Consider the following 72089-nt stretch of genomic DNA (forward strand, 5'->3'; position numbering starts at 1 on the left):
TCAAATTGAGAAATTATTAGGGAGGCATTCATAGACTTAGCCATTATTGGCATTTCATCAAACGCTAAATGTTCATATTCGATTAAAGGTTCTATAAGGGGATTCCTTCACCCCGCAACCAATTTCAAATAACAATTTACCCATGATAGTTCAACAACCTCCATATCACCTTCATCATCACATGCACGCCCAACGATTCACCCTCAATCCAAGAACCACACCTCACACTCTATGCATATACCCCAAATTCGAAATAGAGGGCTTAGGCTTTTGATCACCATCCCATAAACCCCAAAATAGTAAAATATTACTCATATATGCATGCTAGGACATTGCATGTGAGCTACGGATAAGGTCTTACCTCTTTAGTAGAAGACTTGAAAGCTTTCCTTCTTGAATTCCCAAGATTTGAGCAAGAGTTTGAAGAGTAGAAGTGTTGGGGGTTCTCCCTCTCTCTCTAAGTTGCTCCCCTCTCTCTAGAATATCAGCATATGCCTTCTAAAATAACTTACGATGTTTTTTTATTAAAATAGGGTCGGGTTAGTAAATCCCCAAATATAACCATCTGAGTCAAACTCGCGATCATGGAATGCATGATGGTAGGCTATAATCCCGTATTTTAGTCGCTTATTGCACTCTAATTCACTGTACTTCACTTGTTTTGAGCTTTAATTGGTAGTGTTTTGCACTTATTGTGTGTTTTATGCCTTGTAGGAGTGATTCTGAGTGATGTAGATGTTATGGAGCTAATTCGAGCTATTTGGAGCTTTGAAGTCTGAGTAAAAGCCCAAGGGATTAATCCGGGATCGTATTCAGGGGTCGAGGACCAAGTCTGGACGACAAAACGCAAGATTTGAGTCGTACTCTGAGATATTTGCACTAGTGTGATGCAGGGTGCGAGGCATAGTGCGATGCAGTAGTGTATTTTTGCTGCCTGTTGAATTGTTGAACTCTCTGGATTTCCCCACTAATGCCCCGTATGGCGCGTCACCCCATGCGGCGCGCCTGTATAAGTTTTACATAGCAATTGTCCTATTTCGGCTAGGAAAAGGTGGTTTCGTCTAGGCCCGATCCTACTTGGTATAAATACATTGAAAAACATTATTTTCTAGACTTTTGCACATATTCAACCTAAGGAGGCTAAGGAGGAGTTGGAAGAGAAAAAGCACAAGGATTTCATCATTCCTTCCTCACTCAAGACCCGAGTTTGGATTGAATTTATGTTTTTCTATACTTTAATTTTATTTGTGATGAATTTCTCCATACCTATGGAGTAGCTCCATTTAGAGTTTGATGGATTTGGTGTATTGATGATTGTTCGTGGATTATAACTCTACTTTTATGTATTGACGCATTTTTGGATGATTTAACTGTTACATCTATATTCACTTGTTCATGTAATCGAGAGAGGCATAACCTGTGATATCTTTGCATTATATTATTAGTTGAGTTCATTAATTCTTCTTAGTAATTGGAATAGGCTAGTTGAATCATTGAAAACCTAATTAGGAGAATAATCGAAAGAGATTTTCCTAAAGACCAATCCACTACGCATTCTTACATATCTTCACGTATTTAAATTGGTTCATCTCGTGAGGTTAACACTTAATCGAGAGAGGAGTTTTAGTTGAACGTTTGAACTAATAATTGAGTGAATTCAAAAGACTCACTTGAACATTAGAAGTGAATTATCTAGAGTTAGATCCCAAACCACTATCTTACACCTATCCTATCAACCCCTATTTTCTCCCAATAATAACTTTCTTGCTTGTTCCTTGTGTCGATTGTCATTAGTCAATAATTTTAGACTCTTAGTTAATTTTAGTTAGAAATCTTATACATCTCAATTGTTGATCATCTTGGATAGCAATCAAGCTAGAAACTATATGAATATTGCTTAAATCCAATTCATGTGGATACGATATTATACTATACTATATTTGACTAGCGAGCATAATTTAAGTGTGTGTTTTGAGCTCGTCAAATTTTGGCGTCGTTGTTGGGGATTGGCAATCAATAGTGTTCAAAGTAGTTTTTGGTGCTAATTGAGGAATTAGGGTTTTTCTTTTCTTTTCTTTTCTTTTCTTTTCTTTTTCCTTTCTATTTTATTTTCTGTATTAGTTAACTTCTTTTCAAGTTTTGTTTTGTAGTACCTAACAAGTTGGAGAAGATACTGTAGATTTTGAACTCTAAATGATGTGAAGATGGAGTACAACTAGCCTAATAAAATGGTTGAAGAGTTAGCAGCTGAACATTATCAGTGGTCTGCTATGTGTTTTAAATGCAGTGGTAATCATCTATGGATTGACTGTCAAGAAGGTATGTTTTCTTCCTATGGTTCGTATTTTGAGCAGTCTCGCTTTGTTTCTAGTTCGTACAGGTATGAGGATTCATATGGGCACAATTCTGACTCTGGTTGGGATGAATACCCTTATTATGACTGGAATGAAAACAAAGTGAGACAACCACCTCAAGAGGAGAATGGTAGTTTAGAAGCGCTTATGCATAGGTTCATGAATAGTGTTGAAGAAAGGTTTGTGCAAAATGATAAAGCCATTAAGAACCTAACAACGTGAGTGAGTACACTAGTTAATATACTTTCAGAAAGCTCATTGCATTTTGATAGTAAATACATGGAGGAGATACCCTGTGAGAATAAGCCTACCCGAGAGGATGAGCGGCTACAGAGGGAGATTTCCATGATACAAGAGGACTCTGATTCAACTGAGATGATCGAAAATAAAGTTATGGTTGAGTGTGAAGCAACGGAAGAAGAGTTCAAACCCCCATCCACCTTTCCACATTTGTAACCTTTAGTAGAAGAGAATGAGAAACAAATGGTCTTGGATATACCAGAGGAATATTCACTTGACATTTCTTCTTTGTTTTCTTATTCTAACCTTGATCATATGGATTTTATTTTTGGGGATTTACAGGAATATGTATGGATTGATCCTGTGAAAAAATGTAGAAACAAGTTAAGGATCATCATGAACGAACAATTCATTGTTCAAGATGAGGACAAGAAATAAATGAAAGAGAGGGTCTTGCAGGTATCCTCAAAAGAATTGGGCTTAATGAGCTCCACAAAAAATCCCAAGGAGAGAAAATGAGGAATGAATTCAGAATTAGGAGTGAAGTTCATAAAATCTCAGAAAAGAAGAAAATTCAAGGAAGTTTCCTTTACCTCTAGCTTTTTAATTATGTGTCATGGGGACATGCCACAACTTAAATTGTGGGGTGGGGGATATTTGTATGTATGTATGTTTGTATGTATATTAGTTTTCTTTTTGTGTTAGTTTTAGTAGTTAGAGAGAGAAAATATTGAAGAAAAAAAAACATAATTTTTAAAACAATTTAATTTTTCCTGACGATGGATATCATCGACAGGTTTCTTGAGGGATTAAAGTCAAAAGAAAAAGACAAAAAGATTTTCTTTTGTTAGGTAGTGTATTAATTCCCCCTTGATTTTTCTTTGTGTCACGGTTCTTTTCCAAGGGTGTTGTTTGAACCGGGTGTAGTTAGTTTTTATTTTTGTTAGGAGTAGGAAACCTTGTGCTGTGATTTGAATTGAAAGCAATATCTCTTGACTTTATTATGCCTAGAGAATAATAAATGCTTTAGTTGTGATGCTTAGGCTCAGTTTTTGACTCTTGTATAAGTACCTTAAAGTACATGATCTTAACTTTGCTTAACTGGTTTGACTAGAGTGTCTTGATAATCCAATCTTGAGTGAGTTATGTGCCAGGTGTGTGTGAGGTTTTGTGTTATTCTGTGCATTACATTTGATGTCTAGAACTTGCCTCGTGTATTTGCAAAGCGAAATAGTAGTTTTATTCAGTCTTAGAAGTGATATAGGCATTTCTTTGTTGATCCAATTATATGCTTTTACCCACCTAATTGTTATATATCTTAGTTAACTCCTTTGAGCCTATAATCCTATTTCTTTGGCAACCACATTACAAGCCTTACCCTATTATTTGAATTGACTATGTATCTGAACCTTGTACCTCTCGTAAGCACTTGAATTTGTTATAAACTTTGTAAAGGTTGAAGTGTGGGGTGGTTGGTTTGTATTTTGAGTGGAACTATTAAAATAAATAGAAAGGTGCATTGTTTTAAAAAAGTAAGAGCCACCTGAATTGAATAAGAAAAGAAAAGAAAAATTAGATTCGTTGATAGTAGTGACTCTTGATGTACTTTTGCTTAAAGAAGTAGGGAGATAATGTATATTGATGTGAGGGTCCCACAGTCTATATTACAACCAAATAAAGTCCTACTTGATCCTTGACTGAATGAGCTCAATTAGTAGAGTAGTTGTAATGCCCCAAAACCGAGGAGCGCGATCGGCACTCAACCGAGTGAACACCGAGCAAGCCTGTTAGATTCTTTCTACCCAAACTCATTCATGAATAAAGAGAATATATGTTTTCCTTAATTAAAAATTAAAGTGGTCATGTCTGCAATTACCAATTTCTTACCATAAGTTTCACCATTTTTAAAGTCTCAAATGGACAAGTAATACAACCACAACATAGCACAGTTTGTCTTTCCCAGCACCAATACACAACCCACACTATGTCTACAGAGCTTCTATAGATAAAGAATAGAACAATGATAATGCCGGCAACAAGGCCCTGGCTATACCTCAACCATAATACATAAAGAACAAAATATACATAACCCCGGGATGAAGTGGGGCTCACCAAGTCAGCTGGGAATAAGGTGTACTGCTATCAGGATCAATGTCTCCTGCTGTGGAACCACCTGCATCTATTTAAAGATGCAGCGCCCCTGGCAAAATGGACGTTAGTACCGTTGAATAGTACTAGTATGAAAACTAAACACCAATTTAAGAATTTAAAAATACAAGATAATTATGATGAACCAGTGCGGCAATAGAGTAATATAGATAATCGTCTCAACCATAGAAAGCTTAATAAAAGCTATCAAAAACATTTATAGGATTTAAGATGAGATCCTCTATAACCATCTTCACATAAAGCGGCCCCGCCTCCTCACCCGATGTATGCAGGTGGAGGTGTACGTACAATACCACAACTCAAATCAAGCGATCCTGCCGCCTCACCTCAATGTATATGGGTGGATGTATAACCACAGTACCAAGAACCTACACAAAGCGGCCATGCCGCCTCACCCTAATGTATGCGGGTGGAAATGCATCAATGATACCAATACCAACACAAAGCGGCTATGCCGCCTCACCCCAATGTATGTGGGTGGTGGTGCCACAACAATACCAAAATCATACACAAAGCGGTCGTACCGCCTCACCCCAATGTAAGCGGGTGGAGGTGCAGTCCCACAATGTCATAATCCCTACACAAAGCGGTCATGCTACCTCACCCCAATATATATGTGGATGGAGGTGTGTCACAATCACAATCTCTATACCATAAACCCCACACAAAGCGTTTATGCCGCCTCACCCCAATGTATGCGGGTGGAGGTGTATCACAATCGCAATCTCTACACAACTTGGCATAATAACTTTCACATAAATCACGACTAGAAGTTATAACATGTGGATACGTAATCCATAGTTTGGGACACATCCTCAATTAATAATGCAATATGATAAGAGCATTTGAAATACGAAATGAACATATATCTTCATCACAAAACTTATCGTAATACTCGATTTATAATCAACATCTCGGAACTTACAAGGATAATGAGAATTCCAATTCTTAAAGAAGAGTTTAGCCAACATACCTCAATTGATCTTCCTTAAACTCTAAAACATTTCGGAATTCTTAGCAACTTCAATCTATTTTAGAAATATAACAAATTGGACCACAATTAGGAAGATTATGGTTCTAGCTCATTTGAGCATTTTATCAAATACTAGGTGTGCATTAAGGTTTCAAGGCCCTTTTTATGGAGGATTCCATTATCCCACAACCCAATCTTTACCATTTTTAGCTCAACAATCTTCCTACATTCTTTGATAATACATGCATGTAAGATAACCAATCCTCTTGCTCAGAAATTATCTTGCTTATTATCCATTTCTACACAAAATTCGAAATTGAGGGTTAGGGTGTAGAATCTTAACTCTAGGATGAAGACCTAGTGAGTTTCCTTTCTTAATCTTTCAAAACTTGGGCAAGAATTGAAGGACAAATATTGGAGAACACCTTCTCACTCTAGGGCACCCTCTCTCACTCTAAAATGTCATGATAATAGCTCTAAAATGACCCAAAGAGTGTATTTAACAAAATAGGGTCGGATTTTAAAACCCCAAAAATGGAGCTCCGGAACAAGGTATGTGATCGCATAACCGAAATGCGGACCGCATATCGGTCGCATAGTTGGTTACAAAATAGCCAAAAGAACTGTCTGTGTATACGGTCACTATGTGGTCCGCATAACCGTTATGAGGTCGCATAATGCACCGCATAACAGTTATGCGGTCGCATAGTCGACCGCATAATTGCTTCCAATTGGCCCAATTAACTGCCTCACTCTGCGGCAGAAATGTATTTTTCTGCCAAAAAGTTTTCTTTACTTTCCGGTGCATTATTCAACCCAAAAAGTCTGAGGCTTTCTACAATCCTCAAACACGTAAGCCTAGTCCAACACCATGACACATTATTTTCTTTACAAAATTTACCGGGCATACCACTTAAGTATTTCAAAATTTTCCGGGGTATTACATTCTCCCCCGCTTAAGATCATTCATCCTCGAATGAGGGTAAAAATCCGCCATTAGCATCTTATGCAACTTAGTTTGTTTTATACCACAAACTAGCAGCCCCAAATTTGACTAACTCCCTAAATTTCTAAATATTTCGCCAGAGTTTCCCTTGTAATTAGGCCTATCCGCTGGTCAAAGAGCCCCAGAAACACATCCTAACAGCATATACATAATCCAACAACGTAACATAATACAAAACAACACCAATTGTGGCCTCACAAGAAATTATATTACCAAAACGAAACACCCTTAACACCAAATGTACAAGTAATACATATTTCATAGCATTTTCATAAGGCACAACTCATAATTACAAATAAATAAGGATACTTTTTCTTCATTTCTTCTTCGGCCTCCTAAGTAGCCTCTTCAACCTGTTGGTTTCACCAAAGCACTTTCACGGATGCAATTTCTTTGTTTCTCAACTTTCGGACTTGCCGATCAATAATAGAAATTGGAATCTCTTCATAAGTCAATTCTTCATTTACCTCAATAGTCTCAACCAGAACAATGACTGTCGGGTCTCCAACTACTTTCTTTAACATAGACACATGAAACACTGGGTGTACTAATGACATCTCAGGTAGTAGCTCAAGCTTGTATGCTACCTCACCGATCCTCTGAATGATTTTGTACGGTTCGACATATCTCGGACTCAATTTCCCTTTCTTACCAAATCGCATTACACCCTTCATGGGGGAAACTTTCAAAAATACCCAATCATCTTCTTTGAATTCCAAATCTCTACGACGAACATTCGAATAGGATTTTTGACGACTCTGAGCAGTCATCAACCGCTCCTTAATGATTTTAACTTTTTTCATAGCCTGGTGCACGAGGTCTGGCCCTATCAACTCTGCTTCCCCAATTTTGAACCACCCAATGGGAGATCTACATCTCCTACCATATAAAGCCTCAAACGGTACCATTTGAATGCTAGCATGATAGCTATTGTTATATGCAAATTCTATGAGTGGTAAATGATCATCCCATCTACCTTTGAAGTCTATAACACAAGCGTGCAAGATATCCTCAAGCGTCTGAATAGTCCGCTCTGCCTGCCCGTCAGTCTGCGGGTGAAATTGTACTAAGATTCACTTGAGTACCCAAACCTTGCTGAAACGTTTTCCAAAAATTAGCAGTGAATTGTGCCTCCCGATCAGAAATGATGGAAACTGTGGTGCCATGCAACCTGACTATTTCTTTTATATACAACTGAGTATATTGCTCCACTGTGCCGGTAGACTTAACCGACAAAAAGTATGCTGATTTCGTGAGTCAATCCACAATCACCCAAATTGAGTCAAACTTGCGCGGAATGCGCGGTAATCCTACCACAAAGTCCATATTAATCATTTCCCATTTCCAGATTGGAATTTCTATGTCCTGTGCCAATCCACCGGGCCTTTGGTGTTCGGCCTTCACTTGCTGACAGTTCGGACATCTTGCTACAAAGTCCGCCACATTTCTCTTCATATCATTCCACCAATAGACTTCCTTTAGATCATGATACATTTTTGTAGAACCTGTGTGCACAGAATAACTAGAAGTGTGAGCTTCAGTCAAAATTCTTTCATGGAGACCATCCACATTTGGAACACATAGTCGCCCTTGGTACCTTAGTGTACCATAATCCATGCCAAGAGAAAAGGCCATGGTCTTATGTTTGTGAATCCCCTATTTCAATTGCACCAACAATGGATCATTGTATTGCTTATCTTTCACTTCCACAACAAGCGATGATTCAGCCCTATTTTACACAACTACCCCTCCTTCACTGGAGTCCGTAAGATGAACTCCCAAACTAGCCAATCGGTGAACTTCCTTGGCTAATGGCCTCCGATATGCCTCTAAGTGAGCCAAACTACCCATAGATTTCTGGCTAAGAGCATCAACCACAACATTGGCCTTTCCCGGATGATATAGAATATCGATTTCGTAGTCCTTGAGTTACTCAAGCCATCTTCTCGGCCTCAGATTCAATTCCTTCTGCTTGAAAACGTATTGAAGGCTCTTATGGTTCGTGAATATATCAACATGGACCCCATATAAATAATGACGCCAAATTTTTAATGCAAATACCACTGCCGCAAGTTCTAAATCATGTGTTGGATAGTTATTTTCATGATTCTTTAGTTGCCTAGATGCATAAGCTATCACCTTCCCATTTTGCATTAATACACACCCAAGCCCGATTCTTGAAGCATCACAATATACCACAAATCCATCCATACCCTCTGGTAGAGTCAACACTGGTATCGTAGTCAGTCTTGCTTTCAATTCCTGGAAACTCTTTTCACAAGCATCTAACCATTGGAACTTAATTGCCTTCTGCGTCAATTTAGTCAATGAAGAGGCAAGAGTAGAAAACCCCTCCACAAACTTTCTGTAATATCCAGCTAAGCCTAAGAAACTGCGAATCTCTGTTGGAGTTGTAGGCCTCGGCCAATTCTTCACCTATGAAATTTTCTGTGGATCAACCTTAATTCCCTCACTAGAAACTACATGACCCAAGAATATGACTGATTCAAGCCAAAATTCACACTTTGAAAACTTTGCATATAACTGGTGTTGATGGAGGGTTTGCAGAACTACCCTGAGATGATCGGCATGGTCTTCTCGACTTCGTGAATATACAAGAATATCGTCAATAAACACTATCACAAAAGAGTCAAGAAATGGCTTGAAAACGCGATTCATAAGATCCATGAAGGCTGCTGGGGCATTTGTTAGTCCAAAAGACATCACCAGAAATTCAAAATGCTCATACCGGGTTCTAAAATTTGTTTTCGGAATATCCCACTCCCTGATCTTCAATTGATGATACCCGGATCGTAAATCAATTTTGGAGAAGTACCTGGCACCTTGCAATTGATCAAACAAGTCGTCTATCCTTGGCAGTGGGTACTTATTTTTTATTGTTACCTTATTAAGCTGCCGATAGTCAATACACATTCTCAGTGACCTATCTTTCTTTTTTACAAAAAGGACCGGTGCGCCCCAAGGTGACACACTTGGCCGGATAAAACCCTTTTCTAACAAATCTCTCAATTGTTCCTTTAGCTCCTTCAATTCTGTCGGTGCCATTCTGTAGGGTGGAATAGATATAGGATGCGTGCCTGGCATCACATCAATCTCAAAATAAATCTCCCTATCTGGTGGGATCCCAGGGATTTCATCCGGAAAGACTCCCAGAAATTCATTCACAACAGGCACGGACTCAAGTATAAGTGCCTCAGCATCGGTGTCCGTAACCCGGACCAAATGGTAAATACATCCCTTGTTTATCATCTTTGTGGCCTTAAGGTAGGAAATAAACCTACCCTTTGGCACTACATCATCACCCTTCCACTCAATAACTGGCTCATTTGAAAATTCGAACCTAACAGTCCTGGTTCGGTAATCAAGCTTGGAAAAACAAGAATAAAGCCAATCCATCCCCATTATCACATCAAAATCGACCATTATCAATTCAATAAGAACGGCCACGGTGCCCCGATCGCGCAACGTGACAACACAATCCCTATAAACCCGCGCGACCAAAATAGACTCACCAATCCGAGTAGATACAGAGAACGGCTCATGAAGCTGTTCTGGTTCTATCCCAAATTCCATAGCAACATAAGGAGTGACATATGACAAAGTGGAACCGGGAACAATAAGAGCATATACATCATGAGATTGGACAGTCAATATACCTGTGACAACATCTGGAGAAGCCTCTGATTCCCGACGTCTCCGCATAGCATAAAATCTGCTGGGTCCTCCCGAATTTTGTGCACCACCTCTAGCTGCACCACGCCCTGCGAGTGCTGGGGTGCCTCGAGCTGGAGGTGTTGTGGATGTAGTAGCTGCAGAATTAGCTGGTTGTGCCGCGCCTCTGCCCATATTTCGACGGGACGAGCGGCAATCTCTCTCAATGTGACCCCGCAAACCACACCCATAGCATACTGGTAGGTCCATAAAATAGGACCCAAAGTGCATCCTCCCACACTTAGGGCATGGAAGCCTCCGCTGCTGAAACCTTCTATCGTGCCGACCCTGCTAGTGGGGTCCCCTGTTGCCTTGACTGAGTCTAGATGACTGTGCACCCATCGAAGACTGGGCAAATGATTAGGATGGCCCTGATGACCCTCCCCTGAATGCCGACCTACCACCACCACCACCGGAAGAACCACCAAAGTTGCCCGCGGATCGGGCCTTGCTGCTACTTTGACGCTCCATTCTGTTCTTCAATTTGCGGGTCTCTGTGGCTTGCGCAAATGCCACCATCTTACCATAGTTCATATCGAAATTTAAGGCAGCTGTAGAGGCCTCATTTATAACTAAGGGGCTAAGGCCCTGTACAAACTGGCGCACTCTAGCCTCTATAGTGGGCAACATATGAATAGCATACTTGGACAGGAGCGCAAACTCCATATGGTTCTCCCACACATTCATACTACCCTGCTTCAGGCTTTCAAACTCGGCGGCACGAGCTGCCTTAGTTTTGGCAGGCAAGAAATGATCCATAAAGGCATCTGTGAACTCGCCCCACCTTGCCGGAGGGCTTCCCTCCTCACGGGATTCCTCCCACAACTCAAACCAAGAATAGGCCACCCCTTTCAGGCGGTAAGAGGCCAACTCTACTCCCTCTGTCTCTATAGCATGCATAACTCGGAGAGTTTTGTGCATCTCATCAATGAAGTCCTGGGAGTCCTCCTCGGGATCAGTACTCGTAAACACTGGAGGATCTAACTGAAGAAACTTGTTCACCCTGGAACTAACGGATTCTCCTGGATGACTGGAAGGAGTAGGCCCAACACTCGATCTCTAGGCCTGAGAAGCCACTATCTGTGTCAACATTTGTATAGCTCCCCTAATATTAATATCAGACACACCAGAATCTGAAGCTGGAGCTGGATATGGAACTGGAATATCAGTTGGAGGGACTGTTGCACCTTCTGTAGGTGTAGGGATAGGTGCGGTCTGCTCAGTTGTAATAGAGTCAGGCAGTGTAGTAACTGGAGGAATATTCTCACTCCTCGGGTGCTCACCTGCATCATCAATTATAGGGTCAACTGTCACTCCCGGGGTGACATTGGCTCTTTGGCCAGTTCTTGCCTTCTTCTTAGGTGCCATGTACTGAAAATTAGAGCAATGCAGGAGTTAAAGGGGGAACAGTCTTACAACCAGCTTTATCGCACGATCGAGAATATAAAAGAAGGGTATTATTCCTAAATGCCCATGTAGCATCCTAATTATAGATGTGGTCGACAACACACCAATAATAAGGACTCTACTAGACACTGCTCCAAGACATCCTAGGACACTTTAAAACCTTAGGCTCTGATACCAAGTTTGTCATGCCCAAAACCGAGGAGCGCGACCGGCGCTCAACCGAGTAAACCTGACCGAGAAATCCTATTAGATTCCTTCTACCCAAACTCATTCATAAATAAAGAGAATATATGTTTTCCTTAATTAAACAATAAAGTGGTCATGTCTGCAATTACCAATTTCTTACCATAAGTTTCACCATTTTTTTAAAGTCTCAAATGGACAAGTAATACAACCACAACAAAGCATATTTTGTCTTTCCCAGCACCAATACACAACACACACTATGTCTACGAAGCCTCTATAGATAAAGAAGAGTACAATGATAATGCCGGCAACAAGGCCCCAGCTATACCTCAACCATAATACATAAAGAACAAAACATACATGACCCCGGGATGAAGTGGGGCTCACCAAGTCAGCTAGGAAGAAGGTGTACTGATATCACTGATCAATGCCTCCTGCTGTGGAACCACCTGCATCCATTTAAAGATGCAGCTCCCCGGGCAAAATGGACGTTAGTACCGTCGAATAGTAGTAGTATGAAAACTAAACACCAATTAAAGAATTTAGAAATACAAGATAATTATGATGAACCAGTGCGGAAATAGAATAATATAGATAATCATCTCGACCATAGAAAGCTTATTAAAAGCTATCAACAACATTTATAGGATTTAAGATGAGATCCTCTATAACCATTTTCACACAAAGCGGCCCCGCCGCCTCACCCGATGTATGCAGGTGGAGGTGTACATACAATACCACAACTCAAATCAAACGGCCCTGCCGCCTCACCTCAATGTATGTGGGTAGATGTATAACCACAGTACCAAGAATCTACACAAAGCGGCTATGCCGCCTCACCCCAATGTATGCGGGTGGAAATGCATCAACGATACCAATACCAACACAAAATGGCTATACCGCCTCACCCCAATGTATGCGGGCGGTGGTGCCACAACAATACCAAAACCATACACAAAGCGGTCGTACCGCCTCACCCCAATGTAAGCGGGTGGAGGTGCAGTCCCACAATATCATAATCCCTACACAAAGTGGTCATGCCACCTCACCCCAATATATATGCCGGTAGAGGTTTGTCACAATCACAATCTCTATACCATAAACCACAAAGCGGTCATGCCGCCTCACCCCAATGTATGCGGGTGGAGGTGTATCACAATCGCAATCTCTACACAACTTGGCATAATAACTTTCACATAAATCATGACTAGAAGTTATAACATGTGGATACGTAATCCATAGTTTGGGACACATCCTCAATTAATAATGCAATATGATAAGAGCATTTGAAATACGAAATGAACATATATCTTCATCACAAAACTTATCGTAATACTCGATTTATAATCAACATCTCGGAACTTACAAGGATAATGAGAATTCCAATTCTTAAAGAAGAGTTTAGCCGACATACCTCAATTGATCTTCCTTAAACTCTAAAATATTTCGGAATTCTTAGCAACTTCAATCTATTTTAGAAATATAAAAAATTGGACCACAATTAGGAAGATTATGGTTCTAGCTCATTTGAGCATTTTATCAAATACTAGGTGTGCATTAAGGTTTCAAGGCCCTTTTTATGGAGGATTCCATCATCCCACAACCCAATCTTTACCATTTTTAGCTGAACAATCTTCCTACATTCTTTGATAATACATGCATGTAAGATAACCAATCCTCTTGCTCAGAAATTATCTTGCTTATTATCCATTTCTACACAAAATTCGAAATTGAGGGTTAGGGTGTAGAATCTTAACTCTAGGATGAAGACCTAGTGAGTTTCCTTTCTTAATCTTTCAAAACTTGGGCAAGAATTGAAGGACAAATATTGGAGAACACCTTCTCACTCTAGGGCACCCTCTCTCACTCTAAAATGTCATGATAATAGCTCTAAAATGACCCAAAGAGTGTATTTAACAAAATAGGGTCGGATTTTAAAACCCCAAAAATGGAGCTCCGGAACAAGGTATGCGATCGCATAACCGATATGCGGACGCATAGTTGGTTACAAAATGGCCAAAAGAACTGTCTGTGTATGCGGTCACTATGCGATCGCATAATGCACCGCATAATAGTTATGCGGTCGCATAGTCGACCGCATAATTGCTTCCAATTGGCCCAATTAACTGCCTCATTTTGTGGCCATTATGCGGTCCGCAGAGTGATTCTGCGGTCGCATAATAAACCGCAGAAATGCACTTTTTCGCCGAAAATTTTTTTTTACTTTCCGGTGCATTGTTCATCCCGTAAAGTCCGAGCCTTTCTACAATCCTCAAACACATAAGCCCAGTCCGACACCATAAAACATTATTTTCTTTGAAAAATTTACCGGGCTTACCACTTTAGTACTTCGAAATTTTCCGGGGTGTTATATTTTCTCCCTCTTAGGATCATTCGTCCTCGAATGAGGGTAAAAATCTGTCATTAGCATCTTATGCAACTTAGTTTGTTTTATACCACAAACTAGCAGCCCCAAATTTGACTAACTTCCTAAATTTCCAAAAATGTCGCCAGCGTTTTCCTTGTAATTAGGCCTATCCGCCTGTCAAAGAGCCCCAGAAACACATCCTAACAGCATATACATAATCCAACAACATAACATAATACAAAACAACACCAATTGTGGCCTCACAAGCAATTATATTACCAGAACGGAACACCCTTAACACCAAATGTACAAGTCATACATATTTCATAGGAATATCCCTTAGCATTTTCATAAGGCTCAACTCATAATTACAAATAAATAAGGATACTTTTTCTTCATTTCTTCTTCGGTCGCCTAAGTAGCCTCTTCAACCTGTTGGTTTCACCATAGCACTTTCACGGATGCAATTTCTTTATTTCTCAACTTTCGAACTTGCCGATCAATAATAGAAACTGAAATCTCTTCATAAGTCAATTCTTCATTTACCTCAATAGTCTCAACCGGAATAATGACTGTCGGGTCTCCAACTACTTTCTTTAACATAGACACATGAAACACCGGGTGTACTAATAACATCTCAGGTGGTAGCTCAAGCTTGTATGCTACCTCACCGATCCTCTGAATGATTCTGTAAAATTAAAGAATCATGTTATTATCTGAACATTTTCCACGTGTTAGGGAAATTGAGTTAAGGCTCTTATTAAAGATCATGTCTAGGCTACGTGTCGATATTTTGGGACCCATGGGGTCGTGTTGCTATTGAATTAATTGTTTTAAAAATATACATTTCACACTCAGCCATATTCGTCCATTGTGAGGATATTTATGGGATCGAGTTGCGCGCCGCAGCAGGCCATATTGGCTTTATATATATATATATATATATATATATTATTTTTATTATGGAATCGAGTTGTACGTCGCAGCAGGCCTTATACCCTTCATGGGAGAAACTTTCAAAAATACCCAATCATCTTCTTTGAATTCCAAATCTCTACGACGAACATCCGAATAGGATTTCTGACAACTGTGAGCAGTCTTCAACCGCTCCTTAATGATTTTAACTTTTTTCATAGCCTGGTGCATGAGATCTGGCCCTATCAACTCTGCTTCCCCAATTTCGAACCACCCAATGGGAGATCTACATCTCCTACCATATAAATCCTCGAACGGTGCCATTTGAATGCTATCATGATAGCTATTGTTATATGCAAATTCTATGAGTGGTAAATTATCATCTCAGCTACCTTTGAAGTCTATAACACAAGCGCGCAACATATCCTTAAGCATCTGAATAGTCCGCTCTGCCTGCCCGTTAGTCTGCGGGTGAAAGGTTGTAATAAGATTCACTTGAGTACCCAAATCTTGCTGAAATTTCTTCCAAAAATTAGCAGTGAATTGTTCCCCCTGATCAGAAATGATGGAAACTGGGGTGCCATGCAACTTGACTATTTCTTTGATATACAACTGAGCATATTGCTCCACTGTGTCGGTAGACTTAACTGCAAAAAGTGTGCTGATTGCGTGAGTCGATCCACAATCACCCAAATTGAGTCAAACTTGTGCGGAGTGCACGGTAATACTACCACAAAGTCCATATTAATCATTTCCCATTTCCATATTAGAATTTCTATGTCCTGTGCCAATCCACCGGGCCTTTGGTGTTCCGCCTTCACTTGCTGACGGTTCGGACATCTTGCTACAAAGTCTGCAATATTCCTCTTCATATCATTCCACCAATAGACTTCCTTTAGATCATGAGACATTTTTGTAGAACCTGGGTGCACAGAATAACTAGAAGTGTGAGCTTCAGTCAAAATTCTTTCACGGAGATCATCCACATTTGGAACACATAGTCGCCCTTGGTACCTTAGTGTATCATCATCCATGCCAAGAGAAAAGGCCATGGTCTTATGTTTATGAATCCCCTCTTTTAATTGCACCAACAATGGATCGATGTATTGCTTCTCTTTAACTTCCACAACAAGCGATGATTCAGCCCTATTTTGCACAACTACCCCTCCTTCAATGGAGTCCTTAAGATGAACTCCCAAACTAGCCAATCGGTGAACTTCCTTGGCTAATGGCCTCCTATATGCCTCTAAGTGAGCCAAACTACCCATAGATTTCCGGCTAAGAGCATCAGCCACAACATTGAACTTTCCCGGATGATATAGAATATCAATTTCGTAGTCCTTGAGTTACTCAAGCCATCTTCTCTGCCTCAGATTAAATTCCTTCTGCTTGAAAATGTATTGAAGGCTCTTATGGTTCGTGAATATATCAACATGGACCCCATATAAATAATGACGCTAAATTTTTAATGCAAATACCACTGCCGCAAGTTCTAAATCATGTGTTAGATAGTTCTTTTCATGATTCTTTAGTTGCCTAGAAGCATAAGCTATCACCTTCCCATGTTGCATTAATACACACCCAAGTCCGATTCATGAAGCATCACAATATACCACAAATCCATTCATACCCTCTGGTAGAGTCAATACCGGCGCCGTAGTCAGTCTTGCTTTCAATTCCTGGAAACTCTTTTCACAAGCATCTGACCATTGGAACATAATTGCCTTCTGCGTCAATTTAGTCAATGGAGAGGCAAGAGTAGAAAACCCCTCCACAAACTTTCTGTAATATCCAGCTAAGCCTAAGAAACTGCGAATCTTTGTTGGACTTGTAGGCCTCAGCCAATTCTTCACCTCTGAAATTTTCTGTGGATCAACCTTAATTCTCTCACTAGAAACTACATGACCCAAGAATATGACTGATTCAAACCAAAATTCACACTTTGAAGACTTTGCATATAACTGGTATTGATGCAGGGTTTGCAGAACTACCCTGAGATGATCGGCATGGTCTTCCCGACTTCGTGAATATACAATAATATCGTCAATAAACACTATCACAAAATAGTCGAGGAATGGCTTGAAAACGCGATTCATAAGATCCATGAAGGCTGCTGGGGCATTTGTTAGTCCAAAAGACATCACCAGAAATTCAAAATGCTCATACCGAGTTCTAAAAGTTATTTTCGGAATATCCCGCTCCCTGATCTTCAATTGGTGATACCCGGATCGTAAATCAATTTTGGAGAAGTACCTGGCACCTTGCAATTGATCAAACAAGTCATCTATCCTTGGCAGTGGGTACTTATTTTTGACTGTTACCTTATTAAGTTGCCGATAGTCAATACACATTCTCAATGACCCATCTTTCTTTCTTACAAAAAGGACCGGTGCGCCCCAAGGCGACACACTTGGCCGGATAAAACCCTTTTCTAACAAATCTCTCAATTGTTCCTTTAGCTCCTTCAATTCTGTAGGGTGGAATAGATATAGGATGCGTGTCTGGCATCACATCAATCACATGAAACATTATTTTCTTTGTAAAATTTACCGGGCTTACCACTTAAGTACTTCGAAATTTTTCGGGGTGTTACAGTAGTACACTACTGGGAAGCGTATGGTACGTCTTTTGTGGCATATGAATGTTACTTCTGAGAGTGAGTCAATTCTTTCTATCTTGAGTTCCTGATTATTCTTAAATTTTATTATGTGTGGAACTACTCTCTATTGTTGTATGAGGGCACTTGATTCATGAAGGAAAGGTAATGTTATTGACCTCTGTGTTAGAGTAAGTGAGCGGGTTGTGAAAAATGTGTGGTGCTTTTGAGTCAAATCTTGAGGCGAGGATATTACGGTATTGTGTTTAATCTGTTTTAAATATTCTTGGTATGATGAGTTATAAGAGTTGTTGAAAAAGTTCGTGTCTATATGAAGTGTAGTTTGATTGCTCGAGGAAGAGCAATGGTTTAAGTATGGGGTATTGATGGTAGGCTATAATCTTGTATTTTAGTCGCTTATTGCACTCTAATTCACTTCACTTGTTTTGAGATTTAATTGGTAGTGTTTTGCACTTATTGTGTGTTTTATACCTTGTAGGAGTGATTCTGAGTAATGTAAATGTTGTGGAGCTAATTCGAGCTATTTGAAGCTTTGAAATCTGAGTAAAATCCCAAGGGATTAAGCCGGGATTGTGTTCAGGGGTCGAGGACCAAGTCTGGACGTCAAAATGCAAGATTTGAGTCGTACTCTGAGAAATTTGCACTAGTGCGACGCAGGGTGCGAGGCATAGTGCAACGCGGCTGTGTATTTCTGCTGCCTGTTGAATTGTTGAGCTCTCTGGATTTCCCCACTAATTCCCTGCATGGCACGTTGCCCCATGCGATGCGCCTGTGCAATATTTACATAGCAATTGTCCTATTTCAGCTAGAAAAAGGTGGTTTCGTCTAGGCCCAACCCTACTTGGTATAAATACATGGAAAACGTTATTTTCTGGAGTTTTAACACATATTTAACCTAAGGAGGCTAATGAGGAGTTGGAAGAGAAAAAGCACAAGGATTTCATCATTCCTTCCTCACTCAAGACCCGAGTTTGGATTGAATTTATGTTTTCCTATACTTTAATTTTATTTGTGATGAATTTCTCCATACCTATGGAGTAGTTCCCTTTAGGATTTGATGGATTTGGTGTATTGATGATTGTTTGTGGATTATAACTCTAGTTTTATGTATTGAAGCATTTTTGGATGATTTAACTGTTGCATCTATATTCACTTCTTCATGTAATCGAGAGAGGCATAACTTGTGATATCTTTGCATTATATTATTGGTTGAGTTCATTAATTCTTCTTAGTAATTTGAAAAAACTAGTTGAATCATTGATTAAACCTAGTTAGGAGAATAATCGGAAGAGGTTTTCCTAAAGACCAATCCACTACGCATTCTTACATATCTTCACGTGTTTAATGTGGTTCATATCATGAGGTTAAGACTTAATCGAGAGAGGAGTTTTAGCTGAACGTTTGAACTAATAATTGAGTGAATTCGAAAGACTCACTTGAACATTAGAAGTGAATTATCTAGAGTTAGATCCTAGACCATTATCTTACACCTATCCTATTAACCCATAATTTCTCCCACTGATAACTCTCTTGCTTGTTCCTTATGTCGATTATCATTAGTAAATAATTTTAGACTCTTAGTTAATTTTAGTTAGAAAGCATATACATCTCAATTGTTGATCATCTTGGATAGCAATCAAGCTAGAAACTGCAAGAATATTATTTGAATACAATCCTTGTGAATACGATATTATACTATACTATATTTGACTAACGAGCATAATTTAAATGTGTGTTTTGAGCTTGTCAATGCATCACAAAAGGGTTGTGTGGTTCGTGAACTAGACCACGAAATGGTTTTCAAAAATCTGGGTTGGGTCTGGTCAGATCTACAGCGGATCCGCAATCCGCATAATGATTCTGCGGTCGCATACTGGACTGCAAAATCTCCTTCCTAAAGTTCCCATGTTGGTTTTTGCGACGGATACGTCATCCACGAAATGCATCTGCGGTCGCATATTGGACCGCAAAATGGCCCTCAAAATTAAGTTGCTCCTGATCCAACCCGCGATGGCTCTGCGATCAGCGAAACTGATATGCGGTCGTATAATGGACCACAGAATTACCATTTTTCTACAAAGGTTTTCCACCAACTCCTGGATGCATTGCAAGTCCAAAAGTATGTACCACTTATCTACAATCTTTCAAAACACATTAGCCTACCTTAGCACCGTAAACCTCAAATTCTTGACAAACTTTTACAGGGCCTCACACTCTATGAGGTAAACTAATATAAAGCACTATGAAGGTATACAAGAACACGTTAATGGACTGGTCTTTAGGAAAACATCTCTCGAATATTCTCCTAACTTAGTTTAGTCAACCATTCAAAAAACTCTTTCGATTACTTAGAAGAATTACTAAACTAAACCAAATAAAATAATGTAAATATAATCACCCAAAATATTTATCTTTTGATTAAATAATTTGGTGAACAAAATTTCAATCAATTCAAAGCTCCATAAACGAATTCATGCAAATAATTAGAGTTAAAATTCACAAATATCAATCAAAGCATCATATTCGTCAAACCCTAAAGTAAACTACTTCATAATCATGGAGAAAGTCATCACAAATAAAGTTGAACAAGAAAATATAAATTCAATCCAGACTCGAGTGTTGAGTTGAGTAGAGAATGATAAATCCTTGTGCCTTAGAGTCTCCAATGCTCTTCCAATCTTCCGTAGGTCAAAAGTCCTCTAAAAATCATATTTTTAGTGTATTTATACCATGTAGAATTGGGATCGGATGAAACTACCATTCTGAGCCGAAGTGGGAAAAGTAGGGCACTATTTTGTACTAGCGCGCCGCCCCATGCGGCACAACATGCGCCGCGCATGTGGGGTTTTCCAGAGAGCTAATTCTTTTTACTTTGTAAGAATTTTGCACTAGCATGGCACACCCAACGACGCGGTGCGGTAGTGTAGTTTTCTCAGAGTAGGAATTTTTCTCAATTTTTAACATCCAGACTTGGTCCTCGAACCCTGAACACGATTCCGACTTAATTCCTTGGGCTTCTACTCAGACTTCAAAGCTCCAAATCATATATTTTATCTTCAAAATTACTTCTCAACTCGAAATCACATCATACACAGCGTAACACATGTAATAAGTATAAAGTACTAGCAATGAGGTTCAAATACAATTAAAAAATAGTAATTAGAGTATAAAATATAGCTAAAACAAGGGTTCCTAACCTACCATCACTTCTATTCCCTTACCAACTAGGTTTATACTCTACTCGTCCTTAACAATTTGTGACTATCACAATAACTGATTTTCCTTTGCCCTCAAGTGATTGTAAACATATCCTTGGGCCATATCTTCTTAAGATGCCCCTATTTGTTTCTATACCACAACTTTCAGTGATTCTCGATGTTACGATAACATATAATAATAGTAATCTCATCTTCATTAAGACATATCATTAGCCCTTAGCTAATTATTCCAATTCACTAATTCCTCCTTCGAGTTGTACCTATTTCAATTCATTTCCGACCTTTGCCTTTATATTTTAATGGAGGGTCATCAACACCTTCTTGGCTACTCCTCTAGTAGCTAGTGTCATTACTTGAATCTCAAACCTCATTCCCATCACTCTTCTTCGTTGATCTCGTCGGAAATTCAATGGAGATTGGAATTCACATCTTGTTTCTAGCTTTAACTCACAATATAGAATGAGAAGAAAGAATGAGAGTCCAATCACAATCTACACAATTATATCCAACATGAGTCAAGAGTTGCTCAACAATACCCAACAAGACTCATTTAGACCTTTACTCTTGACTATATATATTTTGGATTCATCTTTCCTACCAAATGTGTTCCTCCATTCTTAACAATCTCATTTATAGTACTTAATAGTCTATTAGGATTATAAATAATTAAACAATTTCATTTATTATCCCAAGCTACTATTCATGTTTTCCCCAACCACCAACCATCAATATCCAATTAGGATTTCATAATTACTCACATTTAACTACTTCTCAATATCATGAATACCATATATATACTCATTTATATCTCATAAATGAGATTGAATTAGAAGAATTAACCTTTTTGAAGCAAACCCTAGAAAATATCGTCTTTGGTGTTCTTGATGATTCTTCAAGATTCAAGTGAATTTCCACGGAATGGATTCATATATGTGTTAGTTATAGCATATAATGATGTTATAATATCATAGATGTACCAAGAAATCATACCTTGAAGATTATTAGATGTAGGAGTTTCCCCTTTCTCTCTCTAAAATATCAAAGCTTCAAAAATATTGCTCAATTTCTCTCTCCCCGCCTCCTTCTATTTATAAAAAATCAAGTGTGTAGCTACGCACTCTAGCTACGCATCTGAAGTTCCTCTTTTTCCCCTCTGGTTTCAGGTATGCATGCGAGCGTAGCTACTTACCTTAGCTATGCCTCGTTGTGTAGCTACACACCCTAGTACGCACAACTAAAGCTTCTCCTTCTCCTCTTCTCTTCTTCATGGTTTTAGCTACGCATCCTAGCTACGCCTGGCTACAAGAATTATGTTCCTCCTTTATTTGCTAAACCCTCCAAGTCATGTATTTATCCACTCAACCTAGGGACCTTCAACCCTTATGACCTTATGCTCAAGTATTGACCATGCTATCCTCGCATGGGCCCCTACGTACTTCGAAGTCTCACTAATTATTCCTTAAGCTTGAATTAGGCTCAATCGTATTAGAAAACCTCTGCGGTTTTACACAGAAGGATTTAAAGTAGCTAAAAAGACACACATGGTGTACAATTGAATAAGAAACTTTATGGGTTGAAGTAGGTACTAAAATAGTGGTACATGAAGTTTGACTCATTCATGAAAAGTCAAACCTACACAAAGACCTATTCTGATCCATGTGTATACTTCAAAAGATTTTCTGACAATAACTTTATTATATTGTTATTATTTGTGGATGACATGTTGATTGTAGGACAAGACAAGGAGATGATTGCAAAGTTGAAGGAAGATTTGTCCAAGTCATTTGATATGAAGGACTTGGCCTAGCACAACAAATTTTGGGAATGAAAATTGTTTGTCATAGAACAAGTAAAATATTATAGCTATCTCAGGAGAAGTACATTGAATGTGTACTAGAACGCTTCAACATGAAAAGCGTTAAGCCAGTCAGCACACCTCTTGTTGGTCATATGAAGTAGAGCAACAAGATGTGTCCTACAACAAAGAATGATAAAGAGAGCATGGCCAAAATTCTGTATTCTTCAGTAGTCGGAAATTTATGTATGCAATGGTATGCACCAGACCTAATATTGCTCATGCAGTTGGTGTTCTTTGCAGGTTCCTTGAAAATCATGAAAACGAATACTGGAAAGCAGTCAAGTAGATACTCAGATACCTGAAAGGTACCTCTGGAGACTGTTTGTGTTTTGGAGGATCTGATCCAATTTTGAAAGGTTACACAGATGTTGATATCGCAGGTGATCTTGATAATTGCAAATCTACTAATTGATACATGTTCACATTTGCAGGTGGAGCTATATCATAGCAGTCGAAGTTGCAAAAGTTTTATAGCACTCTCTACAACTGAAATAGAGTATATTGTCACTACTGAAGTTGGCAAGGAGATGGTATGGCTGAAACGATTTTTTCAAGAATTTGGATTGCACTAGAAGGCATATAGTCTATTGTGACAATCAAAGTATAATAGACTTGAGTAAAAATACCATGTATCATGCAAGAGCAAAACATATCTACATGCGATATCACTGGATTCGGGAGAAGATAGTGGACAGATCTATGCATGTCAGGGAGATCCCTACAAGTAAGAATCCTTTAAATATGCTGATCAAGGTGTTTCCAAGAGATATGTTTGAGCTATGCAAAAAATTTATCGACATGCACTCAAATTAGAAGCCTGGTGTTACCTCCTTCAGGTGAATGGGACTGGAGGGGATGTTGTGGGTCCATCTCATTCCATTGTTATTGGCATGTGCCAATTTTCTTAGATGACTGAGGACCAACAAAATATTTTGTGGAGTACAAATTTTGGATCATTTTCCTTTTTCTCTTTTTATGCTTGGAGGCTACGTTTAGCTTCACTATAGATAGAGAAGTAATTCTTCATTCTATATACACCAACAAAGAGAGAGAGGAAAAACTAAGGAATCACATATAGGATATAAGAAAAAAGTCTACGAAGAAAATAGAGAATGTGGGTGATATTACCGTGAGATGGGAATATCAAAAGAGAGTTGTTTATTTTAAGTGTTGTAGTGGTTCTTTGGAATATTTTACTCGAACCTACAAAGTGTAAAATTTCCTCCTATAGTGATATAACTTGCTCCTCTTGGGTTCGTGATTTTTTTCCTTATTCAGAAGGATTTTTTACGTATAAGTCTTGGTGTCCTTGTCACTCTTTTATTCTTGTTGATCACCGTATCTCGATGCTATATTGTTATTCCGTATTTATTATCGTAAATATTATTTTTGTGGGACGTTTATTCCCAGCAAAGAGCAATATATGGAATCTTTGACCCAAATGTTCTCCGAGATGATTCTCCGGTTCAATTTTCAGTGCTTGAGTTGAAAAGGAACTGCTGGACTATCCAAGTCTTTTTAAGAAACCAGTTGCGGACGCTCGCAGCTTAATCATCATTGATGTCCGCGGATATCTCATATTTCTTGTCTATTTTCGGCTTTGGCCACATGGCTTGTGAGAATTAACAACTCCTCCATGCTATTCAATTTCTCTGATTTGAGCCGCCCCTGTTTCTCTCCACGAAAATTAAAGACATCATTTGATTAACAATACTGCCAACTGAATCTCATGAATGTATGATTTTGACATCCAATGCCTAAGCTCAATAAGTTTTCAGCACTTTGTTCCACAAAAAACAATAAGTGAAAGAAATGCACTCCACACTTAACTGAGAGGACAGCTTTGAAGGGCTATGACAAAACAAAGAATATTAGTAACCTTTTACGACAAGTATCAAATGGAAGAAAGTACCTTACTAGAAATATATGAACCCAAAGAAATTTTACAAGGTCATAGTGCAACGGAACAAACCTTTGTATAATGTTCAAAACTTTAAGAGGTCGTTTGGTAAAATGTATAAGAATAATACTGAATAGGACTTATTATTAATACTAGATGGCTTTTGCCCGTGCATAGCACGGGCCCAATACGGTAGAATATGGAATTACTACTTGTGATTAATTTGTTTTGATATGAAATTGCATTGAAGAAATTGAGACAGAAATTAGAAAGTGACACAATATTCACATCCATGAGAATACTAAATATATACATATAGGTATTACATATCGACCAAAAGAGATGCATTTTACTTCAAAAGGAGCATAATTTTTACATCCATGAGTATCTATACACAAAAGGTGATTCTTTCTCCATACAGTAATTGTTCTTCATTGTAGTGCAACAAAAGTACTGACATCTGCAAAATCACAGAAAAAGACTAAGTTTCAGTACTTATATAACATAATGAATTAAGTTTTAGGGTAATATCAATGCAATCCATTTTTTCTAAAGCACTTTTTCAGTGTGGAATGATGCCTCTACAAGATTAATATAAGTAGGCCTTCTGTTACACCATTATTGATCAATCAATTGCATTGATACCTGATAGAATTTTTACCAAGAAAATTGAACTGAACGAAGCAAAGTCAATTCTATGCATAATAATAATTGCACGAGACTAAAAACATGCAAACGATTTTCCTAGATCTCCTCAAATTTAGCTTTTGTTGGATAAAATTATGCAAGAGAAATGGGAAGCGAGTGTACAATCTACAACATTGTCATTAATGAAAAAACAAATACAAGCATGACCACTAAAGCATTTGACCAAATAATCGAGTATGTTATCCTCGTAACTCGTGCAAAAGACGCTAGTGTCTGCATCACAATGAACAAAGAAGTCAATATAGACTTAGGACAGAAATGAGCTAGGGAGATACTTATGTCCTTTTCTATGACATCTAAAACCAAAGCAGGGAAAGAACAAACTCCTTTAATAAAAGGATAATGATACACACAAACAGTTAGAAAGCTACTTAGAACATTAACATCAGAAACATTCTTTTCTTTTCGTCTTTCATATTCAGATTAGTTAACTATCCATTAAAGCAAAATACATACATGCAATGAAAAAGAACTTAGTACTAAGCAAAATATGAAGAGGTGATATAATAATGAGGAAGACATGGTGATTGTTTCTTAAATCATTCTGCATTGACATGTTAATAAACCATGGAGAATGAGTTAAGTAATATGGGAGATGGGATAGTATCATAGACAGATAGTAAATAGGTAAACTAACCTAATATTACACCAGCAAAAGATTTGCTTTAACCACAAGTAGAAAGCAGCAACATCGCTGTGGCTTTAACCGCATCCAAAAATAGCAGCAAAATGCCTTCAAATGCATCCCAAAACAGTAGGAAAATGTGGCTTCAACTAAGAGAGCAGGTGAAATTAAGTAAATATGTTGTATTGATAGAACGTTCCAAGGGAAAATTAAACAATGCTAAGAAGTGCAAGAACAAGTGTACGTAGTAATTACACGTGTTGAGAGATGATGCATTCTCAAGAAATAAGCCAAGAAATTTACTCCCCATTAATAATGATATCTTAACAATCAAATAAAAGATAAAAGCTTTGAAATTGGGAAATATATCGGTTTAGTTTCCTCGTACTATTATTTATTCAGTTTCATCACCCAAACCTATCTTTAATTGGCGGCACCTCGATATGTTGTCTTTTCTCTCAAACCTCTATGATTATGCACCCTCTAGTGCAAATTTTCCATTCTCTATATTTCTATCTTTTGATTTTATTTTTTTTATTCACATCACATAATGTTAGAGAATTCCTCCCACATAATCTTTTTTTTTCATTCACATCACAGTATGTCATAGAATTCTTCGAATGGTGTCTGAAGAAATTCCCATATTGATAGAGTTTCTAGTTGTACGCAAAAATTTTATTGAGGCAACTTTTTACCTAGATAAAGAAAAACGGGAAAAGCGAAAATAGATATACAACCTAATCTTTCTGTTTCAAGAAATAACTTTATAGAAACCGCATGTTATACTTGCCAGCAAAGTAGTTCTCCAGATCATTAAAACCAATTGACTCATATTTTATCCTCACACTAAACTCAAACTATATCATTCTATACTCCATGAAAACATCTTAAGTTGACGGCCATTGGAAGTTAAAAATCAAAGATGAATGACATACAAAGATAGAACAGAAGAACTGCTATTTTTACGGAGGAAAAGCAAAAAAAGAATGCCTCTTTTATTGAGGCAAGAAAATATTGTTCCTATAATCCATCCATCAAAATACAGTTGCTCACTTTTCTTTTTAAACTTTCTTTCTTATTCCCTATTATTTGGACCTTGAGGTGGAGACAGACACCAATTTGAACAACTACAACGACCATCTTAACAGTCCAATATCTATTGCACATTTGATTCATCAAGATCAAGCAATGACACACAAACTGATCAACACTGGCAATTGATCCCCATGGCATGTATAGAGCAAATAGCCGATAAAATCAAGATAAACTTATAATACCAAGATTTAAGCTCTAACCTTCAATGTAATTAGAAACAATAAAAAGAGAAACACACAAATTGATTAATATGAGCAGATAAAAGAACAACTTTATTAGAAAGTTCAAATACCTTACAATTACTTTTTCAAAAGAGGAGTCTTTATTTCCAAGCCCCGCTTGTAGTGGAAAGCATCGTCTTTGTTAGTTGTCTCTTGAGATTCTCTTCCCTCCAAGCTAAGATGTTCAATTTTGCGTTTTCTCCCCTCGGCAACATCCATCATGGTTGGCGGGAACTCTTGGTGGATCTCATTGTCTTTGTTCATGTAAGATAAAATAGACAACTTTTGCACTGTATCATGATATTTTGTAAATAATTTTTTCATTTGAATTTTGAATATCTTTCCACTCAACTGTTTCTGCACATCTGCAAGAGGTAAAATTTGTCTCTGGGAGGATGAAATTGGTTAGTTACGTATCAAAGGGGGGTCATTTTGCCATTGATATTTGTTTGTATGTTTTTGAAGCTAACAGTAATATGAAATATGTACCTTGACATGGTAGATGTCATAAATTTCTTCTGAGCTGAGGCTTAACATTTTCTCGGCATGTTTGTCAGAAATAATGGCTGTTGCAAAACTACTATTATCTCTAACAGTGACTTCAAATTGACATCTGTTATAATGTAGAACAAATATTTGGTTAGATGAATAAAAACTAAACAACTATGAACTCTAAATAGTCATATAGAAGAATCTAGTAGCATTTATACCTTGGAATTAGATGAGTGGATCGTTGACAATTTGTACAATAAATTGTCCTCCAAGAGAAAGATCTCGTGAACAATTGCTTACAGTCAGAACAAGATAACACACAAAAGCGTTGATTCTCATTTGGCAGAGAAAGTTCAGCCTCAACATAAAATACTTGTCCCTATATAATTCAAGAATGCCACATATTTCTTTTTTGTGACTACTAAAAATAATTAAATTTCGGTAGAATAATACAATTTATGTTGTTCTTACTTGAGGTTGCGCTTGGATATTGGAAATAGCTATGATTTCATCCTCAAAGGGCACCACCATAACATAGCCTGTGGAAGATGTACTCTTTACCTTGTATGCATTAAGCATTGGTTCAATTGTTTTGGCCCTACAAGAAAGTTAAAATCTTAAAAAATTGTTCTTGTATATATTAATGCATTATTATATCAATAATATGTTTCTACTTATGCATAATTCACAAAGAAATACATGCATAATACCATGACTTCAACTCAACAGCTTGTGGGTAAGGAGGATTGAATTGGATTGTTGTACTAAATTTGTTCGACAGTCCACTGAATTTGTTCGACGACCCTACATGCATTCAAATATTAAGATTTGATTTCACTGTTTGATATTTGAAAAGGAAAAGGGTAAAATCATGTATGTACTAATACCTGATGATGATCTGCCAATTTTTCTAGCAAGAATAACCGGGTATTCATTCAGTTGTTTCAAAAGTTTATTCCCATAAATATCAATGAAATCTTCCCAGAGTGTGAATTTTGTTGTTTTTTTCCTGTAAAAAATGAATAGAAGATGTTCAAATAATATATTGGAGTAATAAAAAGTAATAGCTAAGTTTGACAACTTAGACTGTGAAGTAAACCTCAAATGAACAATAACAAATATTTAGCTTAGCCAAAAAATATTTCTCTGTGTGCTTGATTTAACAAGAACCATATTACAAGGTTGCGAGTGCTTCACCCTCTTACCACTCAACAATACTACACTATGGAAATACGATCTCATACTAAAATGCTACAAATGATTAAAAAACTAAAGTTCTGAATTAATATCATATATATGATTTCAAATTATTAGTCAATATATAGGCATTGCTAGACGATGCATAAAAAGACAAAAACAACATCATAGTTGAATCATGTGAATTTTTTTTTTTTGCCACAAAAAGATAAAACCAGCAGTTACAACCGAAAAAAGAGAGGTGGTTGATGAGGAGGAGGAGGAAGTGAAGGAAGATAAGGAACAACAAAAGAAATAGGGAAAAGGAATAGGAGGTATATCCTTACTGCTTATCCATAATGATAAATTCTTGAATTCTTCTTCCATTTGCAGCATATGTTGAAGGACCGCCATTAATCACAATAGCAAGGACATCTTACGTTAAACCAAAAAAAGAAACAACAAGTAAGTTAACAAATTATGAAAATCATTGTGCCATAACAATGAAAAGATTTTTGAGAAGGTACAATAAATGGTTTGTATATGCACAAATATAGATAATTAAATCTTTGAATACCAAATTCAGATTCTTTAGGTTGATACTCGAAAGTGTCAAACGCAGTGATAGTTAGCCGCGTTGGCGGAGGTAATGGATCCTCAGGAGGAGTGACCTTTTCAATTGGCTCAACAATGGTTCTTTTATCGATTGTTCAAGTGAATTTGTTAAGTGGATTTCCATATAAATAAGATGACTCCTTCACCTGTGCAACTGACACCAAGGGAGTGTGGAAAGGTTCAAATAGATCTTCAAAATGCGTTATATCAGCATTGAACATGATGGCCTGAATTTGATTTTCCTGTAAGAAAATAAGATATGGTTAGATTATAATCATATTTAATTAAATTGGGGGAAATTATACCAACAAAATATACAAAATTTTAATATGAGCAACCTCTAATATATGAGCAAAAATGGATTAATTCAATTACTTTTGGCAAAATTGTTTAAAAAAGAATACCTCTTCATCCTGTAAAGTCATGAGTTGATATTTTTTGGTTTTCTCTTTGTTGTCTTTGGGACGACCTTTATCAATTACTTGGATCTTACAGGTCCATTCTTTTGTTTTGGGAGTGATCATGTTGATAGTTAACCTTTCACCCATAGTGGACTTAATCTGCAATTACAACATATTAATATTAGTATAACAGTATACTTTAACAATAAAAATAAACAAAGTTTAACATAAATGAAAGAATATAGAAAAAAATCAAGTTATAATTTGATTTACCATAAGAAATTGTAGCATATGGTCAAGAAAAAGCTTTTTTAATAATTTCATCATAGACTATATTATATGTAGAGTGATCATCATCGTCGTCAGCCGTAGGTGGTCTTATTAATACTTTCACACAATTAGAGCTTTTGGCTCTTGATAAAGCAACATACAATTGACCATGAGAAAAGACAGGTTCGCGCAAATAGATACCCACAAAATCTAATATTTGACCTTGAGCTTTGTTTATTGTCATGGCGAAACATAATCGAACTGGAAATTGTGTTCTTTTAAAAGGGAGGGGTAATTTCTCATCTTCTGATGTCATGAGTGGTATTCGCGGAATAAATACATGTCTATTTTTAAAATCGCCGCTAGATATTGTTGCACTGATGACATGAGTTTTAAAATTATTACATATTAATCGTGTTTCATTGCATAAACCTTCACTGGGATTCAGATTTCTTAATAACATAATCGGGCAATTTTTCTTCAAAGATAATGTATAAGGAGGCAAACCAGCAGGATTTAACGTGTGCAAAAAATCTTCATACTCACTCTGATCTTTTGGATCAATTGTCTCATCAGTAGCAATGTAAACTTTTTCGGTGGTTGGAAATTGAGCAAGAAGCATGTCATTTATTTCATCAACGAAATCATTTTTGGTTGTTAGAATAACACGAGAAGTAATAAAAGAAGCATTTGAATGACAATTGTATAAATCGGGATAAGTAACTCGAAAGAGCATATTCAAAGATTCTTTTTCAGAAGTAAATGGAATAATGAGAGAATGAGGAATTTCAATTTTTCCATAGGCATTTTGTCTTTCTTTTCCATCACCAATTCTCATTAAATATTCACAAAAAGCAGGATCTGTTTTCGCACGCATATTCTCTGATAGTTGTAACTTTTCAAGTTGATTCCAAATTTCGGAGAACAATAAACTTTCACGAATAAAATCTTCCTTTTTTCCACTACGAACCACGGGAAGAGTTTGTCTAAAATCACCACTAAAGACAACTACCTTTCCACCAAATAGTATATTAGTTTCCATTAGATCTCTTAAAAGCAAATTGAATGCCTCTACCGTTTCCTTTTTTGCCATTGAAATTTCATCCCATACAATTAGTTTTGCATCTTGTATTAAAGATGCTAATGAACTTTGCTTACTAATATTGCAGGTGAAGTTCTCATTAACATCAATGGGAATTTTAAAGCGGGAATGAGCAGTTCGACCTCCAGGAAGAAGTGAAGCTGCAACACCGGAACTTGCAGTTGCTAAAGCTATGAATCCTCTGTGCCTCACAGTAGCTAATAAAGCACGATATAAAAAGCTTTTACCAGTTCCACTAGGACCGTCAATAAAGAATGCCCCTGGTCTATTTGAAAATATTATGTCAAGAATCATATTGTAAGCTCTTCTTTGTTCAATATTTAATTTGTTTTCTAATATTAAATCTTGTTCGCTAACAATAATATTTCTTTCGAAATGAACATCTTTAGCTTCTTTTGCTATTGTAGATGGCTTTATCATTTCTAAAATTAGTTCAAATTCATTAATATCACGGCCCATTGAATGAAGAATATTGTTAATATGGTTTAACACTTTGTAACGGATTTCTCTTCCATCAATATTCGAGTCTTTTTTGAAATCTTCAGACATTGGGTTTTCAAATTTTTCCCACAATTCTTTTGGATTAGCTGGATTACAATAGATTAATAACATAGCAAATAATTGTCTTAAACTAGATGGCATTTGATAACTTACAGCTTCAGACATACATTCTACCAAATTGTTATCACAAAGTAATAATCCTCTTTTTTCTGCAGCTTCTCTAAATGTTTTACATTGTACTCCATTTACAGTTTGCAAATCTTCATATGATTTTGGTCCTCTCACATTCATTAGAAGCAATCTAAGATAGTATCTTTCCCCTTCAATTGGATGACATGTCACCACACGACCAATGGCACTTCCTCGTTGACGAGGTGTCCATGTTTTTTCTCTTGTTGACCATACAAAGTATTCTGGAAATTCTCGATATAATAAATTTAAGTCCATAGCATCTTTGTTTTCTCGATTCATTAAAAAAAACTCAGTTTACATTGTTTTCTTAACCATTGGATTGTTCACAATTCTACTAATATTGTCTGTATTCTTGAAAGAAACAAGTTGTTGTCCATCAAGATGTAGCTGAAGATGATATACATTTGGAAACATTTCACTAATAGGGAAAGCAAATATACGCCATGTTGCCTCAGGTGGTGACACCCACCTAGCAGATTGGTATTCCTTTATTTCATCTTATCTCTATGTTTGTATCATTAGCATGTATATGAAATGCAATTTTATCATGTCCTTTGCAAATATACTTATAAATGTACTTAACAACTTTAATATCAGAGCATATCTCTACATTCATATGACAGTTGAACCTACAAAGTAAATATGAATTATAAGGAACAACCCATGAATTATCAAGAAGGTGTCCTCTTATTTGCACTTTCTTATCTGTGTTTCGTCTTCTATAAATTGGATACGAATTTTTTCCTTTAGTTGTTTGTTCTGCAAACTCTTTTGGATACTTAAATTTACAATGACCTTTTTTTTTCATACAAGAATTTGTTGGATTTAATTCTCCGCATGGACCGTGCATCATGTGATCTGTAACAAGTGAATATAGTGTAGGATTTTCTTTTTTATCCGGTAATTCAGCACATACAAATCGGTCATATGCTTCAGGAGTTAGTAATTTGTATTTTTCATCAAGTATTATAAGAAAATGAGCATGTGGAAGTCCCCATTTTTGGAATTCCACTGTATACATAAATGCTGTGACTTTACCAAATATTTGTGTTTTGAGAATATCCTTTTTCAACTCTTCTAGTTTTGCTCTAAATACTCGACTAACTAAATCGGGTCTATTTTGTGTTTAATCTATCGTTAGAAGGTTTTCTTTTATTTCAGGCCAAGAAGGATTACACGTCATAGTCAAAAATATATCTGGTTTTCTAAAATGTTGCACTAATGCAATAGCATCCATATACCTTCGACGCATATCTCTTGGGCCTCCTGTAAAGCTAAGTGGGAGTATTTTTTGTTTTCCAACTTGTGAAGCTTCTCTTTCCCCACATCGTAGAATATCTAAGAGCCCACCTAATACATCAACTCTGAATAAATTCTGATTAAAAGAAGCAAAGTCTAATCTTTGGCTTTCAATTTTTATCCATTCATCCACAATATATTGTTGGAATAATCTTCCAGCATGTAAAAGTATATTTTCATCATCTCTTATTTGAAGTTTGTAACAATAATATTCACGACAAGAAACATTGTCTCTTTTTCGTTTTCCTTTTTGCAAAACCTCAGCTTCCATATCGAGTAATCCATCAATTGAACACATATTCATTACACTCGGTAATTGTTCATGTTCACAGTATGTTCGCGTTATTGATTTACCAGTAGAATGCTTAATTTTCTTAATACCACAATGCCATCCATTTTGACCATGAGGGAACAATAATGGATATTGTAATGGATCATAACAACCATAATAATAATTAATCAGCTGACTTCTATCACTTTTCGTATATATACGGATATGTGGTGCATGAATAGAATTATTGATATCTTGTTCGACCCATATACCTGCAACTTCTGATACAGTTGGTAGGTTATATACTCGTTGATCTAAACCAGCATCACTCTTAAACGCAATATAAAAATTAGATAATTGTGGAATATTTATTTAGGATTTCAAAAACATTGAGTATGGATTAATTTTTAGTATATTCATCAAACTTTTTACAATATCTTCATTCAATTTATTTGAACAAGCCATTCGATTTCTCACTTCATTTTCACTATCAAAGAAGTATAACTGAAGGTTTTTTCCTTTTTGATCAGCTGGTATCAAGTCATTTATGAAATGATACATTTGCCCTTGAACACGGAATGTATAGATACCATTATTTCTTTTTGCTAGCTCTTTGTCATAAGCTACACCAAGGGATGTGAACGCAAACATTTTATTGTATGTTCTAATGTAAGTTCGAAAATGTTTTGATTCCTCACTATTTCCCAGATAAAGGTTTCTTAACTCTGTTGGCATTTCATGTGAAATTAGTTGAATAGAACCGTTACCACAACAGAATGCAGGCGGTTCATATTCAAATTTTTTTGCTCCACAAAATTGGCATTTTGGTATTTCTTTTAATTTAACGTAAGTATTTTCTGCTTGCATACTACTCGAACCACCAGATTTTGTGAAAACGTTCCCTGCATACGAAAACTCTAGTATTGAGTAGATTATTAACTCAGAAAAAGGTAATCACTACTGTTCTTAGTAGATGCAGTTTAAACAAACCTTGATTTTTAGTCATACCTGTTCTTTTCCTTGAAAAAGGCAATGGGTCATTTATAATAAGAGAACTTTGGTTGGTAGAAACATTGGTTGCGTTAGAGGATGATGCGTTAGCTGCATCAACACTAATTGAAGATTCAGTAGACCGTCGTCTTTTCAGTTCAGCTCTGTTTGCACGCCGTCATGCCAAAAGGGCCTCTTTTTTATCAGGTGGCATCAGTCTATATAATTCGCGTCGCCTAGCCTGTTTGTCAGCATGTGATTTTCCAAAGGCCTGGTCATTTTCATGGTTTCTATTCGCCATTAAGGCAACTTATCTATTGCCGGGATATTTTTCTTATTATTAAGGCTTGAAAAGGAAAACACTGAAATTTTAGATACATGTAATGATATGCTTATAAGTTATGTAAGTTTAATCATAATGGCATATATCACAAACAAAAGCAACTTAGGTAATGATATAAATTTCATAACTGATTCTGAATATAATAGATTACCTTTTAGTTAAAAAGAGTTAAAGTATGATGGGATGACCTGAAATGAATAAAATGAGTAAATTCTTTACTCGTCAAAAACAATTAAAATAAATAAATGACAAACGACTAAGATAGACAGAGGGAATGTTGTTTCCAAAATCAAAAAATTTTGATGATCTGGTCAACACCTCCTTAATACGAAGAAGGTAAGAGAAAAATATTAATGAATAAATCTAGCAGAAGAGCAGTACTTACCACACGGTGATTTTTGCTATTAAAACGCACGAACACACAACTATCACAACAGACAGTGAGCCCTATAATAAGAAAAATAAAACAAATAAAGAAAAGTGTCAATAATAGGCAACCGCAGCCTGAAAAAGATAGATAATATTCAAAATTACAAGAGTAAAAGACATTATTATATTGTTTATATCTTAACTCATATTCAAAGATTAAATAAACCCAATAAAAAAGTTCTACCCTAAAATACCAAGAGAAAAGTAGTACAATACAGAGCCTTAAATTTTTTTTGTATTTATTGGTTTGTGTAAACATTGAATACAGTTAGCTTTGTTGGCAATATTGTGGTTGCTTATTAATGGAGTATATAAATATTTGAAAGTAAAATATGTCAAGGAGGAATCTTGGTGTAGCACGTTAATATTTGAACAAACCTAAGCAGATAATGGCTATTCTTTCTAGGAGTATTTGTTTTGTGAACATAAGCTACAGTTTTTAGACAGACAAAGCATTGTTTTTATCTGAAATTGGAACACCCAAAGTAGATGAAAAAAAACTGATAAAATAGTTCTTGGGAAATAAAAGTAGGAGAAATTCAGATCTGAATTAGGAACATTCAAAGTAGATGGAAAAAACTGATAAAGTAATTCTTGGTATAAGTTTAAATGAACAATAATGGCACCTACAAAAAAAATTCAGCATAAAATCGAAAAGGAGATGAGAAAAAAAATTTACCAAGCTAGTTGAGAAGATGAATCAAACTTACAAAAGAGTGAAGGAGATGAAAGTGAGTGTGAGCAAAGAAGATGAAACTGACTTAAAGAGTAAATGAGATAAAGTGGTTGGGCCCTCTTCACGAGCACTTCCTCTTACACTCTCTTCTCTGTCTCACAACTCTCAAAAAGAAAATAAATATTCAAATCAAAAAGAAACAAAGTAGTCCCCAAAAATCTGAAAGTTGATGCAAAAACCAAGCAAAAAAATCAGACTTTTTCCTTCTTCAAACTCCTCCATTCATCATCCAGCTTTCTAGTAAACCAATTCCTTGTCAAAATCCAGCACTTGTCACACACACCTAATAATCCGGAAAAAAAAAAAGAAGGAAAAAGATTAAACCCCATTAGAGAAAATCCCAAGAAAATGAAAGAGATCGTGATAGAGAAAAATTCCAAGATGGCTCTTCTTCTAGTAAATCCAAGATTTTTGAAGAAGAACAACCAGATGCTGGAAGGGATGAGCTTTTAGCTGTTTTGGACTATAAGGTTAAATCTTAAGATCTGGCTAAAGTTGCGCAACAACTTGAACAACTTGAGATGGCTATGTGTACAAAATTACAAGATGGAATTTCTTATCTTTCTACTGATACAGTTCACAAGAATTCTTCTGAAATCGGAACATTCAAAGTAGATAGAAAAAATTGATAAAGTAATTTTTGGTAGAAGTTTAAATGAACAATAATGGCACCTACAAAAAAATTACAGCATAAAATCGGAAAGGAGATGAGAAAAAAATTTACCAAGCTAGTTGAGAAGATGAACTAAACTTACAAAAGAGTGAAGGAGATGAAAGTGAGAAGATGAAAGTGACTTACAGAGTAAATGAGATAAAGTGTCCGGACAATGTAGATGAAGTGACCGAACAATGAGAGTTGGGGTTTTGATAGAGTAACTTTTCTAGAATAGTGTAGATGTATTCTATGTTTCCATACGTCCATTGGTTTAACATTCTTAGTAGAAAAATAAAAAATAATATTGAAATATATAATAAACTAGGATTATTTTTTATTGACTATTTGGTCTGGTATATTAAAATTTTTGAAAGGTCAGTTCTGTTTTTATACATATATTAAAAATTATGGTATTACTAATCACATGATTTGTTATGTATATGAATAGCATTGAATATGATATATAACTAATACAAGTATTAATTATATATAAATTAAAAAAATACTACCAAATAAGAAATTAATAATATCAAGGCTAATACATTTATTATTTTCCCTAATACATCCTACCAAACAACCCATAGATATCATGACCACATGATATAAAAAGTTGGTTGAATAGATATACAGCCCCTTAAACTTGTCAAAAAAATTCATTTAAATACTTGAACTAAAACTATGACCTATTGGACACCTAAACTCAAGTTTCTGTATAGCAATAAGACATCTTACACATAATCTTTTTCAAAAATTAAATGTGTGAGTTTCACACACTCTGACATGACAAAACTAGCGAATCATTAGGTGACAGGTGTGATTTTTAGAAAAGAAAAAGAGAAAGAACGCCTCTCTCATCTACAATATTATTTTCTTCTCAAAATTCCCATTTCACTGTTATACATACAACACCATTCCACTGTTATACAATAAAACAATTCTTTCAAAATTGACTCGACGCTATAACCCAATTATTTTGCTCGCAGATGGATGTGGAGTTCATTTCTCATTTTTGCTCTAGATTACCAATTTTGTCAGAAAGTTCATGTGATTTGATTCAATCAAAGACGACAAGCTCAATGATTTAAGATAATGAATCAATTTCATATCTGCTGCAAATATAAAGGAAATACACCTACTAGAATAAAAGTCAACCACCTCGCTCATAAGCAATTCCTCCTAAGTTACGACACCCATATGATCTAAATTCTCTGACAGAAATATAAAAAATGAGAAATTGGGTGAAATAGAGATGACAACATCCAACCTTACACTTTGAATGAAGAAGACAAGAGGGGGGCTGTAATGGCATATAGATGATTAGGAGGTCGAGGGTGGGGTGGGTTTGGTTGAGTTTCGGAAGAGTCTAGTTGATAGGATTCACTCACAGTCAGCGGTGGCGAGTTATAACTTTTCTGTTTTTGTTTCTTCGTGGATGGATGAAGTGACAGGGAGAGAATGTAGAAGAAGGAAAATTTGTTTTCTGGCCCTCACGCGCTCAAGTTTGATGTTTCACACGCACGGTGCCATGTCATCCATGTGTGTTTAATAGATACACTTGAGCTTGAGTTCAAGTGTTCAATAGGAGTGTCTAAATAGAAAAAATAGCAAGTTCAAGGGTCCACTTATGTATTTGGCCTAAAAAGTTTGTTCCCGTATAATTCAAATTTCAAGAATTTTGAAAAGCTGCAACTTCTAGAAAGTCAATAATTAAATATAATTCAAAAGATATAGAAGTATAATTGTAATTATTTAGCCGGCGATGGAGATGCACATGACGAGAGAAAGGGGGAGAAAATCAACCACAGAAAGGAGAGGATCATGAACGAACTTTAACAACAATTATGTAACTTTAAATTGAACAGACTTATTTGCTGAAGTGCTAGGTGTTACATAAGGCTGGCAAGTGGGCCAGTTCAGGATCGGGACCGCCTCAGGACCGCAGTCTATATGGGTAGTGGGCCTATACAGTCCTAACCGTTTAAGACCGGGACCGGGGAAGGTGGGCCTGCAAGTGGGTCGATCCTTTGCGCGAGGCCCACGAGACCGGACCGTTTGGGACCGGGAGCAGATCGGGACCGGTCCTAGCGGGCCTAAACGGTCCCAAACGGTCTCAACGGCTCCAAATTTTAAAACAAAATATGCCCGTTGGGGCATTTAAAATGTAGCAGTTTTCTCTGCCAAAATAGTCGTTGGTCTATTTATAAAATAGCCATTTAACCCCCTCCCTCCCTCCCCTCCCCCCTCTCCCCAACTTTATTTTAACCCCAAACCTTTTATAATTACACTTTTTCCCTATTTTCAACTATAAATACCCCCTCATTCTTTTATTTTTCTCACAAAATCATCAATCTCTCTCTAATTTTCTTCTATAATTATTTACTTTATTGCTACAATTTGTGCAAAATTATGAAGTTGGTGAATTAAAGTCTTCAAGTCTTCAACGATAATTAATTTTCAACAAGTTGTTTGTCAATTTGGTAAACTCGTTCCAACTCTTAAGTTTTAATATTATAGTTTTGTTTGTTTTATTTACTTTGTATTGCTTGATTAATTAAGATGGCTTATTCCTTAAAAAAATATTTAGTAAAAATAAGGAAAAATTCAAGAGTGGTGAATCTAGTGGCCAATCTGTTCCTCCTCCACTTCCCCAAGCTCCCCGACCCAAACCTGTTACCCGTCCTACACCTCATATTCTTGATAGCGATAATAGTTTATTACAATTTATCGAGAGTCAATTTTGCCATAATATTGCACCCGGTGAACAATTAAACCATGAATATATGAATATTTTTTATGGTAATCCAACTATTGATGAAAATGATGATGAAGAAATAGATTTTGATGAAACGCAACTGGATGACGATACATCCACTAGTCCTGCTCCTGAAGTTAACCCAACTAATAATAATCCAAATGATGCCTCATCTGACCCTCCTATTACTGCCCCTACCTTTTCTAGACAACCTTCTAAACGGGCAGAAACATCTGTTGTTTGGCCATTTTTTACTCAACTAAGAGAAAAAAAATAGGGCTAAGTGTAAAACTTATGGCAAAGAGTTAGTTTTTAAATATGTTGGAAGTCGGGGGGGACAGGAAGTTTGACTAGACACATATTGCTACACCCTCAAGATAAAGCTAGATATTTTCGTATGAAAGCTTTGGCCGAGGGGACAAGTGCACCTAGTCAGGATAACCTTAGTACCGGGTCAAATCAATTTCAACCGGGAAATAACACTGTTACCGGTGGTATTTTATATTATGATCCAAAAAAAGATCGGGAAGAATTGGCAAAAATGGTTACTGTTATGTGCTTACCCTATAGTTTTCCTTCTAACCCTCACTTTGTGCATTATATTAGAAAAGTTTATAATCTTACTTATAAAGGTTTTCCTCGCACAACCGTAAAGAGCGATATTTATAAATATAAACATGAATATGAATAATATTTACGCTATTTATTTACTCATATAAATTATCGTGTTGCTATTACAACTAATATTGGTAGAAGTGGTAATGACTGTGAATACCTTACTATTACCAATCATTGGATTGATGAGGATTGGATAATGCAAAAGAGCATTATTGCTTATAGAATAATTAATTCACGTCACACAGGGCAGTTTATTTCTAGCACGGTTACGAATATTTGTAGATATTTTTATATTAGTGATAAAATAATGTTAGTTTCAATGGATAATTGTCACGCCCCAAACCTGGGGAGGCGTGGCTGGCACCCGGTGCCGAGCTGGCCCGAGCGAACCACTCTGTAACTCATGATCATTCGACCAAAACTAGAACATGTATAGGTCGAGTTGGCTAAACTCATTCCTTTTATAACTATCATGGGCCAATATGGCCACAACTCATAATGTACAAGCGTAAGTGGTAAAAACACTGTATCACTGAATCATTTTTCTTAAAACATGAATACATATGGGCCGTCAAGGCCTCTGACATACTGTACAAAATAAACCTCTGTCTACAAAGCCTCTAAGGTTATTTGACATCAAATGGGACAGAGTACCGTCCTACCCATAAGTCTGTAGCAAAACTCTGACACAATGACTCATAGACTCGACTGCACTCCAAATGAGGTGGAGTCTTACTGATCCTTCGCTGAATACCAATCTCGTCTACTGTGAGGGCCCGTCAAACTGATTATCTATACCTACAGGTATGAATGCAGCGTCCCCAACAAAAGAACGTCAGTACGAATAATGTACTGAATATGTAAGGCAGAACTGAAACATAACAGTAAGTCAACATTAATTAAAGACATATAAGAATCAACCTGAATCTCTGAAGTGCCACCGTATATGCATACTTATACTTATATATATAATACTTCTCTTTGAATCTATTATCCATATCGTATGATGCATGGCTGCCCAACTCATCAGTGGTAACTGCCCGACCGGCCGTAGCACGGTGGTAAATGTGTAACTACCCGACCAGTCGTAGCCCGGTGGTAAATGTATAACTGCCCGACCGGCCGTAGCTCGGTGGTAAATGCCTGACTGCCCGACCGGCCGTAGTTCGGTGGTAAATGAATATGCATGACTGTCCAACCGGTGGTAAATAATGATACATAACTGCCCAATCGGTGGTAACTGCCCGACCGGCTGTAGTACGGTGGTAAATGCATGAAGATGCATGTCTCACTATATTATAAATATTAACATCTTTATCGTACGCCTCAATATAGACTTAGTAACATACTTAAACATACTTGAATATAACTTTACAGGAATGAATAACATGATATCCTTAACTGCTAAGAGTAGAACTACTTATGGAATAGCATTACGTTTACGTATCGTTGCATGGATCATGCCAAAAAAAAGGATTAGCCTTAACATACCTGAGAAGATTCTCTTGACAATCCCTCCAACACATGTCAAACGCGACATAGTATGTAACGGTGGATCGAAGTAGGGAAAAATCCGTATGATATTTGTATACATGCGTTCAAAATATTATTGCTCTTGCCAAAAAAAATGTCATGCCCCAAACCTGAGGAGGCGTGGCTGGCACCCGGTGTCGTACTGGCCCGAGCGAACCACTCTGTAACTCATTTTTTTCTTCTGCAACTATCATGGGCCAACATGGCCATAACTCGTAATGTATCACTATAAGTGGGCAACACTGTATCAATAAACTATCATTCTTAAAACATGAATATATATGGGCCGTCAAGGCCTCTGACATACTGTACAAAATGAACCTCTGTCTACAAAGCCTCTAAGATTATTACACATTAAACAGGACAGAGTACCAGCCTACCCATAAATCTTAAACAAAATTCTGACACGATGACTCGTAGACTCGGTTGCACTCCGAATGAGGTGGAGTCTTACTGATCCTTTGCCGAAGCCAATCTCGTCTACTATGAGGGCTCGTCAAACTGATTATCTATACATGCAGGCATGAATGCAGTGTCCCCAACAAAAGAATGTCAGTACGAATAATGTACTGAGTATGTAAGGCGGAACTGAAACATAACAGTAAGTCAACATTAATTAAGGACATATAATAATCAACTTGAATCTATGAAGTGTCACCATATATGCATACTTATTATACTTATATATATATATATATATATATATATATATATATATATATATATATATATATACACTTATCTTTGAGACTATTATCCATATCGTATGATGCATGACTGCCCAACTGATCAGTGGTAACTGCCCAACCGGTCGTAGCTCGGCGGTAAATGTATAACTGCCCAACTGATCAATGGTAACTGCCCGAACGGCCGTAGCTCGGTGGTAAATGCATAACTGTCCAACTGGTGCTAAATAATAATACATAACTGCCCAACTGGTGGTAAATGCATAACTGCCCAACCGGTGGTAAATAATAATACATAACTGCCCAACTAGTGGTAAATGAATATGCATATCTATCCAACCGGCGATAAATAATGATACATAACTGCCCAACCGGTAGAAACTGCTCGACCGGCCGTAGCACAGTGGTAAACGCATGAAGATGCATGTACATGCATCACTATATTATAAACATTAACTTCTCTATCATATACCATACACAACTTGAAGCAGAGTTACTTTTACTTACTTTTTGCCAACAATCTCACTGGCTCTAAAAGCTTCAGTCATAAAAAGTAAAATGCAAGGATAAAGAACAAGCTTTTATCTTTGGCAGCATTCTTTGGCAGAAACATTACATTTACATGTAGACAGTTGTTATCTTTTAATATCGCCTAATAAAGTAATGACACCCTTACTTGCAATGCAATACTTATTCAACTATTGAAGTATAATTCAGTCTCGAAAAGATGGCTGAGGAGACTATCCGCTCAATGGAACTGAATAACGTAGACATCCTTAACTGCTAAGAGTAGAACTACTTATGGAATAGCATTACGTTTACGTCTCGTTACTTGAATCATGCCAAAAGAAATAAGGATTAGCCTTAACATACTTGGAGTAGGGAGAAATCCGTATGATGTTCTTGGAAAAGGTTGCACCATACTCCTTTAGAATCGCAAAATCTCACGTTGCTAATGTGCTAATAATTCTCGTTGGAATTATTTGGTTGCAAGAAGTTTTGTTGAAAATTTGTAGGAAGTGATAAATTGCTAACGTTCTGATCTAATCACAAATGACCTATAAGACTTATAAGAATCACAAATCACATTCTCACCTAATCACAAACTTATAAGAATTGCTAACTTCTCACTTCTGACTGTAGGGTGTATAAGAAATTATAGGAATTTTGGTTATAGTGTCTTGTATTCAAGATATATAGAAAATGAAGTGTTTTGTAGTCATTTTGCCACCTAACCAAAATGATTAAGAGTCATTGTCCAAGAATTTGCTTGCTGCCACGTGGGGGAGGGGGTGGGGGTGGAAAATTTAATATTTATCCACTTATTAGGTAGTTAGGTAATGTCCTGATACCCGGTAATTAACCAATTACCCATGTAATTAAAAATTATCTCAAATTACTTAAAATACTACTCACTTTTAACCAATTTATACATCACACTATCATGGTCATATGATACTATATAAAATAAATAAATACACTATTATTTTATTAAAACATTCATGTAAAAATATATATATTTTCTCAACTTATAATTTTTCTAATCTCATATAAAGAGTAAAAATTCTCGTACGCTTAATTCTTAAAATGGTAAAAAGATAACCTTCTTTTCTTATGAGAAAATAATTTCTGTCTTTACAATAAAGAAAATCTCATAAACTTTCTTATATTATGTGTATAATATAAAATATATTCGAAAGTAGTAATATTAATAACTATATAAAATCATATTTTTCAAACTTTTTACAAAAATGTTCCACTCAATATAAATATCATATCAAAATGTATCTAACGGTATCAAGGTTGTTAAACTTACGGGGTCTTATGGTCACAAATCCTTTGTAGAAAAGTACAGGATGTAACATCCTTCCCCCCTTTAGAATATTCGTCCTCGAATGTTAAGTCTTAGAGATTTACAAAATTTTCACTAGGGTCTCCTCTGTAAATTAAACTAAAACCCAACCTCTATCTGAAGTCTCGACTATTCACAACCATTTCTACTTGAGTATCTCGTATCTTCTTCATCTTTAACTTACTTACCTTTCAATCTCGCATCGCATCTGCTGTTTCTTTCATAACTTCCCTTTCACAAAAGTAGAAATTACATCTACGCCTTAAAGCTCTATTGTGATAGCACCTCTAGTGCATACAAAATTCGGTGAAAACTTTATACTGACTTCTTACAACTTAGCTCTATGGCACGATCTGGAAACAAAAGAAGGGTAACATTTCCAAAATGCCCTATAGCCTCTCAATTATAAATGTGGCGCGCAACACACCCATAAGTGGGACTCTACTAGGAACGGCTTTGTAAACTCTCTAGGACACGACCCAATCTGATACCACTTTATCACGCCCCAAACCTGGGGAGGCGTGGCTGGAACCCGGTGCCGTACTGGCCCGAGCGAACTACTTTGTAACTCATTTTTTTTCTTCTGCAACTATCATGGGCCAAACTATCATTCTTAAAACATGAATACATATGGGTCGTCAAGGACTCTGACATACTGTACAAAATGAACCTCTGTCTACAAAGCCTCTAAGAGTATTACACATCAAACAGGACAGGGTACCGGCCTACCCATAAGTCTTTAGCAAAATTCTGACATGATGACTCGTAAACTCGGCTGCACTCCAAATGAGGTGGAGTCTTACCGATCCTTTGCTGAAGCCAATCTCGTCTACTATGAGAGCTCGTCAAACTAATTATCTATACCTTCAGGAATGAATGCAGCGCCCCCAACAAAAGGACGTCAGTACGAATAATGTACTGAGTATGTAAGGCGGAACTGAAACATAACAGTAAGTCAACATTAATTAAGGACATATAAAAATCAATCTGAATCTCTGAAGTGTCAACGTATATGCATACTTATTATACTTATATATATAACACTTCTCTTTGAGAGTATTATCCATATTGTATGATGCATGACTGCCCAACTGATCAGTAGTAACTGCCTGACCGGTCGTAGCTCGGCGGTAAATTCATAACTGCCCAACTGATCAATGGTAACTGTCCGACCGGCCGTAGCTCGGTGGTAAATGCATAACTGCCCAACTGATAGTAAATAATAATACATAACTGCCCAACCGGTGGTAAATACATAAATGCCCAATCAGTGGTAAATGATAATACATAACTGCCCAACCCGTGATAAATAAATATGCATATCTGCCCAACCGGTGGTAAATAATGATACATAACTGCCCAACCGGTGGTAACTGCCCGACCGGTCGTAGCACGGTGGTAAACGCATGAAAATGCATGTACATGTATCACTATATTATAAACATTAACTTCTCTATCATATACCATACACAACTTGAAGCAGAGTTACTTTTACTTACTTTTTGCCAACAATCTCACTGGCTCTAAAAGCTTCAGTCATAAAAAGTAAAATGCAAGGATAAAGAACAAGCTTTTATCTTTGGCAACATTCTTTGGCAGAAACATTACATTTACATGTAGACAGTTGTTATCTTTTAATATCGCCTAATAAAGTAATGACACCCTTACTTGCAATGCAATACTTATTCAACTATTGAAGTATAATTCAGTCTCGAAAAGATGGCTGAGTAGACTATCCGCTCACAAGGACTAAGAAGAGATTCACGTAAATAATGGAACTGAATAACGTAGATATCCTTAACTGCTAAGAGTAGAACCACTTATGGAATAGCATTACGTTTACGTCTCGTTACTTGAATCATGCCAAAATAAAGAAGGATTAGCCTTAACATACGTGGAGTAGGGAGAAATCTATATGTTGTTCTTGGAAAAGGTTGCACCGTACTTCTTTAGAATCGCAAAATCTCACGTTACTAATGTGCTAATAATTCTCGTTGGAATTATTTGGTTGCAAGAAGTTTTGTTGAAAATTTGTAGGAAGTGATAAATTGTTAACGTTCTGATCTAATCACAAATGACCTATAAGACTTATAAGAATCACAAATCACGTTATCACCTAATCACAAACTTATAAGAATTGCTAACTTCTCACTTCTGATTGTAGGGTGTATAAGAAATTGTAGGAATTTTGGTTATAGTGTCTTGTATTCAAGATATATAGAAACTGAAGTGTTTTGTAGTCATTTTGCCACCTAACCAAAATGACTAAGAGTCATTGTCCAAGAATTGGCTTGCTGCCATGTGGGGGTGGGGGTGGGAAATTTAATCTTTATTCACTTATTAGGTAGTTAGGTAATGTCCCGATACCCGGTAATTAACCAATTACCCATGTAATTAAAATTATCTCAAATTACTTAAAATACTACTCACTTTTAACCCACTTTATACATTACACTATCATGGACATATGGTACCATATAAAATAAATACATACACTATTATTTTATTAAAATATCCATGTAAAAATATATATATTTTCTCAACCTATAATTTTCCTAATCTCATATAAAGAGTAAAAATTCCCGTACGCTTAATTCTTAAAATGGTAAAAAGATAACCTTCTTTTCTTATGAGAAAACAATTTCTATCTTTACAATAAAGAAAATATCATAAACTTTCTTATATTATGTGTATAATTTAAGATATATTCGAAAGTAGTAATATTAATAACTATATAAAATCATATTTTTTAAACTTTTTACAAAAATGTTCCACTCAATATAAATACCATATCAAAATGTATCTAACGGTATCAAGATTGTTAAACTTATGGGGTGTTACAATCATAAATCCTCTGTAGAAAAGTACGGAATATAACACATAAGTAGATTATAACTACTGTATAGAATAAAGGCACATCTGAAAGAAAGAAAAGACACATGACCTCATCAAAAGCTTAAAGAAAGGCCTCAAATGGCTTGCCTTTTGAATAAGGCAAAGCTCCAAGGAAAACTTATTGTGTGATGCCCTATGGTCCAGCACAAAAACTACACTTCCAAGAATATTGATTAGAAAATAATAATGTTTGTATGAATCGGTGGCAAGAAATTGTGTTAAAAATTTATAAGGATTGCTAAGATTGTAATGTCTTGAGAAGGAAATTTGTTGAAACTTATCAGAATGGCTAACGTCCCCCACTTTTCATTGTAGTGTCTTTGATATGGAAATTATTAAGAATGAAATAAATGTGTAAAACTTCACATTAGTTTGCCACCTAATAAGAAATGACTAAGAGTCATTTCTTTAGGATGTGGCTTGCTGCCACGTGGGGGTGGGGGTGGGGGTGGGAAAGTTTAATCTTTATCCACTTATTAGGTAATTAGGTAATGTCCCGTTATCCGGTAATTAACCAATTACCCGCATAATTAAGAATTGTCTCAAATTAGTTAAAATATTACTATTAAAGTATTAAAATATTAATAAATTATGGTACCATATAAAATCAATACATACACTATTATTCCATTAAAACATCTATGTAAAAATACATATATTTTCTCAACTTCTAATTTTCCTAATCTCATATAAAGAGTACAAATTTTCGTACGCTTAATTCTTAAAATGATAAAAAGATAACCTTCTTTTCTTGTGAGAAAATAATTTATATTTTTACAATAAAAAAAATCTCATAAACTTTCTCATATTCTGTGTATAATTTAAAGCATATTCGAAAGTAGTGATATTAATAACTATATAAAATCATATTTTTCAAACCTTATTTTACAAAAATGTTCCACTCAAAATACAATTTCAAATGTATATAACGGTATCAAGGTTGTTAAACTTACAATAACATAGTCACAAATCCTTTATAACCCCATTAATGGTCTTAATCCCTTCAAGCACATATGGATTACTACGACTCATCCTAGTATTAAAGTACGGGATATAACAATAATGTTACTAGTAACACAAATGATGTAGCCTTGCTTACCACTACACTAAGTCCTGCATTTAGTAACATTTTTCATGTTAGATGTATTTGTCATATTTACCATTTAATTGTGGGTGATGGTATGCGAATTTTAAATGTCTAAATTAAAAAGGTTAAAATGGCTCTTAATTGGCTTTTTATTCAAACCGTAGAAGTAGACTTAGAGAATATTTTAAAAGATGCGATAAATTTGGCCCAAGAGAAAGAAAGGTTCCTAAACCTTGTCCAACTAGAAGGAATTACATGTATGAAAGTTTAGTTGTTGCATATGAATATAGAAACCCCATAAACTCAACGTTTAATGCTCATGTAAGTGATGATGATGAGCACCTTACAAATGCGGATTGAGCTAATGTTAAAATGCTTGTAGATTTTTTAGAAAAATTTTATATTGCTACAAATGAATTTTCTGGGCAATATTATCCTACTATTTCTAACTGTTTAGTTTATATTGTAGAACTTACAAATTTGTTTGATCATTTTTCAGAGGGTGGGAAAATTTATCAACTTGCTATTTATTCTATGAAAAAAAAAGTTTAAAAAATATTTTTTCCCTATTCTCCTTATTTATGGTATTGCTGCATTGTTAAATCATACTATGAAATTAGGAGGTCCTCAATTTTGGTATGAAACTGTTTATAATGGTTTAGCACTTGAAGATGAGGAGTTGTCTAAACTTCCGGACGCAATATCCTCAATTAAAATAAATGTTCAAACTATTTATAATGCTTATCAAGTTGTATTAGATAATGCTAGACCAAATGTTCCAACTCCTTCTTCTTCTAGTTTTCAATCATCTAAAAGAACTGCGGGAGTAAGAGCACTTAGTGCTTGGGCGGGGTTCAAGGGTTCTCAAGGTTCTAGTACTAGTGATTTTTCATAACTAAATGAGCTTGAAGTTTATTTGTCACAGAAAATTGAGGAAGTGAATCCCGACGGCTACAAAGAAAAATACTTTTCGATTCTTTCAAGGATGGCGCGAGACATTTTAACTATTCAAGCTTCAACAGTGGCATCAGAGAGCGCTTTCAGTCAAGTAAGACTTCAACTCGATGATTATAGAGCGTCTATGAGGGAGAGCTTGGAAAAATTAGTACGTTTCAGAGATTGGATCCATTCGAAAAGAAGAAATTTTGGACTTGCTGAATCACAACTAGAGGTAGACGAAGCTTACGAAGAAATGCTAGTTGAACTTGCGGAGGATGCTGCTTCGCTCGGAAGCGGTGATGACCAAGCTTCTTTTTCGCCACCACCAACGAAAATTCCTCCGGACCTTGAAGGATTTATGAAATTTGTAAGAGATACCATGTAACTTATATGAACAAAAATTAATATGTAACTTGTATTTTGGCACATCTTGATTAGTTTTTTTTTCTTCTCAATGGTGGTATTAGTACCTTGTTGTGCTCATTCCATAGGGGGAGGAAGACTAAGAAAGATATTGCCATATTTTTTTAATGTTATAATAAAATTATAACGCATTGCTTTGAATATCTCTTAAAATATTTTTATCTTTAAATTTGAATTAAAAAATTTAGGTCACAATTCTATAATATAATTTACAAGGAATTGCCTTAGATATTTTTATTACCATTTTTTTCTCTAACTTCTATAAAATTTAAAAACAAAATAGAAAATATCAGTTGGGCCCACTTAACCCGGGACCATTAGTTCGTGGTCCCAGTCCCGGGCCGGTTCCAACAAAAAGCCCGCAAAGCCCAGACCCACTTAGGACCGGGCCCACGAAACCCACTTAGGACCGGACCCGACCCACATGCCACCCTTAATGTTACATGAATAAAACCTTTTAGCTATAGCACAGAGAGAAGAGGAGGGAAGGGGGAAGGGGGGGCAATCTTAGGAAACACACACATATTGAAAAAACTGCAGCAAAAACTGCAGCAAACCACCCATAGTAGGAGGTAATGGAGCATCCAATAACACTGGAGTAGAGAGCGGGAGAAATGGACAGGGCAAAAATATGATATACAAGGAGATCAACATGGTGCCAAGGCGAGAACTTGATATGGGCACTTAAAGAGAGTTAACTCAAAGAAAATTAACAACTTTTTGTGAAAACATTAGGAAGTCCAGTTGGCTAAAAAGTTTCTTGGTTTCTTCAACCTACTATAATTGATATCACAATGGAATATCTGATGTTCACTGATCTTGCATGTAATGATTATAATATGATGTGCTCCTAAGCATCACATTACCAGATAGTTCAAAGTATGAAAGAGAACTGAAAAATTCAGGGGTAATTACATTGGTAAATACCAAGAGCATGAAATTTGAGACTGATCCCAAAATCCATATAAGAATTATATCTAGCTTGTGTCCACTCCACCGTGGCACACCAGCCCCACAGTGTTCACAATTTGGAGCGACATGTATCAAACCAAATATAAATGCAATAACAATGCTCTGTTCAGTCTCTGATTGTCAGAGGCAATTGAGTGATAAGTTGCTTCTTTCTTTCATCAGGACTGATAAATTGCTGAAATACGGACAGACCTAGTAGTCTGAGGATGTTTCCTGGGACAAGACACCAATTCCAATAGAGTGCAGGGAAAATTCAACATGAAACACGGCAGAAAACAAAAGTTAAACAAGCACAGATAATAAGCATAGAAGCAGGCAGCATTGATAGAACATAAAGATGTTCAGAGATGTTTACTGTTTTGTAATCAATTACTCCACAGTAGTATATAAGTAATTACTTCCTGAGACTACCCAAAAGTCACTATAGAATATAGGCTTCCCATATGCACAAAAACATCTTGAATCCCAGCCAAACTAAAGAGATGCCAGAAAATGATCTATCTTCTTTTGACATTCAGAAATATGATCACTAAGCAAAAACTCTGTGAATCAGGACATCTTTGCCCTAGAGAAGTCCATTTCTGGATGCTGCAAAAGACCATCGAACAAAATCAGTTAATATGAATACTTTGCAAGGGAGGGCGGCAAGACAAAAAATACAAGGTGTCATGAAGTACCTCAGCCATAAATTTCTTTAGGATCTCCTGCTTTTGCACCTCATCACTTGTAGGAAGACCCATTGATTTCTGTCGCTGATCAAACTGCAAAATTTATTATCCGTCACATTATTAGAAGGGATTGACATCCACAGATGCAACAAAAAAGGCAGGTACCGTGAACATGAATTCCACCAAAAGAAGAACAACAACTGATAAGCAAGTAGATCAAGCATCATTCGACTTGTCCCTTCTACAGAGTGAAGATAAAAGCAACCCCGCCCCAAAGTAAGTGTATCCCACACTATTAAGTCCAGAAATTAAGGATGTCTACGGGGCATATGAAGCTGGTAGACACAACTTAGCATCAACAATAGCTACATGAGACATAAACTTCCGTGCCAAAACATTCGCCCATCATGCGAGGTGGTACATTTATTTTACTACCACAAGATTCAGAGCTCCTGGAATATGCCATAATCCAATAGAGACTGGACAAAAATGGTACTTCTACAACCTGAATACAAAATTATACCAACTTTGTTTTTGGATGTTGTTCTGACAAAATTATACTAACTTTGTGGAACTATCCACGCTCGTTGGGGCTGTGGCACTTTATAGTTCAGTCACTTAGTTGTGCTATACAGAAGATACTACTAAAATTTTGTATGACCACTTAACCAAGTATATCTTATTTTATAAAGCACCTTCAGCACTTAGTTTACATAAATAACCTCAAATTTACATGTACATTTTGATTTCATAGTCAAGAACTGAGATATATTAGAACAAGTTTAGGCTCAAAAGTAGCTACCTAAGCTTCAAATCTGAATTTTCTGGAAACCCATTTCTACGCTAAGCTTCTACAAACTAAGCCAGAAGTATTATTTTGACATTTACCAAGCATGTCAAAAAGGTATCCGTTTCTTCAAATGCACCTCACTCAACACCCCCCCCCCCCCCCCAAAAAAAAAGGGATGTCATGAATGCTAGTAGATGGTAAATAGCAAATAACTCATAATATATAGGATAAGCAGCAATTATGCAGTATCACCATGTGATTGAAGCTAGAAACTTCCACGAACAATAACATAAATCAGGGCCTTGACTTAGCAGAAAATAAAATTTTTTTTAAAAAAAAAAAAAAGGTGCCACCATGAATTCCCATTTAAAAATTAGTGTTCCCATACTGGAGCATCCTTTATTAACAATAAAGTCCTACCATTATCTTTTCGACAGTTGATCGAGTCTCTGGGTCCAAGTCTGATAGCTTGCTACTTTCTGGTTCAGCTTTCGTTGTATCGATTTCAGGTTCACCTTTCACCACACATTTCCACCATTCCATTTGGTCCGTCTTGGTAAGGAGTACAGAGATGGATTTCTGATCCTCTGCAAAGATAGTTGTATTAGTTGTTCTTGAACAAATTCTGCTAAGACTAACTTGCAAACTATTGGACTGACAGGTGCATGCCCATAGTTTGAAATTATGTATCACATTGAACATCAACTCACATACTAATAACAACAGATGTAGATTGAAACAAATTATCAAGCATCCATGCATCATCTAAACATATAAGCAACATACCTAAGCTCCAGAAACAATCCTCAACTTTGATAGGTCGATAGAGTTCTCCCTGCAAGCATGACGGGAATGAATGTTAATATCTCGGAAGGGCTCAGAAAGAAATCATACAAAATCTCACACATTTTCTAATGGACTACAACAAAAGATGTTTTTGAATGACCAGAAACAGGAGAATTCACTTACATCAATTATTGGAGGCTGGCCCTTAAGTCCAACTGTAAGATGGTTCTTCTTTATATCGCAAACAATAAACCGTGATTTTGTCCCTGGAGGTACAGGAATGTTAACATTGACCTCCTGCAGAGATTGACCCCAGGAGTAGCTGTCCAGATCAAGGCCATTGCCTTTGTTTGGATCTGTGTACATATCAGCAGCAAAAACAATGAGAAGCCATTGGTGATGCAAAACAATACAAGGTAGTACAGTAGCACCAATGAACATATACAAATTGGCATATGATGACAATAACGAATAGCCATATGTTATATGGAGTTTGAAATTTAAAAAACACTACCACAAAAAATCCTATAACATAGAATTGGAGTTAATGGACCCCACAAGTATACATACCTACACAGCTCAGAAAAAGGTATACTAGTTCTAACTGAAAATAACTAACCTTACGGTAACCATAAACATAACGCGACCAAGTCATAGTGATAAATAAAGTGTGGACAGCAAAAGAAAGCCACAACATAGACCCTCCCAAGCAGATTGGCACAATGCAGGATAAAACCCACATAGGTCCCCTGCTATAAATTTCCAAATTCCGGCGAGCAAGAGTAGAGCTTCCATAATGTACTATTGGATATTCTTTTCAAAACATAAGAATCAAAAAATATTTGATAAATGATAACACCCCACTTCGCCATCAGCTGTTACTTAAAATGCTTTTCACATCTCAAACAAAACTTTACTTATCAAACAATATATCACATGATATTCTAGATCAAGGTCCAAATCTATGATATTTCTTTCTTTTCCCTGAGTGGTAATCTTCAAACCCAAGGGTTCAATGGAGTGGAGTTGGATCACAAGTACCTGTAAGCCGAAATCTTAGTTATATAACACTATGGTATAACGAAACAGAATAGAGCCAACAGCCTTCAAAATTGGGGAACCCCCCCCCCCCCCCCCCCCCAAAAAAAAAACCCTGCCCTTGTCCAACTTAAATACCAGGCTTAGTTCTCATACTAAGCCCTGGGGCTGTAGAGAAGCAGTATCTCAACATCATGTATCAATTAATTACGCCTCGTCCCTGTAGCAGCTCGGATCACGTGTATAAACCCTCTGTATCCATTCCTCTAAGTTCTGACTCATTTCATGTCAGTACTAAATAATTAATTCATTTTTAAGGTTTTCTAAATCTCCCACTAACAGCTTGTTTAGATGCTTGTTACCCATCGTTTTATAATGTAATGTATTATATTGTATTGTATTGTTTGTTGTTAAATAACATTATGCTGCTTGGTTTGACTGTATCGTACTGTACTGTAACTGATAAGTTTACTAAAATACCCTCAATTGTTTAAATAATAAACTTATCAAGAATTACGCATAAAAATAATTTAAGAAAATTTCTTTCTACTAATTTATCACCAAATATGTCTTTAACTATCATTAGAAAAAAAATAAAAAAACTATGATAAAGAAAGGAACGAGAATTGGCTGAACAAAGGAACAAAGAATTGGAGTTAAAGTAATTAGAATTGGAGTTAAAATCACATTAGGAGAAAAAACGAAACAAAAAGAAGGCAAAACCTATACCTTTTTAGGTTGGAGTTGGAAGCGGTATAAGTTATGGAAAAAAAAAGTGACTAAGACAAAGTAGATTATAGTTTGGAGATTTGGAGTTAAAAAAAAAAAAAAAGTAAAGGATAAAATAGAATTATAGAGTAATAAGTTGGAAAGAAAAATTGAAAACAATCCTACCATCCAAACAAGCTCTAATGCCTACACGAAGGTAAACGTTTATAACTACATACCAGACAAGTCCCTAACACCAGTAAAAGAAAAACAAAAACATTTTGATAAATAAAACAAGAAAAAAAATACCTAGAGGCCCCTTCTTGTCCTCCTCCATGGCCTCCTTAACCTCCTCGGCCTTTTCAACGACAGGAACGTCCTCCTTATACTTCTTCTCGGTCTTTCCAGGTGATCCTTGTACATTCTCTCTCCTCTTCTTCTCCTCAGTTTCCAACTTGTCTTTCACCATACGAACCACCGCATTCACATCACTCACCAGAGAATCGCTCTTCAAGATATCCGACTCCCGGCCCAGAAACTCGAACACCGTTTCTAGAAACCCTAGAGGGAGAATCAGGCACGGCATTATAAGGCTTTTTTGATACCGATGAAGATGACAGTGGCTTGTTATCTTGCTCATCATAATCGGAAATTATCGCCATTGATACACTCGAGAATCAGTTAGGTTTCAAGAGTTTTAGGGCTTTAGCGGTGGATTTTGAATTTTATGGAAATGAGGGAAATGGATAGTGGGAAGCCAAATGTAAGACAGCCTAGAGAACTCCAGAACATTCTCGAGGTAACAGTCTCGTAGTAACAATATAATGCTACACAATACTATTCCAATTTCCAACTAATGGGAAAAGGTAAAATTTAATACAGTAACAATTACTCTTATCAAATTGAATAAGATAAAAATTGGATTTGTTATAAAACAATAAAAGAAGAAAAGAGTATTGCAGAGAAAAGTAAAGAGAGAATTTTTATTGATTTGAGATGAATTACAATGGAATAGAACCCCTCTATTTACAGGGGAAAAAGTGACTTAGCCACCAAGTAACAATCCCTAAAATCTTTCTAAAATATAGACATTCAACATAAATAAAATATTATTTATAACACTCCCCTTTGAATATCTATTCACCAAATAATGTGTCTCTTAAAAACTTTAACTAAAATAAAACTCAGTGGAAAAAATTCTAGTGAAGGAAAAAGAGTACACATATCTAACAATACGACTTTTGGTTGTCTCATTAAAAACCTTGCAAGGAAAATCCAGTGGGACAAAACCTTATAAGGAAAAAAGAGTACAACGCGTATTAACTCCCCTTGATGAGACAATCAATTCACATCTTTGAGCCTTCGCATTTCAATCTTGTGCAGCATCTTCAAAATATCGTTGGTAGAGATTTGATAAACAAATCAGCCATATTAACTTGAATGAATATGTTGCATCTTGAAATCATCATTCTTGATAGATATATAATATCTTCATATAATGACGTGAAATGGCCTTTTCAATATCTCTATAGAGATTCTCGCTATCATATTATCATGCTTATAGTTATAGCAAGATACATATGTGCACAAATTGCACTTATGATGTAGTACTTCATGACCAAGAATTCTAATGATTTAAGCAATTTAAATCTTTCAGAAATTGTCATATAAGTTAAGTCATATAAGCCATATGAATGGACTTTAGACGCATATCAAGTTTTCATGTCATGCTAGACATATAAGATAGATAAAAGTGATTGCACACTCTGCTGACTTTATATTTTCAAGTGTTTGAACTGTAGGTCCAAAACTTCGTGTCTTTCGTATGGAATCAATTCTACTTCAATTATTTCTCCAGACTTAAGACCCTCATATATATTTAGCGTTATCATAAATGTAGTCAACGAACATTTTATATCGGTTCCAACCTCATTTTTTCATAAAGACATAACATAGAGATCTCTTCATTCATATTTCCAGGTAGCTGAACCTCTCCTGAGATTTTATGAAGTGTTATGTCATGTGATCTTCTAGATCACTTGCCTCCTTATTATAATCATTTGCTCGTCTTCTTTATCAAGAATTTTATTTGAAACCGATTTGTCTATACGCTTTAAGCGTACCATATACTTTGTCCTTCTAGGACTTATTCTAATATGAGCTTTTGCAGTAAGAATATAGTTACTCTTTTTGGATCAGCAAATGCGCCTGGCATGCTTTGCAATATATTGTAGATGAATTATCTTTTTGTGAACTTCAAGTTCATATTATCTTATTCGAGGATCTAGATGTAGAAATAATAATTCATTCCACATAACTTTTTCTCAACTGTTTATCCTATCTCCCCCTCATGTTAGAAAAACTAGCTTGCTTCATCAACTTTGAAAATCCACCTTTGTACATTATGGAGTTAATCAAAATATACACCGCACATTAATAATAATAAGATATAATTATTTGGTTCCTGACCATGAACCATTTGTGAGGGGAGAATGTAATATACTTTTGTATATAACGTATATCAAATTGATATAGATAACTTTATTCTCATAAGCAATAATTTAGCTATTAAGTGGAGGCACTCAATAGATCATTTTGCTAAACCAATTATGATGTAAACCAACTTATCAAGATGAATTGTCTTGGATAGAAAATCTGAAAATTATGCTCTAAATTAAATTATTGAGCAAGTTACCTCGCAAACACAAGGTTGCGGGTTAATAATAATCGCACATGTAGCCATCTCATAGATGCATCTTATGTGGTATACATGGCAGGTGAATGGGGCCATATTGACCTTTGATATTCCCCGCATTCATGGGATTCAATCCCAATTTTAGTTGGTCTATTAATTAATGAGAACAAGCAACATAAGAGAATTCGTAAAGAACTTTCTTGTTCTTCAATATTTACCCACGTGACTTAAATTGATATGGCTAAACTATTTATGCCAACTAGATAAATTATCAATATTTATAAACTTTAGGTTTACACCACGACGTGCACAATTATGAATAAACTCCAAGTTTATTTTGATATGGGTTTTTATATCAATAAACTTCTACTTTATTATGGCATTCTTTTATTTGTGTTGTACAAACTGGAGAATAAAGCGGGCAGCTTTTCACATACATATTATGCTGTTACAAGTTGTAGTAATAGAAGATATTAAGTCTTCTCATTATTTATAGTCTCAATATGACCAACCGCTTTTGTAACGACCCGACCGGTCGTTTTGAGCTCTAGCGCATCGTTCGGCGGTTTGAGGCCATGAGCAGCTTCATTCAGGTATTATGACTTGTACGCATGGTCGGAATTGAAATTTCAAAAGTTCAGAGTTGATTTGGAAAGAAAATTCTCATTTCGAAAGCTTTAAGTTGGAAGAATTGACTAAGATTTGGATTTTTGAGTAAACGACCTCGAAATCGGGATTTGAAGGTTCCAGCAGGTTCGTATGATGATTTTGGATTTGGGCGTATGTTCGAATCGGGTTTTGGATACCCCGGGAACGTTTCAGCACCTATTGTGGAAGTTAGCATTTTGGAAGAATTCCATAAACTTGGGTTGAAGAGCATTTTAATGTTATCGATGTCCGTTTGGAATTCTGAGTTTGGGAATAGCTCCATATGGTGATTCCAGTATTGGGAGCGCGACCGGAAGTGGATTTGGAGGTTCGTAGGTCATTTTGGGGTCATTTGGCGAAAGTTGGAAGTTTGGATAATTTTGAGAAGTTTGACCGGGAGTGGACTTTTTGATATCGGAGTCAGAATTCGATTCCGGAAGTTGGAATAGGTACGTAATGTCAAATGTGACTTGTGTGCAAAATTTGAGATTAATCGGACGTGATTTGATAGGTTTCGGCATCGAATGTAGAAGTTTGAAATTCTAAAGTTCACTAAACTTGGAATGGGGTGCGATTCATGAATTCGACATTGTTTGATGTGATTTAAAGGGTCGACTAAGTTCGTAATGTGTTTTGGGACATGTTGGTATATTTGGTTGAGGTCCCGAGGGCCTCGGGTGGATTCCAGATGGTTAACGGATCGAGTTTGGACTTGGAAGAAAAGATGAGGCAGCTGATATCTGGTGTGATCGCACATGCGCAATAAGGGCCACAGGTGCGAGCCAATGGTCGCAGGTGCGGTTTAAGCGAAGCTGGGCAGTGACCGCAGGTGCGAAGGGTTGTCCGCACCTGCGAAGGTCGCAGATGCGGACGTGCGTCGCAAGTGCGAGAGTGAGAGAAGAATCTAGGAGCACAGGTGCGAGGGTATGCCCGCACCTGCGAAGGCGCAGATGCGGAAGGAAAGGCGCAGGTGCAGAGTCGAGCTAGGCAAAGGGAATGCGCAGGTGCGAGGTTTTGGCCGCACCTGCGAGACCGCATATGCGACGAAGAGTCCGCAGGTGCGGAAGTCGGGGCTGGGCGGTGTCTCCTTTAAAGCGAGGGTTTGGCTCTATCTCATTTCATTTTCGCCCATGTGAGCCGATTTTGGAGCACATTGGAGTGCCATCTTCATCAATCATAATGGGGTAAGTGTTTTCTTCATAATTTTGAGTTAAATACATGAGTTTATATGGATTTGAACATGGAAATTAGTATAAAATGTGGGGTTTTGGTAGAAAACCTAGAATTTGGTATTTTAGATTTTGGCCAATTATTTGGGCATGGAATTGGGAATAAATCTTATATTTGAGTTCATAAGGTTATGGGTAATGATTATCTACGAAATTTTTCGGAATCCGGGCACGTGGGCCCGAGGGTGATTTTATCGACTTTTCGATCGGGTTTAGAAATTGCTATAAATTGGATTATAATAAGTATTCGAGTGTATATTAATGGTTTTGCATAATAATTGGCTAGTTTTGGAGCGTTGTGCATCGATTCGAGTTATTTGAAGGACTCGGAAGCCGGTTATGGAACTATGGAGCGAGGTAAGTCTCATTTCTAACCTTGTAAGGGAGAATTAACCCCATAGGTGAACTAAATTACTGTGTGCTTCTATTTGTGGGGGATACGTACGCACAAGGTGACGAAAGTCCGTACGTAGCTACTAGCTATGCCTACGTCCGAGTAGTTTTAGGCTCACATCATGCCTTGTTGATATTGTTATTGATTTATGTTTATTGTTTGCCTTGAGAGGGAGTGAGATTGAGTCTGCTTATTAAATGTTTTGAAAGGAGTTGAAATTGAAGAACTTAAGATTTAAAAGGTTTCATTTGAACTTCGTAATTTCGAAAAGAATTGAGGAACAATATAATAGCTGAATAAATCTATGTGTAACCGCGTCGCATGTATATTTCGCGAGCGGTGTAATTTTCTTAAAAAGGTACAAGCTGAATTTCTCTTATTTTGAAAAGAATCAATAAAGAGATATGATTTTAATGTTAAATTTATATTTGACTACGTCGCAAGTATGATCCGCGAGCGGGGTGATTCCTTAAATTTATATTTAACCACGTCGCATGTATGATTTGCGAGCGGGGTATTTCTTACTACTCTCATGGGAGCGGGTCTTTCGCCTCGGCAGATTAAATAGATGCATCTATGGTTCGCGCCATTCGACCCTCTGGCAGTGCACATTTTAAATATTTGTTGGATCGGGCCGTACGACCTCGGCATGATTTGCGCATGCTTGTATTACTTGCCTTGAAATTTATAAATAATGATATTGCCTCCCTGGTGTGAGATAAATTGATAAATGATGAAATGTGAATTTGGAAACATCTTATTAACAAAGGAATTGTTTACTTGATTCATGATTTTCTTGAGTTTGCTGCCGTTTTTAATAAATCCAAGACTAATTATATTATTGATGACCACAGTAAGTGTCGAAGTCGACCCCTCGTCACTACTTCTTCGAGGTTAGGCAGGATACTTACTGGGTACATGTTGATTTACATACTCATACTACACTTGCAGGTACATATGTGACTAGTGGCCTTGTGGGCGCATAGGCGCGGTTATTATGGGGATTTAGGTGAGCTGCATCTTATGTATGACCCGCAGCCAGCAGAGTCTCATTCAGAGTATTGTACTTTCTTTCCTGTCCAAATTTGAATTCCAGACAGTTATTGTATTTTATTTTAAACTCCTAGAAAATGCTCATGCACTTGTGACACCGGGTTCTTGGATGATTATGAGATGTTCAATATTGAAATTTGGAAAACATGGTTATTATTCTATAAATTCATCTTTTACTAGATAAATTGTAGTAAATTTACGATTTCAAAAATATTAAAATGAGAATTTAATTAACTCTTTAGTGTTGGCTTGCCTGACAGTGGTGTCCGGCGCCATTACGACCTTTAACGGATTTTGGGTTGTGACAGCTTTCGCGAATATTTTAGAAACTCAATAAGTTTCTTTGAGACTTACTACAACACAATACCTTAGTGATAATAAACTTTATCTCTCCAAAATAGTATAATTGGCTCTTCCAGAGCTCTCAACTAATTTTGTACTATCACATATTCATCATCATCCATGTGGTGAATATCTCTTTCAAGGAGAAAGTTATACCATTATGGTCATGGTCAAAATCATTATAGACAAGATATGTTGCTTCCATTACTTTTGCCTTGTAATAGTCACATTGTCATTATATTTTGGTAGAATCACGATAGGTACGTGGTCAATAATCATTCATGCCATAATAATGAAATTATTTTTTTATTTCATCTCAAACCTCCTTCTAGCGGTGAGTGTGGTATATTCACTACCACTAGCACGTTTATATTCTTTCAAGAATGAATATGTATTTATAAATCAGATGTTGTCACACTCACACCATGAATTAATCATCTATATGTGCTTTACAAAATCTCATACCAAATCAATGACAAATATTATTTTCATAAAGTGAAAGATTATTTTGAGAATCATTATTATTCTCATTACCACAATGATGACGAGTATAATTTCGTTTATTGCCACGTCCACATCCATTGATACTTTCACAGTAATAATTTTGTCTTCTTTCAGACTTATTACATATTGCTACCATATTCTCTTAAGGGAGTGAGAATGAAGCAAATTCAATGGGATGAGTTTTCACTTCTTTGCCCACAATCATACATGAATTTGATCATGGTAAGGCATAGAAATTTTACCACTTCGAGTGGTTATAATTTCTTACAAACTCCATTAGAGTTATAATCAAAATTTATTGTGTTTGCTTGTATTTTAAAATCAAATTATACAATGTCAAGAATTTAAAAGAGAAGAATAAGGTAAAATACTTACCTTAAATCCAGAATTTATTCCTGAAGGAAGGTCATGGAACAATTGGCAATCATGATGCTCAATCTTATGTGCAAGTTTAGCACAATGCACGTATCACAAAGCCTGGTGACCAAAGCATATGCCTCTACTCAATTGGTTAGAGTTTCGTGTTGATAACGTGTTATAAAACAATAAAAGAAGAAAAGAGTATTGTAGAGAAAAGTATAGAGAGAGAATTCTTATTGATTTGGGATGAATTGCAATGGAATAGAACCTCTCTATTTATAGGAAAAAAGTGACTTAGCCACCAAATAACAAACCCTAAAATCTCTCTAAAATATAGACATTCACCGTAAATAAAATACTATTTATAACAGGATTAACGTACTCCCTCTATTCTCATTTAATTGTCGGCTTTACACACCTTTTAGAAAATATTCATAAGGAGGGTAATTTGGCTAATCTATCCTAGACCCTAGTACTTTTTTAATTTTGAAACCACATTAATCTATTTTCAATAAATAAGTGTACTCTACTTATGTGCTTCGTAATTCTAGAACAACTACCAACAAGAGTGTGGTGAAGTGGTAAGTACTCCTTCATCTTTAATCAGAGGTCTCGGGTTCGAGCCCTGGGTATGTAGTCGCCTTTGTTAGGGAGCGCTTTACCCTCCAATGTTGGACTTCCAGACGTGAATCCGGATTTAGTCGGGCCCCAATGCGGGTACCGGACACCAGGTGAGAAACTAAAAAAAATTCTAGAACAACTAATGATAAGAGTAAAATTGAAAAAATTATAATTCTTTTTTAAATTTTTTAAAATAACAAGTATCTGGGAATAACTATTTTAAGTAAACATGACGACTAAATAGAAATATTGGGGGTATTTATTATTCTTTACTAGTCTCTGGGTACGTGCTTTACTAGTGTATTCTAATTTAATGAATATATAATTTTAAAAAAATTATTTAACTAATGTATTTGTGTTTGAGTTTAAAATAAAAATCATAGAGAAAAAGTGTAACTTTTTGAAAATGATAAATGTTAGTCTTATTTAGTTAGCTCACCAAAGAAAAATATGATTACTCGTGCAGCGCACGGGCTGTTAAGATATCTCAAAAATTTAACTTGGTAGAGCAAAACTTCTAAAGTTGGTTGTAAAGCAAAACAAAATAAAGTACAACACTGATTCAGCAAGTCAAATACAACTCCGCATCTCCTCCAGCCAGTACAATAGATGCATATGTACATACATTATTTATTTCTCATATAATTTGGCAGAAAAGGAGTGCTCATCTTCTAACTTGCTTTAGTACCTAGCTAAATAAAAAAAATCAGGCTCAAATTTAGCAATCACCATAACTTAAGCAATATCCCGGTTTTGCTTGGGAAACTTGATCCAAGATCCATCAGTCCTAATGTGAGCTTTCTTGCATGCAGTGTCACAGAATACTCTTATTCATCTGCCGCCAACTAATAGGTTGTGGTTGTCTCTGCAAAATGTTCTCGATTCTCCTACTTGAGTTTCTGTTCAAATGTTGTAATAGGCCCATTGAGCATTCCGCTATTCTTAATTAATAAAGAAATAAGCACTTGACAAATTGTTCGGAACTATGTAATTAGGAGGTAAAGAATAGAAAGTAAATGAAGGAAAATGAACAAGATACTATGAGATAACTAACAATATAATTTAATTACACCGACTTACACTTTCATCTATAACACCCAAATCCCATTGTTATGACCTGGTATTACCATTTCAAATTATTAAACAGCTAAAGTTTGAAGAAGGGAATAACAAACTACAATTAATACTCTATACAACTTCTACATTTCTACTGCTTCATTTAATATTTAATATTTGGAGACAACATGCCACTACCTCAACCTATAGAGACACTCTAACACACCTCTGCCATACCCCCTACCTCCACATCCAGGCTGCGCATCCTAGACTATGGGTCCGGTTATAATACCATGTCAAAACGGATCTTCAACCGCAAATCTAACTCAAGAGGTGAAGATTGTTTAATAAAATCGAAGGAGACAACACCGTACACTCTTAACAAACATGGGGAACTCAAACATGTAGAGAGCTACCATAAGCTTGCATTAAAAAAATATCACAAATACTGAAATATGGTACATTAGACATTAAAAGAGAAAGTTTACCTACAAAGTTGTAAAGTCCTAATGAGAGGATCTTCATGAAATACAGGAGATCAAAGTATGAAAATGAAAATACTAACCAGAGGTTAAAAATTAGGAGAAAGCAAAAGAGAGCAAAGAAGTCCACCAGTATACAAACAAATAGAAGTATTCATAAAATGCATTAAACTTGGAAATCAGGACTTCAACATCAAAAGGGAGCAAACTTAGAATAGATCAGATGGCTATACCAGAACAATTTCAATTGCATCTACATATTCCACAAATATATCAATATCATATAACAAGTTTGGCCAATATCATCAGCGAATTCCAAATTCATTAAAATTGCTATCAAAAGTTCTAAATACAGCAAAAGAACAAGTTGGGCAACTAAAGGAAAAACCGGCCCTGAAAAAGTGGCAATAATAAATTTTCCAGCAGTGCATGTCATAGCTAAAATCGTACAACTCAGAAGCTCTTGTGCAACAGAACCCAAATCTAACACTATGATTTTAGTTGTTTTAGGTAAAGACAGACTCCGTCAAACACTTTATGATCAACAGTGGTAATTCCTAATCTTACAAACAGATTTAGAAAGAGAACTGGATTATATCTTACATCATAGGACGTGCTATTACACTTCACTACTGGTGCGGCATATCTACAAACATGAGGTTTACCAACTATATTTAGTTTTCAGTTTTTTAAACACAAGTTCATGTAGAATTGAATGTTCTTTTGCAATGACTAAAAACAGAATACGCATGTGCAGATGCAGTTAAGAAACCACTTACATAACCAAGAGACCAGCAGTTGAATGTAATTTGATTCAAACATGAATATTTCTTCACAATCGAAACTATAATTAAATCAATTACACCCGCTAACATCATCTGGTTCAGCAGATGGAACATTAACTTTAAGGAGGCAATAGCCAAATCAGTCTAATAATTCATCTTAACCAATAACCATTTGGCACCAAACTGGCATAAAACAGTCAATGAAAATAAGCATGTGCAAAATCAGTTTAAAAGAATAGCTAAAGAACTCAAGAAATTCTACAATTGCCTTCAACAAAATTCATTTTTTTCTATGGAGAACGAAGGAGAAAGGGCAAAATCTCTAGAACAATACCTCATTACAGACCGCTCTAATCACTAAAACGTCACGACCTCTCAGAGAACTTTCTTTGACACAATCTGAAGAGAACCAAGAAATTTAGACATGCATAAGTAGAATCAATTAAGAAAAGAGCTAAAGAACAGGTAGTTCTAGAATAGCCATCAGAAATTTCTATATCTTCTACGCGGCAAATAGAATACGGAATATATGGAATTCGAAAAGGGCAGAGGAAAAATTTCAGGAAAAACAATCAGAAGCCAGGAAGAAGAAGATGTAAGAGAGGGAGAAAGAGCACTTTGGGAAACTACAACGCATGATTCTAGAAAATATGGATACTAAGAAAGAAGAGAAGATTCAAAACACGTCGTCCAAAAAGTATACGTGTTGAAAACCAATTTGGAAAAAAACAGCCCTCACTATGCATCGTACAACAGCTCGATGTTGGTATCTAATGACGATTTTGTCCTTGGACGACCAAATTGTGCATTTCAAAGCTCAAACTCCAGATTTTATTGGACCATCATCCACAATATCTTGAACCTCACTATATCCAATCCCATAACACAAGAATAAAATCTATCATCAAGTTTTTAATTATGGCATAACCAAAATTATGAGACAAGCATGCTCTGGATTACTGAAATTTCAAAAATCACCAAAAATCACATTTCTAAACTTTCAAAATTATTTTTTGAGCCTTGGGGTATGACATCACCACTTTGTAGAGTTGTATAGCTCATTCATGACTTCAAAAATAAAGCGATATTTAGGTATAATATGTTATACCTAAACCATCTCCACATACCTCGCACCTGCGATGACCCCACCGCATCTGCGTGACTGCACTTGTGGCCACACCCTCCGCAGGTGCGAAGACACCAGACTTCAGCAGCAACAGCAACTCCCCAATTCCAAGTTCCAATCTGTTTTTGATCCGAATCTCACCTGAGGCTCTCGGAACTCCGTCCGAACATACCAACAAGTTCGTAAACATAAAACGGACTTGCTCGAACCCTCGGAATGCGTAAAACAATATCAAAACTAAGAATTGCACCCCAAAACCAAATCAAATCAACTTATGAACTTCAAGTTCTTCTAACTTACTCCGAACGCGTCAAATCATACTTAAACTACTTGGAATGACACCAAATTTTGCGTGCAAGTCATAAATCACCATATGGAACTATTCCTAGGCTCAGAATCTCAAACGGATCTCGATAACACCAAAACCTAATCCAAACCAAATTTAAAGAACTTGAAAACCTTCAATGCGCCAACTTCCAATATTAAGCGCCGAAACACTCCAGGGTCATCCGAAACCCGATTCGAACATACGCCCAAGTCCAAAAATCATACGAACCTATTGAGACCGTCAAATCCCGGTTCCGAGGTCGTTTACTCAAAACGTTGACTCAAGTCAAACTTAACCATTATAGGCTACTATTAAGGAACTAAGTATTCCGATTCTAACCCGAACCCTTCCAAACCTAAACCAACCATCCCGCAGGTCATAAAACAGTAAAAGCACATACGAGGGGTCTTAATTAGGGGAACGATGATCTAGAAAGCAAAATGATTGGTCGGGTCATTACATTCTCCACCTCTTAAACAAACGTTCGTCCTCGAACGGGTCTAAAATCATACATGAAGTGCTGAAAATGTGCGAATAGCTGCTCCTCATGTCCTCCTCTGCTTCTCAAGTTGTTTCCTCGACTGGTTGACCCCTCCACTGGACCTGCACTGCAACAATCTTCTTGGACCTAAACTGGCGAACCTGCCTGTCAATAATGGCAACTGGCTCCTCTTCATAACCCAAACTCTCATCTAGTTGAACCGTGCTGTAATCTAGCACGTGCGACGTGTCGGCATGATACCTCCGGAGCATAGACACATGGACGACCAGATGAACTCCTGATAGACTGGGAGGCAAAGCAAGCTCATAAGAAACCTCCCCAACTCGCCTCAACACCTTAAATGGGCCAATAAAACTTGGGCTCAGCTTGCCCTTCTTCCCAAATCTCATAGTCCCCTTTATCGGCGAAACTTTCAAGAGATCCTTCTCGTCCACCATAAATGATAAATCACGCGCTTTCTGATCCGCGTAACTCTTCTGTCTGGAATGTGCTGTACGAAGTCGCTCCTGAATCAACTTTACCTTTTCCAAGGCATCCTTCACTAAATCAGTACCATATAACTTAGCCTCGCCGAGCTCAAACCATCCGATGGGCAAACGGCATCGCCGACCATATAAAGCCTCAAATGGAGCCATCTCGATGCTGGACTGATAATTGTTGTTGTAAGCAAACTCGGCCAAAGGCAAGAATTTATCCCACTGACCTCCGAAGTCAATGACACATGCTCTGAGCATATCCTCCAAAATCTGAACTGCCCGTCGGTCTGCGGATAAAAAGCTGTGCTGAGCTCTATCCGGGTACCTAACTCACTATGTACTGCTCTCCAGAAATGCGAAGTAAACTGAGGGCCTCTATCTGATATGATGGAAACAAGCACACCATGCAACAGTACAATCCCCTGAATGTAAATAATCTGAGCCAACCTCTCTAAAGAGTAAGTAGTCACCACCGGAATAAAATGTGCCGAATTGGTCAACCTGTCAATAATGACCCAAACGACATCAAACGTCCTCAACGTCCGCGGCAACCCAAAAATGAAGTCCATAGTGATGCACTTCCACTTCCATTTTGACTCATAGAACCTATGAATCTAGGACTATGATATCAACTTGTCACGACCCAAGATCCCGCCTTAGGCGTCGTGATAGTCTCTAAGACTAGGGTAGTGGTGAGGTATAAGTCAAGACACCTATTAGATATAATAACCTGTGCAGAATATCAGTATAAAGGTAATAATGGAATCAAGAAACAATAATAAACACGTGGTAAAGCAGTAAAGTAATCAGAACACCGTTTAAGTACCAGCAAAACCAAATAAGGAAAACAAATGACAACCAAATAGTCAATCCGTTCTAACACAAGTTCACAACAAAGTTACTCCGAGATACCTCATCTCATAATCACAAGTCACACAACCCAAATCACCAATCACCTGCTCGTGGCACCTCGTCCACACTATAAGTCACTACCGCACAGACAACTCACGTGCAAATACCTTAGTCCGCCCGGCATGGTCACAAGCTCACTATAATAATCCGCCCAGCGTGGTCACAGGTTCACTATCACAATCCACCCCGGGTGGTCACATGATCAATATCACAATGAAAGCAGATATACAAGAATACATTTGCGGGATCAACGAATGTCAAATTTCATACTCCTGAACTGGTATAACTAGCATGCTGCGATGTATACATGTGCGAGTGTACTTTTACAGTCTAAGTTAGGAAGTAATATCAAAGACATCGAGTAGCTCATTGAAAACAACACAACAAGTCCCGTAAGGTGTATGGCACACACGAGAAAATCATACCATCACACGAATATCATCAACATTTTGCCTCCAGGCCGTCGCATATCATCTCTGACATAGCCACCCTTATCTCTCCGTATTGACAATATCATAATAGCCACCCGTATCGCTCCGCCCCATCAATAACAGTGAGATGCCACCCTTATACTTTGCATAGCAAAAATCAAACCACACAACAAATTCACATGTGCTAACATCACAACAACTCGACATATAAACTCGTACCAGAAGTGCCCATAGGCCACAACCTTTCCAAAAATACAATCCCATTATCACCAACACAAAGCCCCCTGCTCAACCACGATGTGTTCAAGAATTTCAATAGCAACAAAATAAAATAGGGAAGATAACTCAAAAATGAAAAATACTCCATTAAACAATAACATCAATTAAAACATGTTAGTGGCTTTTAATAACATCAACTTCAATTAATTTCTTAAGAATAAACTCAATAATGAAGGCATTTTCATGAAATGACAACTTCAAATTCTAGTGTACAACATAAGCTATCAATTGAGATATGGCATGAAATAGAAACTATGTCTAAGTGCATGAGAAATACTCAACAACGAAGGAATATCATGTAATAACAACTTCAAATAAGAATTATTCAACAATAAAAGAGGTAACAACTTCAAATAAGCATATACGGGTAAACTTAACATGGAGGATGCAACATGCTATGACAACTTCTATTAATGCATGAAAGAAGCCTAGGAGTCAAACCGATCAAATACCAGATATAAGTCCGAGCATGCACTTGTCACCTCACGTACACGTTTGTCACATAATTCAAATAATACAATCAACCCAAATCCTAAGGGGTAGTTCTATCACACAAAGTTAGACAAGATACTTTCCTCAAAGAAGCTAAATCAATACTCTAAAAAGCCCTTCCCATGTCAAAACAACCTCCGAATGGACAGAATATAGCCAGAATAACTTAATATCATAAATAAAAGCCATAAAAAATAATTTAGGATAATAAAGCTTCGATATTTAATGAAAATCAAAAAGTCAACCCTGGGCCCGCACCTTGGAAGTAATATCAAAGACATCAAGTAGCTCATTGAAAACAACACAACAAGTCCCGTAAGGTGTATGACACACATAAGGAAATCATACCATCACACGAATATCATCAATGTTACGCCCCCAAGCTGTCGCATATCTTCCCTGGAATAGCCACCCTTATCTCTCCATATTGACAATATCATAATAGCTACCCGTATCGCTCCGTCCCATCAATAATAGTGAGATGCCACCCTCATGCTCCGCATAGCAATAATCAAACCACAAAACAAATCCACATGTGCTAACATCACAATAACTCGACATATCAACTCGTACCACGAGTGCCCATAGCCATAACCTTTCCAAATTAACAAATACCGATATCACCACATCACATAGCCCGCGGCTCAACCACGTTGTGTACAAGAATCTGAATAGCAACAAAATGAAATGGGAAAAATAACTCAACAATGAAAACTACTCCATTAAACAACAACTTCAACTAAAACAGGTTATTGGCTTTCAATAACTTCAACTTCAATTAATTGCTTAAGAATAAACTCAATAATGAAGGTATTTCCATAAAATGACAACTTCAAATTCTAGTGTACAACATAAGCTAACAATGAAAGATATGACATGAAATAGCAACTACGTCTAAATGCATGAGAATAACTCAACAACGAAGGGATATCATGTAATAACAACTTCAAATAAGAATTATTCAACAATAAAAGAGGTAAAAACTTCAAATAAGCATATAAGGGTAAACTTAACATGGAGGATGTAGCATGCTACTACAACTTTGATTAATGCATGAAAGAAGCCTAGGAGTCTAACCTGTCAAATACCACATATAAGCACGAGTACGCACTCGTCACATCACATACACGTCTTTCACATAATTCAAGTAATACAATCAACCTAAATCCTAAGGGGTAGTTCCCCCATACAAAGTTAGGCAAGATACTTACTTAAAAGAAGCTAAATGAACACTCTAAAAAAGCCCTTCCCGTGTGAAACCATCTCTGGACGGCCCTAATCTAGCCAAAATAACTTAATATCATAAATAAAATCCATAGGAAACAATTTCGAATAATAAAACTTCGATCTTTAATGAAAGCCAACAAGTCAACCCAAAAGGAAAACCCCGGGCCCGCACCTCAAACTCCGACAAAACTCACAATATCCGAACACCCATTCCGATATGAGTCTAACCATACCAAAATCATCCAATCCCGCCCTTAAATTGGCCTTCAAATCATCATTTTATGTTTTAAAAATGTTTTACTAAAATCTCCAATTTTTTCAATTCAAATCACTAATTAAATGATAAAAATAAGGATGGAATCATGAAATATAACCAAATCTGAGTCAAGAATACTTACCCCAATCCAAAACATGAAAATTTCCTCCAAAATCGCCCAAATCCGAGCTCTCTAACCCAAAAAGTGATAAAACAACAAAAGCCCTCAAAATAGAGTAAATATAAGTCTGCACAAGGGTTTTTCTTCGCGACCGCGAATCATAAATTCACTGCTCTGAGAAAAATAAGCTATGCGTTTGCGACACATACCTCGCGAACACGATGAACATTGAGACCAACCTTCGCGAATGCGTCCAACGCATCACAAACACGATGAGTAATGACACTAGTCACGTCCGCGATGAAAGAAATCACTCAGCTCCTATAATCACTACGCGATCGTGGCTTCGTCTTCGCAATCACGAAGAACAATTGAAACACCATAAAACCAACAACTCCAAACTTGGGCGAAATGGCCCAAAACTCATCCGAAACACCCCCGGGGCCCCCGGGACCCCGTTCAAGCACACCAACCAATCCCATAATATAACGGGGACCTACTTGAGGCCTCAAATCACACCAAACAACATCAAAACTAAGAATCACACCTCAATTCAAGTCTAATGAACTAATGAACTTTCAACTTCTACAACTCACACAGCAACACATCAAACCAACCCGAAATGATCTCAAATTTTGCATGCAAGTCCCAAATGACACAACAGACCTATAACAACTTAAGGAACCACAATCCGAGCCCGATATCAACTAAATCAACTCACTGTCAAACATATCGATCTTTCAAGCCTTCAACTATCTAACATTTTTCTAAAAAGCACTAAATCAACCTACGGACCTCCAAATCCAAATCCGGACATACGCCTAAGACCAAAATCACCATACGAAACTATTGAAATCATCAAAATACTATTATAGAGTCATATACACAAATGTCAAACTCTGGTCAACTCTTGCCACTTAAGCTTCTAAAATAAGAATCATTTTTCCAAATCAATCCTG

General features: G+C 36.6%; 2 protein-coding genes, 1 long non-coding RNA gene and 1 pseudogene across 23 annotated transcripts; all 4 read right to left on the bottom strand.

Annotated features, from left to right (window-relative positions):
- Positions 1-25208: 25208 nt before the first annotated feature.
- Positions 25209-37328, bottom strand: LOC104094848 (replication protein A 70 kDa DNA-binding subunit B-like). 20 transcript variants are annotated; one of them, XM_018770311.3, is made up of 14 exons: positions 37209-37328; positions 36607-36692; positions 35630-35691; positions 35396-35432; positions 30280-30435; positions 29608-30117; positions 28972-29093; positions 28795-28888; positions 28556-28682; positions 28303-28463; positions 28082-28205; positions 27664-27979; positions 26289-26425; positions 25209-25403 (listed from the first exon to the last, which is right to left on the bottom strand). In XM_018770311.3, the coding sequence occupies exons 6-12, from the start codon at positions 29616-29618 to the stop codon at positions 27671-27673; spliced, it is 948 nt and encodes a 315-aa protein (XP_018625827.1). In that variant the 5' UTR covers positions 29619-30117; positions 30280-30435; positions 35396-35432; positions 35630-35691; positions 36607-36692; positions 37209-37328; the 3' UTR covers positions 25209-25403; positions 26289-26425; positions 27664-27670. The 20 variants fall into 20 exon arrangements, with proteins under 20 accessions (XP_018625827.1, XP_009599142.1, XP_070033511.1 ...); XM_009600847.4 differs by having other exon boundaries at positions 36384-36692; XM_070177410.1 differs by lacking the exon at positions 37209-37328 and adding an exon at positions 37134-37204.
- Positions 29971-32620, bottom strand: LOC138891448 (uncharacterized). The gene is made up of 3 exons (XM_070178768.1): positions 30665-32620; positions 30280-30435; positions 29971-30117 (listed from the first exon to the last, which is right to left on the bottom strand). Exons 1-3 carry the CDS (start codon positions 32618-32620, stop codon positions 29971-29973), a joined length of 2259 nt encoding a protein of 752 aa, XP_070034869.1.
- A 13775-nt stretch (positions 37329-51103) lies between the features above and the next one.
- LOC104094850 (protein BOBBER 1-like) lies at positions 51104-55597 on the bottom strand (annotated as a pseudogene).
- Positions 55598-63157: 7560 nt separating this feature from the next.
- On the bottom strand, positions 63158-66047 carry LOC104094851 (uncharacterized). Of its 2 annotated transcripts, XR_011408604.1 has the most exons (3): positions 65979-66047; positions 65315-65842; positions 63158-63556 (listed from the first exon to the last, which is right to left on the bottom strand). It is a non-coding gene; the product is annotated as an uncharacterized lncRNA (long non-coding RNA). The 2 variants fall into 2 exon arrangements; XR_685995.4 differs by lacking the exon at positions 65979-66047 and having other exon boundaries at positions 65315-65972.
- Between the last annotated feature and the right edge of the window lie 6042 nt (positions 66048-72089).

The sequence above is a fragment of the Nicotiana tomentosiformis genome, chromosome 6 (genome assembly GCF_000390325.3).
Source record: "Nicotiana tomentosiformis chromosome 6, ASM39032v3, whole genome shotgun sequence".
NCBI lineage: Eukaryota > Viridiplantae > Streptophyta > Magnoliopsida > Solanales > Solanaceae > Nicotiana > Nicotiana tomentosiformis.

What these genes read in the sequence shown, in the direction of transcription:
- LOC104094848 (XM_018770311.3), bottom strand. An exon ending in ATATCCAAGCGCAACCTCAA is followed by an intron (nt 28,464 to 28,555) that starts GTAAGAACAACA and finishes TGAATTATATAG; the next exon opens with GGACAAGTATTTTATGTTGA. An exon ending in ATGACATCTACCATGTCAAG is followed by an intron (nt 27,980 to 28,081) that starts GTACATATTTCA and finishes TCATCCTCCCAG; the next exon opens with AGACAAATTTTACCTCTTGC.
- LOC138891448 (XM_070178768.1), bottom strand. Translation starts at nt 32,620, where the DNA reads ATGAATCGAGAAAACAAAGATGCTATGGACTTAAATTTATTATATCGA. An exon ending in AAAGCTCTAATTGTGTGAAA is followed by an intron (nt 30,436 to 30,664) that starts GTATTAATAAGA and finishes TTGTAATTGCAG; the next exon opens with ATTAAGTCCACTATGGGTGA. An exon ending in TGACTTTACAGGATGAAGAG is followed by an intron (nt 30,118 to 30,279) that starts GTATTCTTTTTT and finishes ATTTTCTTACAG; the next exon opens with GAAAATCAAATTCAGGCCAT.